The following is a 66,364-nucleotide window of genomic DNA, read 5'->3' as shown; positions in this document are numbered from 1 at the left end:
TGAAAGAGGAAGGAATACACTGGAAAGACTGCAACTACAGAAGCTCTTCATTCACAGGGGAAAGGTACATGGTAGGTTGATATGTATTCCATTACATACAGTTCTATACAGTATTACACGGGAAAGAACAAACAAATTGAAGTAAAGGTTGATTATTTTCCAGCATTTTCAGCCATTCAAGTAGTGTTTCTAAGCAATAGCAATTGTTATACTCTTTTTTCCACTTTTACATGTAGAAGTTTTGAGTAACAGAGAGCAGAACAAAAACAACAGGAATGTGTAGGGATATATGCAAGCATTCCCCCATGTGCTGGTTTAAAGGTAAACCAGTGGGGGAAATGAACTCAACTCAAAAGAGAGATTATAAGTCAGAATAACAATTTAATAAAATAATACAATAAGTATGATTGTACAGACAAACAATTGTTTTTAACCCACAAAACCCAAATGTATAACCCAGCACCCTGGGGCATGAACAGAGTGGTGTTCTTTGGGCCCCGAGTCCAAAGTGAAAGGAGAGGGGAAAACCTGTTGGTGAGAGTGCTGTTGCAGTCTGGTTGAAAAGTGGTGGTTGCAGTCCAGTCAAGAGTGGTGGTCTGCAGTCTGGTTGAGAGCGGTGAGCTGCAGTCTTCCTCTGGATCCCACAAGTGGTTAAAAAAGTCCCAAGACTCCAAGATTATATATCCTCCAGTTCAGGCAGGAATGCTCAGGACTGGGGGTTCCTTAATGGGTGTGAGGACAAGAGCAATCCTCCTATCTCGCAGGCCTCTTAACACCCAGTTTATAGCCTGAGGAGTCAGGCTCTATGTGCAGATGGTGTAAATGGTTCATTGATAACAGTTTCTGGGAAATGGCATGGAAGGCTATAGAATACACAGTTTTGGGTTACACCCATCCAGTGATGAACTGGTCCCAGCCGTTCTAACTAGGACACCCCATAAACAAGGGACCTGCTAAAACAGGAGTAGCTGTCTTATCTGAATCTGAAAAACTGCAGTTACAGAGTAACTTACCACATGCACAAAAAAGAAACAAACAGCAAATCTGTAATGGGCGAGAATAAAATGGCTTGATTCTGTATTTCTGTGTGCCATTCCACTTCAAATCACTGAAGTCAAAAAAGAGAAAAGCTTTTTGGGGCTACTGGATCTAAAACGCAATAAAGAAAATTACATGAGTGTTAAAAATTTCCCCAGGTATGTGGAATAGATTAGCAACATCATAACTACAGTAAATTTATTTTGTTTTGTTTTGTTTGAGTTGGTACCGAAACATACAATGACATTTGAAGAATCAAGTTCTAAAAGGTAAGATTAGAAGCCACGTTGATTTTCTGAGATGGTGGTCAAATGAATAGGAAAAGGAAAAACCTGTTTACCTTATAAGAACACTTTAACATAACAGCAGCATATAGATATTATTAAATTGCACTTATATTCATGTAACTTTACACTTCTAGAGCAGCAAAGCCTGTTATTTTATCTTTCTTGCAAGTATTTTTCCAACCTGTCTTTCATAACACATGTCAATTTTTTCTAGTCTTTTCTACTTATTTATTTCTGTCTGCAGAATTTTATATTCAGTTCAGTGAAACACGTAAAATATAATATTATGACAACTGCAAAAGAATATTAAAAGCCTAAAATTTATCAGACTCGGGATAAGCATTACATTTTTGTTCAACTAAATGAAACAGTAGGGGGAAATCTAGAGGAAAAGCCAATCAAGGCTGTCACACTAAGTTAAAGTAAATGAGGAGTCTGATAAATATCTCTTCACTCACCCCACTGGAGATCTATTAAGATTTCCATGTGACATGTATCTATGTGTTTTGTTGGAGGACTATGCTTTTATAAAACATAAAGGAGTCAGATTTCTCAGTAGACCTATTTAGTATTTCCTATTAACAACCACATTATCAGATTTAAGAAAGGATTGTACTATAATTCTCCCATTTGCTAGGGACATTTATTAAAGTACTGATAAGCTTTACAATGTCACTCAGATGCTACTACATTTTCAAGTACCTTTCCAAATCTGGCACTTTTAATGGTATCCTTCATATTTTAATTGTGACAAGTTCCATCAACAAGGAAACTTTTATGCAGCAGTTTCCAGTAAGTAAGACAAAATGTACACAAATGCCTTTATAAATAAAGCTGAACTTTATAAATAAATCTGAACTGTGAAAAGAGAGAGAAAACAAGCCAGTCTTATGTAGCAACTTTCTGCCAATAACCTATGTCACGCTGAAGTTTACTTTTGGAAAATAAGGTATTTTTAAACTAAGCTGTAAAACCTAATTATGTCTTCAAATTTGAAAGAAAGCACTAATTGCCCTGATACATTTTGAGCTAGAAATTATCCATAATAATGTTATTATTCTGCAAGAATGGACTGAATGAAGACGCTTTTGTTGTGTAGTAGCAATCTACCACCCTGGAAGCATGGTCTGGGACCATCGAAGTCTCCCAGTCTCCTCTGGATAATCCATTGCTGAGGGTTGGGAAAAGGTGAAATAGGGAACAAATGAGCAACTCGTGCAGGAGTAGCTCAGCTTGATAGATTCATAGGAAACTGTGTAACTCTCACTCACCCATGCCAGTATCCAACCCCCAGAGCCCCTCCCAGTCCAGCAGAGCCCTCAAGTACCCTGCAGTGCTCCTGACAGACCCCTGCGCCACCCAGGACCTCCCCAGGGAACCTTGTACTCCCTGAAGCTCCCATATACTCTCCCAGTGCCTCCAGTACCTCTGAGGGCCCTCCCAACAATTTTTGAGCCCTGCAGTATTCTGAGTACTTACCCTGTGATGATTACAGGGGTTAAAGGAGTAGTGGATACCAGCGTAGCCATGATGTGGAGGAAAGGGGGACAGAGACAAGAGGTGAGCAAGAATATTGTTAGGGCAAGTAGAAACAAAGTAGGAGGTAGAGACAAAGGGCAGATAGAATGGTGGAAATTGGGATGGGGTCACAGCTCATCTAGAAGGGAGATGTGCCCAACTAACCCAAGAAAGGGAATGATGTGGGAAAAGGGCCTGTAAGATGGAAATGTCATATTAGAGAAATACACACACCGCTTTGAATAAATGGAAAACTTCTCAGAAACAAGTAATTTCCTTCTGCATTTTTCACATGGCACTGACCATAACATTTTTACTCAGTGGAACTCCTTAAATGACAACCATAATGTGCTTTTAAGCACTGTTAGATCTCTCAGGAGGTTTCCTCCAAGTCCTTGAATACATAAGAGCTCTTGGCTTTTTGATTGTTCTAGTTTAGGGTCAGGGTGTAAAGAATCCATTCACAAGCTCATAAGAAAATCACTGTGTACATCTTCATAAGTTACAGGTTTTTATTTTTAATGCAGTTGTATTCCATGCAGCAGGGACAGAAGTCAATTTTTTAGTAACATCCTAAGAGCTGTTTTTATGAAATTGAGAGCAGGAAGTAAGTAATCTTTCATCAGGTACACACTCTGACAAGGATATATTAGTGCTCATATTTCCATGAAAGGATCTTAACATGCTGGTAGGGCAACTAGCATTATTATCTACAGATAGAAGATAATAGAAGCAAAAAAGGTAGCATGTCTTTTCCAAGGTCAGTGAATCAATCAGTGAAATGTATTACTCATAAAATCATCCTTGTCTTTTTGTGCCTGGAAAATTCTTTTCCTCCTTTCTCCTCCCAATCCATTTTTCCTCCCTATTTTTCTCTCTCGCTTTTTTCAGTTTATCCTTTCTCACTTAACCTCTGACTTTCTCTGATGCTAAAAAAAGGACAAAAGGGAAGAGCCTACAGGAACCAGCACAGCCAGACTCTTGTCTTTGTCCAGCACTGCCTTTTAATTTGTGGGAGAGAACAGCAGGAGAGATCATTTCATGCTGTGTATATTGCTGACATGCAGTGTCAGGAAAAACAGTCACACTCCTCACTTCCTTTGAGAGTGGCTCCCTCGGCCAGGATGCTGCTCCCTTAATGAAGCAGCCACGCAGTGCTAGGACAGCCCCACAGCCTTTGTTGTAATATTCAAATCCTGTATGCATGGCATATATTTTTGCCAGCTGTACTAGTAGTCCTGTTACATGTGTTGAATTTTCAGGTTTTAAATTATCAGAATAAAAAATAGCACAATCTTTCTCATTTATTTGCCAAAGTCCTATTTTTGTCACAACTGTCTTATTTTAAATATAAATGTCCTAGATTTTGGTTTTTTTAACTAAAGGAGGAGGTGTAATGTAGAAGATACAACAATTAAAACTGTGTAAAATACACTTTTACGTCTCTGAATGTTTCTTTATTCTTTCAGCTGTTCTGACTTTAAATTCCCCGAACCAAGATATGAAGCACATGAAAGGCTTAGGCTATTCTGCCTTTCACATCATTAAAATATAGTGCTGTTCTTAGGATAAGCTTTGTTGCCTTCTGATAAATATTCATAGAAGTCAATGAATGCAATTCAGCAGAGTTCTGTAATCTCTCAAAATAACTATTTCTAAAAACATCCCGTCAGCTCTGCTAAAATTGCCTTTACTTTTATAGTTTTCTCAGCTAAAAAACCCCACACTACTAAGAGTTAAGCATTATATTGTTATACATTACAGGCACAGAATTATTAGAAATTATTAGAAACTCTTCTAAGGTTGTGGGTTTTTATTCTGTGGGATAACAATAATGTTGCAGAAGCTGGTAGATGTTGAAGCAACACCAGAAAAGTAATTAGATTAGCAGTGTAGCAGTAGCAGGGTCCTGTAAGGACTGCAGGTCTGTACCCTGCCTACACTCAGGGAGAGTTAAATAATGTAAGGGGATGTTTGGTTTAGGTTGGATGGGTATAATTTGCATAAAGCAAACTTAAGCAAGATACAAAGATTTGAATTCAACTAAAATGTATTTTATTGTAGACATTGTCAAAATAATATTCCTTGAAGTCTTTATTTTAAAGCACCCAAAAAAAAGTAAACCACAAGAGTAGCTAAGGATAAATTGACCCTACAGTGACTGTGTGTTGGGGTTGAGCTGCAGTGACTTAGCCTGTGAATGTTTGATCACTTTAAAAACAGTTTTCCCACTGGGGTGGCATTCCAGCTCTCATTGTCATCAAATCAAGGATTTTTGTCAGGTTGTACCTTTGTACCTACATTGATTATGAGTTTGGCATTTGACTCACTCTTTTTTCCAGACCTCTTTAACAACAGAGATATTTTCAGGGCAAACTGCATTTACAGACAGAATGAAATTATGGAACAGGAGAAAAGGTTCTACTGCTGTTCAGTAATTGACCCCAGAAGTACATCTGACATGAGCATTTACCATTGGTGCTTCTCCTCCAGTTCAGTAAGGGCTGAAAAAAGAATAATTTGAGTTGGAATATTTTGAGGAGTGGTCATGAAGGTGTTATTTTCCAGCCCTCTCTGCTAGCACTCTCCAAATTGCATCTGTAAGGTCATCTCAGGCCTGCTGTTGTACAGCTGTTCTCAGGGCAGTCTGCCTGCTTGAGAGTCTCTTTGGGAACCTTGGGAAGACTCCTTGAGTTGAAAAAAGGGCTTTCATTTCTTCATGTTGACAACTGTAAAGTCTAAACTATGTTTTCACCTCCCATCAATCACGGCCTGGTAAGCCAGACCCAGGGAACTGCCTCACCTGCTTTGTATTTCTCCCGCAGAGGCCAGGTGAAACGCACGACCCCATTTTCCTTCCCGTTTCACGCCCTCGTTGAGAGGATAAAAACCCAGCTGGGAGTTAGCTCCTGTCTCCTCAGGTGCTGGGGGCAGAGCTGGGGGTTCCTCGGCTGCCTCAGGGCTCCCCAGCGCGGTACCAGCCGCTCCCCGAGGGGCAGGACACGCGCCCGGAGGCTGCGGGTGCCACGGTACCCGCGGGGAGAGGAGCGCGGGCTCGTGCCCGGCTGGTGCACCGGCACGGGCAGCCGGGGCTCCGGGCGCTGCAGCGGCCCCCAGGCGGCACGGAGCCCCAAGCCCTGAGGCGGGGCGGGCGGGGAGCGGCCGGGCCAGCGGGGCCGGGAGGGGGCGAGGCGAGAGGCACCCCTCGGTCGCCTCCTCGCAGGGATCTCGTGAGGGGACTCGGGACCCCCCGGGGAGAGGCCGCAGGTTTTCGAAAGAGCCGACTTCCCGGGGCAAGGTGGGGTCAGTCCTTGGGGACCGGGACGCGGCGGGGCGCTGGGACAAGGAAGGGCTGCCCCGTCCGCCCGACCCCCGCGCTCAGCGCCGCCCCCGCCCGCAGCGCCGCCGCGGGGCTGTGTCTGCCCCGCCCGTTGCAGGCCCGTCCCTGCTGGCGCTCGCCGGCCGGGCGCGAGGCGGAGCTGAGGAGCGCGACGCGTGCCGCGAAGTTGCCGGGAACGTGCCGACGAGGCGGCTGCGAGGACCGATGGATCCCGAGGGCGCGGTGAGGAGCCAGGCGGGGCTGGGGAACCGCCGGGGCGGGCGGGAAGCGGCGGCGGGAATTGGGAGCGGGAGCGAGGCCGTCCCGCCGGGGTGCCCCGGCTCGCGCCCGCCCGCGCGGCGCTGCTGCCGCCGCCATTTTGTCTGCGGCTGCCTCAGGGTGTGGAGAACCCGCCGGCGGCCCCGAGGGTGCGGGACAATCGTACCTGGGCTGCGAGGTCCGGCTCCCGACCTTACAGCGCGCGGGCTGTGGAAAATAGAGCTGTCTGGGGAGTTAGGTGGGGTGAATCGCCAGGCCTTCGTAGGGTTTGGTTGGCGGACCGCGGGGCGTATTCACTGTAAAAATGCAGATAGCACTTGTGCTGAAGAGCGGTTGTCAAGCGCACTAAATAAAACGTAAAAATATTGTTGAGTGTACACATCCACGTTATTTGGGAAAAATGATGGAAGTTTATAAACCAGTGAAAACAAACGTTTGGGCAAGTGATGTTAGTACATATTTAACTTTTTTTAATACTGTTTTCTTATTGTCACACTAGCAATAAAGAGATGGTTATCAGATACAGATTTTAGCTTTTAAAACTCATGGGAATTTACTGTATTGGGAGTTCACAAATGATGTGGTTAATTTCTCATTTCTTCCATTTGGGTTTTTTGTGTTCGTTTAGTTGGGGTTTTTTTAATAAGACAGCTCTTAAAACTTGTATGGAGAAAATGCCCTCTGAGCTCCTTGAGGTAAGGAATACATTTTGACTGTGATGTCAACTGTTAATTGTTATAGTTAAATCCAGAAGCTTCCGTGCTGAACACAGTTGCCAGATAATTATACAATTAGAGTGTTGTCTTTGGTGCGAGCGATGGAGAAAGTAACCTGTCTTGTCTTTCAAGAGTTTTTCCTCTTCAAAAAACAGTCCTCTTCCTAAAGCCTTTGAGACTGTAGCAACTACGTTTATTCCTTGCCCAGTAGTGTTGGCTGTTGTTCAGGTTGGGCCCTACTCTAGGTTAATATTCCCAGTAGGAGAAATGCATACTGGATTCTTCAGAATAGATCAGGTTAGTGACTTCGGGTTTTCCTCTGCCCCAAATGTGTGTTTTAGTAAATTCAGAAAGGACTTTCGTCTTCCCTAAATTGTGTGACTTAAGCTGGATTTATTGTCTTTAAGGTATCCAAAACAATAGCATTAACACATTACTCAGAATTCTCAGGTAGCTAAGGAAACAGCAAATAATCTTAGAAGGGCTTGCAGAGCAAACGAAAAGACAGCTTTTATTCCTGACGTTCTTTTAATTAGTGATCTTCCACTTTTTGCTATACTGCAACTGTCAGCCTTTACTTTTTGTGTGTTTTAAAGAGAAGTGATTTGGCTTTATCCAGGAATGCTTAGAGGCACAGCCAAGAAAATACTATCTTGTCAATGGGGGAAAGGCAAAATCTGGAAGTAAAACAGTGTAAATGAAAGGGGGATCCTATGAAGAGAACTGTTTAAGAGCGAAACTTCATTTTCTGCTCTGGTTTCAGAGAGGCTGAAATGCACAGATACTACAAGAAGCAAAAGAGCTCTATACTTGATGCAGTAGCTTTCTGTGTTTGAAATATACTTGCATGTGTTGTGTTGGACCTCGCTACAAGTTTTAAGGATTGAGCAATAGTAAGAAAAAAATACATTTATCTCAGAAATCCTTTCAGAAGAGAGGTTAGAGGCTGAGACCCCTAGATTCCTACTTTTAGTTTTTACTGCTCTGCTTGTTATTAGCCTTATTATCTGCAGCCTGCAGCAGCTGCCTGTATTTCATTTTGGGCTCCTTCCCTAGTGGTACTGTCAGGGCACTAGAGTCCAGTACTGGTTTTAGTAAGTTTTTTGGGGGGGAGGGGGGGACTACCACAGCAATAATGGTCTTGAAGCCTTTGTTGTAATTTCTGTTGGAGAAGTTAATGACGATACTGTGTGACTGCTTTACAGCTATGACCTCCCAGTTAGGGTTGACTTTATAAGGCAGTATGCATGTGTTTTGAAAAGAGTTCCAATTAAATTAGTTTGCACGGGTAAGTATGGTGGAAATTAAAACATCAGGAAGTTGGTAGGCCAAGAGAGTGTTGAATTAGAAGACTAGTCTTCAAGAACTGTTCTCATCAGTTGTACAGAACTTGTTGATTTCATGTGGTGAAATTCCGGGTGCTTGTCGCTTGGAAAATCAACCAGAAGCTGTTGCAAAGAGCAGTGTCTTGTAGATGTGTGTGAGAGCACAAATTGTTAACCATGTCCATTCTATATAGGTTTAAAATAAGGACTTCTAAGAGGTGTAAAATAATTTCTGAAATAGAATGCATTACTTGAGATTTATACATCAGGGTGCTGTGCAGATTGAACCAAGACTGGTGGATTAGGGTCTAAATGTCTAATTTGGAAAAGGGTTAAACTTCAGACCACGGTCACTAAGTTACTGAATTGCTTAAAACTAAGCGTATGTTTAAACACTGAACTGCATTCGGAATAAAAATGTGGTTCGTGTTCAGTTCAGCATTTACCGTGCTTTTGAAAAAACTCTGTATGGTCTGTAGAGAATTTCCATTTCCTGACAAATAACTTATAAGACTTTGAAAATGTTTTCTTTCACTCAGCAGGTGACAGATCAGATGCAAACAGAATCTTTACCTCCATGTCCCAACACGGTGTCACCGGTACGGTTAAATAATCTCATCAGTTCTCCAAGGTTCGGAACAGTTACTCCAAATCGTGTCTTTGTGGGAGGAATTGATTTTAAGGTATTTTTTTTCCCATTTTTACTGCTAAATGATTATGTATAACCCTATAAAAATCAACAGGAAAGAGAGAGACAGTCATGTGTTTGTTTAGGTGGTAAGTGCCCTTCAATATAGTATCCAAATCAATAGTAGAAAATAAAGCTTTAAGCCTTGATTTACATATCTGTCCTACAAAGGTGATTTGCTACACTATGCTGCTAGAAGCTTTTGACAAACCAGATCTTCAGAATTTTCCTTTTCAAAGAAGATGGCTTTTGTCATTAGTAGAGCTTGTGGTGGAAAAGTATGGAGAAGTTTTTTTATGTGTAATACCTGGTCTAATTTAATAAACTGTCACAATGTTACATATGGCAAACAAGGCAAACGTCAATAGCTTTAGTTCCTGTAGCACTTCTCTTCTGGTTCATACAAAGAAGCTACAGTGCAACTCTTCCTCACTTGCCGCAGTAATTTTCTGAAAGACAAGTGTTTGGTTTTAAAACAAATATAAAAGCTTCTCTGGGTAATTTGCAGTGCTAATCTTAATTCTTAGAATGCTTGTGCCTTTGGGTATTCTCTAAAACCCTCAAGTAGCAGTGAAAATTGAGCTACTTTTACACTAGTTAGTCGCTTTCAACATTTCTGACAAGGTACTTGGCAGATTTTTATACCAGCTACTCCCATTTCTTTCCTTCTTCCCACTTTAGGTAGTTAAGCCACTGACTTTTGCGAGACATGCTTGGTCTGCTCAGCTGATGTTTTGTCCTGCCAAGAGTGTCTTCTCTTCCTTTATCCTTCCTTAATAGGCTGAGGATCTTTTGAGTCCTGACTCATTTGAAGAGGAATAAGAATTCACAATTCTCTCAGACTATTTTGCTTAACAAGTGCAAGGAACTCCAGGATCTTCTAGCTTATTTGGCTGAGATAATTCAAATAGACACGTTTGTAATTTGAGATGTTGTACAAGGCCTATAGGATATTTGGGCTTTATCAAAGAGGCACAGTAGCTTTTTGCACTAATAGTAAGCAAATGACTAGAGGTGTAAAAAGATTTCACTCTGTTCTGTCTGCACTGCAATTTCAGAGGTTAAAACACTTCTGCCTAACATACCAATATTTTTGGTAATTATCCTCCTTATTGTTCATTTTGAGGGGTTTCTTGACTTCTTGGTTCAGTTGCTGATACTCCAAAATTTATTATTAATCCTATTTTTAGCAACAGAGCTGAAGCATGCTTGTAAGCAAAAAGAAGATGGAATTTTGCTGTGGGGATGAAACCTCTATAAACATTTTAGCTATTCTTCCATTTGCTATGGCTCTTTATATTAAACAGTCTTAAATTTCTTATCAAACCAAAGGATTTATGTGTTGGTCTTAACTTGTTTTCTGTTGGGAATGTCATGACAAAAAGGATTGGGTTTCATTGGGTTTTCTTACCCCAAAAGTCTTACTCAAGTCAGGTGGGGATATATAAAAGCTATTTATTTTTTTTTGTGAAAAGGGAGACACTTAACAAAAACTTATTTGCTTTCCAGCAAGCTCTTTTATGATTTTGCCGGGCACCGGCATTTGGTCTATCACTGTAGCAGTGATTCCTGTTTGTAAGAGGAAACATCTGGCTTGTTAAATTTAGAGAAACAGTTCAGTAAGAGAAGTTGGAGTTGGGAACGTTTTCATCTTGGTATGAAAAGCACTTTCTTTAGTGGTGTGGGCCACATGTCTTAGGCTAGTGCTAAGTCTTTGCCTATGTCATTCTCAAGAACGTGACAGATGCCTTTGTCTTAAAAACAGGAAAAGGCAAGTCCTGAAGGTGTTTCTGGTGAGCTTCTCAATATCATGTTTGTACACATAATTGCAGATTTCATTGTATCTTAGAACAGCGTTTTCTTCTTATTTCCCTTCAGTCACTGCTCTGCATGTAAACTTTTGTCTTTCCAAGTTTATAGTCTCGCATAGCAATCCCTCATGTCTGTGGATGACACTTGGAGCACTGATGAATTTTAGTCTTGGATGAGGCAGATAAACCTTTGATGTGCTGGAAAGGATCTACTAAATTGCATACATACAATTTAAAACAATGGAAGTAATTCACTTATACCAGAAGTACTGCTTTACTTCTACTTTAAAGAAACAGCATAAATGATAGATGCATGTATATAACTGTACTTCTTCCAGTGTTAGATATACTATTAAGTAAGGACTGTGTAAAAATGAAAATCTCAAATGTGGTGTTTAGGGCACCATATGTGATGCATATTTACAAGGTAAGATTCATAGAAGGTAGATGAGTGATGGTGTAGCTTAGGTGTGCCTGTACATTTGAAACTTGTCTTGCTCCATGTGTATTCAAAAGGGAGCAGTTTCTTCCGAGTTTTAGACCATTCACCATTGAAACAACTTTTTTTTTTATTTAACTTATAGTGGTTAGTTCCTTTGGTGTGCCTGTACATATTTTGCAGTCTCAAGTTAAAACTACTTCAGAAAGAGGGATCATGGTGTATTCAGTGGATTTGACCACTAAATCACTGGGGGTTAATGGGAATTTTTTTAATAAATGTGGCCCATGTATATCCTTTTGGAAATCTATGTACTCTGCTGTTTTGAAGTTTGAAAATATGGTAGTGATTTTTAGTACTGTAAACTGCTCTAGAATGTAAGACACAGAAATGAAAATTCAGATCTAGTAAACCTGCTTCAGTGGCCTTAGCTGTGAAAGGGCAGTTGTTACATAAATCTACTGAAGAGGAGTTTTAATTACTTTCTAGTGTTATTGATGAATAATAAATGCAGTAATTAAATGGCCTGTGAGGCTATACTTGTTCACTCTTCTCTCTTCCCGTCCAGGGTTATAATTAGTTTATAGCAAACTTTATTCAAAGTATGTCCCTTAAAAGTTTTATAGTAAATATTCATTGAATAACTATGCAAACCAACTCTTCCTTTTTTTTCCTCTCTTAAATTACTGTACTAGACTAATGAAAATGACCTGAAGACATTTTTTGCTCAGTATGGCAGTGTGAGAGAAGTGAAGATAATAAATGACAGAGCTGGAGTATCAAAGGGGTTGGTATAGTAGAATAAGCTTTTTGTGGAATTGAAAAATATAACAGAAATCTGACTGACTCTAGTAAATTTGATTGATTTTCATAGCTCAGAATATTAATTTTTCTCATTGATCTTACCAGCTAATCTATCTTTGCAAAAATCTGTTCTTGCCCTTTAATATTTCCATATAAATGTCTCTAATTTGCATAACTAAATCTATAGTCATATTTGTAGAAGATGAAGCTGCGTGCAACTAGGACAAAATCAATAGTTTTCATTTTTCTAGTTTTTTTTTTTTTAATGACAATTATTTAAGTAGGTAATCCTAAAAAGGTTATTTAGTTATTAAATGTATTTATTACTGAAAGGCAGTTTGGAAAGAAGCCTAAAAATGAAGGAAGAGGTGAGATACACCTGATTATGCTGAAGTGCATGGCAGAAACTGAGATTTTTTGTCAAGACTTTTGGAACAAGAGCATAGGGGACAAATCTGTTAGTGAATCATGATTACATAAAGGGGGACTAAGAGTGGAAGTCAAAAGTAAGAGAAATGCCAAAGAGCGAATCTGAAGAAGGATTAAGGTTGCATTAAGGAAGGATTAAGGCTATTGCTAGAACCCAGAGGATGGAGATGCAGATAAGGTGGGGAAGTGCACTGCCATAGAAGGGTGGGGAGAGGGCTGAAGCAAAAAGGAATGTGGTGAGAACTGTGAGTACCTGTGAAGTTCTCTCCTGAGCCAGAGCCTCTCAATGCTGTCAGAGCTTAACATGTATCAGCAGGGTACACACTGAGCTGCAGGTCTTAGCACAGAGCGAGCACTTCCATGACATGAGGGACTTGGTCCTTGTCACTAAGCCTCTTGGTTTTTTATGCAATTCCAAGAAATATGAGACTTGCAGTATGTGTGTCCATATAACCCATAATAATTATGCAGTTTTGATTGCCAACATATGTCTCATGGTAAATATGTTGGAAAATAATTACTTTACGTGGTACAGTGATTTCTTTTGAAATGCAAACATAGGCTTCATTGCTTCTCTTTGAAAAGTGATTTTAAAAACTTGGGTGTATGTGATTATGTCTTATTAGTTTATTGTCTAGGCAGTCCATAGAATGATAAATCTATATAGGTAAGGTCCCAAGTAGGAAAATAGTTTGTGTTCTTTGAACATGGAATTGTCCCGGTTTGTTTAGAGAAGACAATACAAGAAAAACCTGCAAATTTAAATGTATGGCTAGTCAGACTTTACTGAACCTCCATACTAAAAAGAAGCATGGAAATGCTCACAGAAAAGAACTTGTATTGCAAAATCTGATCTGATGGCAGGAAAGACAGAGACCACCTTGATATCATCTGTAATCTGACTGTGAGAAATGAACCATGACCCTAAAAAATTATGTGTACGAAAATACTAAAATTTTCAAAAATTTTGAAATTCAGATTAAGGGGTGTGGGGGGAGCATTTTTGTTTTTTACATATGTATTATATATGATCAGATACTTACTTTGCATGAGTAGTGTTACATTCAGCGGCCTAGATTACTCTGGGAATGAATTGAGGGGGTTTGGAAAAGCAAGAGTTGTGTGTAGAAAGCCTGTTTGATTTACTGCAGCAGCTAGGAGAGGTATGGTGAAAGACTACTGTGTCACAAAGAATGAGAAATGCTTCATCTGTGATCACCACAGAACTTTGTAATGCTGATCATGTTAAGAATTACAAGAATAATTCCCAGATAAACATTATCTCTGCATTGCTGCTTTTTCTAAAAACTCAGTTTGAAACAGTGAATAGTGCATGTGGAAGTGTGGAGCATTCACAGTTGTTTCTGAAGTAGGTTGGAGCTGTACTATAAATTACAGTATAATAGTAATTTAAGATTAAAAAAGACATCCCAAGTTTCTCATCTTGGTCACCCACAAGAAGTCAAAGCTTTACATCAAAATGTTTGTTTAATAGCAATGAAGGAACTTATGACGTAGGCTGAGTAACAAGGATAGCTTTCTATGTGGGCTGCTTATTCACAGTGATATATTACTATATAATTAAATATAATAAGAAAACTGTTAAGAATACAGTTCTTACTGCAATCTTCTACTATTGTTTTTTTACCTGTTAATTTGCCTTGTAATGTCACTTGTACTGTATATTGACTAGCAGTGTGCAGTGTTTGTAAATATGAACTTCAGAGGCTTAATATCTGTAATTTTTATGTAGGTATGGCTTCGTCACTTTTGAAACCCAGGAAGAGGCACAGAAGATTTTACAAGATGTAAGCAATAGTCCCCATTGTGTTTCTCTTTTAAATAATTCATTTCACATTAGACACGAGTAGCTCTGGTTGTGTGATCCTCTGTTTGCCAACTTACATTTGAAGATCTGGTAAGTTTGGTGTCATAGTTAATAAAATGGTTTAAAGAGATCCAAGATAAGATTTATACTGAGATCTTCTGGGAAGGAAGGTGCTAGTTCATAGTACTGTTCTTGACTTTGACATCCAGTCTTTGTTCTTGGTCTGTATGTGGTCTGCAGTAAGTATAGAGTTATAAAAACTTCATCCTTCAGAATTGCTTTCATTTGCTTTACTAGAAATTCCACTCTTGTCAAGATTTTTTTTGCAGGGAGTTGGGAAGATAACTGCTATCTTTTATTCTGACATGTTTGTTTGTCAGACCTAATGTAATTCTTTTTAGTGACAGTTAGGTTCACTTGAAGTCCTAAATAATGAATCTCGTGTCATGTACCTTTTGCTTCTCCACTAAGCTACACTACTGTGTTGACACTCCTTGTAGAGTCTCCCTTGAGACATGCTCAGCTCTTCAGCTGTATGTGAGCTCCTCAGTTCATTTTGGCTTTTTAAACGTGTGCTTCATGTTCTGGTTGGAGCGTATTGGAGAGATCTGTCACTCAAGATTTATTCATTCATGTGAAAATGCAGGTGGAGGAGTGACGGTCTGACAAATAAAAGCTAGACATGATCCCAGTCTGGGAAAACTGGAAGCCTTTATTGAACACAAGAACACAATTTAAAGGCATCTGGGGCTGGACATGTTAATGAAGGGGACAAGCTACGTTAATTGGGGAGTTGCACAAGTTTTTACTGCAGTTTCCAAAGAGTTAATTTTTCTTCTAGTAGGATTACATGGGAGATAGAGGGACTACAGGGGTTTAGATATGGTTTTAACAATCATCTCAACAAGTCCTTTCTTAATCCTTCTTGGAGCCAGGTTTATATCTCCAGGTTGCACATGAACAGGTCTCAGGAAAGGGTGTAAACTTCTTGAATCACGAGATGTTTGCCAGCCTTTTCTTCCAAGGTTTGTGATTCAGATTTACTGAACTTCCTATTGCTGAAAGCTGGGTTTGGGCTCCTACATCTGCCCCTTCTTTTTTTATTTTTCTAAAAAATAAAAAACTTGGAAAAAACTTTGATCAAACGTTTGCTAATGCAAGACAAGATACAAAGGAATACAAATATTACCATAAACCATATATAAACATATATAACTATATGTTTTCTGTTTTGATGATAGTATAACCTGTAAAAACATAAGCATATTTTGCTTCATGTTCAATTTAAATTTCAAATACATGTAAACATTCCTATAGTTCAAGGATAAATTATATACTTTTTCTATTTTTAAGGCAAATATGTCTTTTTGTGTTAATTTGGCTCTTGGACTTAAGGAAAATTGTTATTGCAAAAACTTAAAAATTTTCAAAAATACAGCTACACATACATTTAAAAACAATTTTGGCTATTAGCTATGGAAGGGTGTCATCATTCAGCAAAGGTTCTTTGCTTTTCCCCCCCTTTTTTTTTGTTTAGTTTGTTTGCAGGGGGGACAATCTCTCCATTGGTAGCGTTTTGTTTGCCTTACTCACACTGTGAAACTGAAACAGGTTAATAAACCAAAGGGGTTTGTAAAAAAAGACCAGTTCCTAGTTCAGGCTGCAAAGAAAAAGGAAAAAAATCAAGGAAGGGGTTTTTACTGCTTTGCTTTGACTACTGCTGAAGTTGGCAGCTTTGTGTCTGCCCCACTCTGTTTCTCTCTGGGGTCACTCTGTTCCTGGGTTTCTCTCGTGCTGTTGCCGCCGGGTCTCCGCTCGCTCCCTCCTTTGCTGCCAGTCCTGCTCGGGCTGTTTCTTTCTTCGGACCTTTCCCGGAGTCCCCCGGGACTCCGTGGGATCCTCTCTGCCGCCCACGCTCCACAGCCCCGGTTTTTGCATACCTCGTGCACTGCTTGTGTTTGTTTTTCCCTGTGCCTCTTTCGTTTGTGTGTTTCCGGGTTTTTCCTGCATTCTGAGTGGTCCCCCCTTGGGTCCTGCTGCTGCTTCTGCCGGCGCGGGTCTCTCGATCTCGTTTGCTGGGGCGCCGGAGGTGCTGGTCCTTCCCCCGGGACCTGCTCCAGGGTGTTGACCCCGCGCCTCTGGCTGCCGCTTGGCTGCTGCTGCTGAGAGCGGTAGCGGGCGGCGATACAGGAACTCACCGAGGCAGCGCGGCAGTTTGCTGGCGCTGGCCTGCACCCTGACCCTGCACGGGGTGGCTGCAGCGGCGGTGGCCATGGCTCTGTCTCACACGGCTCTCTCCGGGCAGTGTGGGTCGGGCTGCAGTGTGCTCGTGCGCTCCGCTCGGCAGCTGGGGCCCATCCAGGGCAGCGACTGCTGAGGTTTTTTTGGGCAGTTGCCGAGTCCCACAAGCGCATATCAAGAAGGTTGGTAACGTTCAGTTCTGACATGTGATGCTGGGCCCACAGCAACAGGTTCTGCAAGGGCTCTTCGTCGATTTTCGTGTTATGCTGCTTAAGCTCGTGTTTTAAGATTAAATAAATGTGGTTTTGTCCTGAAGATATTTGAGTCCCCATTGTACCCTACTTATAATGTTACAAAGTCTTTAAAAATAATTACCCAATCCGGAGTTTGTAGTCAGCTCACTACAGCAGTTCCCACCTGCCGAGGACAATTTTCCGTGCACATCTTCCATCTTCTTTCAGTTCTGACTACGCACGCGCCACCAAAACACGAGGAGTGCTGCTTCCCTTGGTCCAGCCAGCCGATGGCCGACAAATCTTCTAAATGTTAGAAGGTCCTCAACCCCACGTTGGGCGCCATTAGTGGTGATCTGAAAAATAAAAGCTAGACACGATCCCAGTCTGGGAAAACTGGAAGCCTTTATTGAACACAAGAACACAATTTAAAGGCATCTGGGGCTGGACATGTTAATGAAGGGGACAAGCTATGTTAATTGGGGAGTTGCACAAGTTTTTACTGCAGTTTCCAAAGAGTTAATTTTTCTTCTAGTAGGATTACATGGGAGATAGAGGGACTACAGGGGTTTAGACATGGTTTTAACAATCATCTCAACAAGTCCTTTCTTAATCCTTCTTGGAGCCAGGTTTATATCTCCAGGTTGCACATGAACAGGTCTCAGGAAAGGGTGTAAACTTCTTGAATCACGAGATGCTTGCCAGCCTTTTCTTCCAAGGTTTGTGCTTCAGATTTACCGAGCTTCCTTTTGCTGAAAGCTGGGTTTGGGCTCCTACATGGAGGGGGGAAAAAAGGCTCAGAGGAGATGGCACCTAAGATTTGCAAATTACCTTCTCACAATTTATAAGGCTGGTTAATGTGTTGAAATTCTGAACCTCTGGAAACTTTTGTATTAAAATTCAAAATAAGAGCTGAGACATTTTCAAAGGCATTTTCGCTGTGTTTTCAAGAAATAGTTATGTGGAGCCACAGACAGGAACTTCTTGAGTCAGCTGTTTTTCTTCCTCTCTTGTTTTTATTGCTTTATTTCTGTCAACTAAACACTAATGGCACTGAGTACCATTGTGAAAATGGTTTAATATATTTACCCCTGTAACTGAAGGGCTGCTCCATGTGAAGTCTTACTGATGCCTTACTTTGCCTACTCTGTCCTTTAGTTGAAATGTTCTGCAGTTCTATCACCTCTTTCATCTTTGCATATTTCTGCTATTTCACAGTCAACTTATAGCATCTAGGTCTCTCTACATCTTAAGCTGAGAGTTTCTAGTTTTTCATTTTGTACTCTTGAATTTTTTGTATGATATTCTGATCATTCTTTGGACTGATTTTGGGGGTTTTGTTGTATCCTACTTTTCTGTTGTGAGTAATGTCTCCAGAAATTTTTTTTTCTGTGTTGCAGTCTTCTAAAGTACTAAATTGTGTTAGTATTGAGAACAGACCTTGAGGAGTTTCACCAGCTTCCTCTTTCTGGTCATACCCTATTAATACTAGTGTTTCTTCTTTCTAGCTTTCTGAAGTGATTTTTTTTTTTAAATTCATTACAGTTTCTCCTCCTAGTCTTCACTTTCTGTAACATCATCTGTAATTTTGCATGCATTGCTGTATTCTTGCTTTGGAGAAATCTATACAGGTTATTACAAATTATTATTACAGATATTTGTCTCAACTGTGAAAGTTGTGCATAAAAAATATTTCTAACCTCTGGTAGATCACATCAGTGAAGCACTGCGTTGGGAAGAATCATCTTCATGTTGTTTGTGTTGGAATGCAGTTTGACTGAAATGTACATCTGTTTTCTAGGAGTTGCTCTGTGTTTTAATAGGTTCTCTGCTTTAATAAGCATAGGTATGTTTGCCATAATTAATATTAGTTTATGAAGTCCCAAATTGAACAAAATAGTTTAGCCTCTTCCTTGCTTTAAATCTAAAAGGTGGGAAGTTCTAAGGCAGTTGTGGGTGAATATGGGCATGTTACATTCAGTCCTTATAATCTGGTCACTTTCATAGACTTTCTTGTTCCTGTCTCTTGTAAAATATTGTCATGATCACAAAAAAAAATTTAGTCTTTATATTTCAAATTGTCCATTTATGTACACATGTGCAGTAAATGCATGAGAGCTAAAATGGAAAACAATCTGCTGAAAAGTATTGGTGCCAGTTGCAAATCAAGTGGCTCCATGAAGAGTAAGTAATGCTTGAAATGACTAATGAATAACTTTGTGTATGTGCAGTCTACAGTTAGGATGGAAAAGGAACTAGTGTAGCTTGTGTGTGGGTTTTTGCAGTGCATTGTAAATAAATAGCAAGGGAGGATGAAATCTAGTAAGTGATTTTCGTTTCTCAGATGCCTAGATCTATGCAGAAAATAATGTTTTTCTTTACTTCTAGGCTAAAAAACTCAATTATAAGGATAAGAAACTGAATATTGGTCCAGCAATACGAAAACAACAACTACGAAGTCCTAATACTCGTATGTATCTTTACTTGTATTTGTGTATTATGTGTCATTATGAATATATGTTTTTAACTGAGATGTACCTGGTCTCTGGCGTGGGATTAATGCTGTGAATGGAATATGCTCGGAGTGGTTTGCAGTGGAGGTAAATGCATGCCAGTGGAAATGTCCAGTTAAATAGATTTATGGTCTTTTGGTTCTTTTATCTCTCTTAATATGTTGTTTGTTTACTTTATTGGAAAAGGTTACTTATCTAAGAACAGTGGAAATTCAGATTGCCTGGCAGAACCTTAAATCTAAACTTCTAGACTGTCCTCACAGGTTCTGTGGGATAAATCAGGCTGTGCTGGTTAGTTGCACTGTTACTTATTGATTTATTTATGTTGCCAAAATCCATCAGGACAGTTGCATCTTGCTTTCTTTGTTAGAATCATAAGGAATGGGTGGTTACAGTCACCATCCTGTTTTTGAGTTGTTTGCTGTAAGATACTGAATGGATCCTGAAAATGTATAAATCACTAACTTTAAGACAAGATCTGTGAGTTGGTCCTCAGTAAGGGCTGTGTGTCAGATGTGAAATAGATTTCTTCTGTAAATGCAGCAGGCAATGAAGTCTACTTTGTAACTTTGCTTCAGTATTTGTTCTGTGGTACCTTTTGGAAGAGTTAGGAAAAAGCCCAACCTTTTGCTCATCTTCAGTTGGAGGACAATACAAAAGAATGTTGGTTCAATTCTGATGCTTTCTTTGGTTTCCATCATGTTACCTGTTAGAAGTAGTTCATGTGTACATTAATGCTGTTGGTGCAGATGTACCTGCTGAAGACAGGAAGTTTGCTGCTTCCTTCCTCCCCTTGTGCCTAGGTATGCCCTTTTCCCTTGTGAAGGTGTGCAAGATATTGTTTCCCCAGGAGAAAGCAAATCCTTTGTTCCAACTGTATGGCTTCTTTGCTCTATAAATTATTCAGTGTGATCTTTGCTCAGTCATCATCGAGGTTATATGCCTTTGTTTTTTTTTTCCCTGTGCTTTATTTCCCTTTCCATCTTTGACTTGTACTTTCTCAGTTGTGTTGCCCAACTTGTGGTGCTTCCTTTGTCTGACTCTTGTGCTGAATGTGTAAGTTGATAGAAAAGAGACATCTCTGTGTTTTAATTCTGAGACATGAGGGAACAGGGGTTAAAAAAAATCTTGAAGAAAGCTGCTGTGTCCTTTTGAGATGTGTTTGTGGACCTGTTCAGCTACCTCTACCCTCTCATGCCTAGGACAGTTCTGTGATACAAGATCATATTGACATCCAGGATGTATCCTAGGGTTTGATTTCAGTGTGTCTGCTCTCATGCTCAACCTGTCTAACCTTAGTTGCCAGGATACTTTGTCCTATTGCAACTTATCTTGGGGGACATGAAGCCAGAACACCTAGACTTGCAATACCACTGTAGAGCTGTGGTTCTGTTATATTGGGCAGAATTATAGGGCTGGCCAATATATTGCTGTCCTCTACAGCCCACATATAATCTAGTGCCTGTCTTCCATACTATTAAGCAAAATGAGTTTTAGCTCTTCTGTTGTCATAGGACATTTTGTGGTAGGTGCTTTGAACATACTGGGAGGGCCACTTGGTTTGCTCTTCCCCAGCATCATAATGTATTTTTCCATCACAGTGAGTTTGCTGGGATGGATGGAGATTTCCTTTTCCTTTACCAGAGACTTGCTCAACATCAGCAGAAAGTTTGTGCATTGTACTCTGTAGTTAGTGAAGTGGACAGGATTGTTGTCAATGGGATCCTGTTATCTCATTTGAGATGTCAGTAACTGCTGTTCTAGATTGCTTGCTGGAGCTGGAACAGCCTTTGTTTCCTAAGGTGTGCTTAACATTATCCTAACAAGCACCTTAGCCTGACCTGTCTGTGGATAGCATTTCAGCTGTATTGTATCCTTTACCATCTAAGGAGTCTTTCTGCTGTGTCTTTTGCAACCGGACTTGCCTTTCTCGTATTGGCCTTTTTAGCCACCAACGCGCTTGCAAGAAAAGTGGGTAGAGCCCTTCCCAAATCTTTGTTCGCGAAGCCCAGCCATGAGAATCCAAGTGTCTTCAGGCTTTTCTAGGTATTAGGCAAACTCTTACTATCAGTAAAAGCTCTTGAATCACTGTGGGCCTTCTTGGTCTTCCACTGAGCATAGTGGTGACCTCTGCAGTGTTCTGTCTGTCCATAAAATGGCACTTCATGGTGGCACACCTTTGCAAGGCGAGATGGAAAACTGAAAATTGTTTGGTGATTTTTCTTTATATTGTGTTCCTCCTGATTTTTTTTTTCTGTACCATGTTACTACTTTGTGATTTCAAGACTTCCATTTCAGTTACAGAATTAATTTTCCTCTTTTTTTCCCCTACAGAAGTCTCGTTATATTTGAAACTGAAATTTGTCTTCATGTTTGACACAGAGTTTTGGAAAAAGAAAGTCCTGTCCTAGCCCCCCCTAAAATGTAGAGAGGATTAGAGTTTAGTCGATGTCAGAGGCAGTGTTTGAAGGGGAGAGACAATCTGTGCTTAGGGTGGAGATCCCTTTATTTGAATAGCACCTGCTGTCAGCACCAGAGGGCAGTGCAGGTGGAACTCTCCTTTGAGATCAGACCATGCTGACTTGTAGGCTCTGTCACAGTGACAGCATTGCTGAGAAATGTCCCTGTTGCTGATGTCTATAAACCCAGTTTTTACTTTTGACAGTCTTTGCTGAGAAACCAGACAGCACCTTGTAATGAAACAATTGTTAGTTTTAGTGCTTGAATTCTGTTTCAGCTAGATATGAGGATGTGCAGGTTACCCATTAAAATCTCCTATAATGTCAAATTACCTTTGGACATTTGGAGATGAAAAATATATGTATTTGTAGGTACCTGGAGTTACCTGTGTTTGTTAATTTATATGCCTGTCATCTTTTGCAGCTCTTCCCATCTACCTCTGGAGACATCCTCTGACCATCTGCCTTTGTGGTTTTGTGTTTGAGAGGGAATTGAGATGGCACTGGGCACACTGCTCCATGTTCTTTCCTTGGAATCTTTCTTTCTCTGAAGATTAGAAATGATCTTGCCTTATTTTTTTCATCTAAAAAATAAGTTAAGTTATTTGTGAGTAAGCTTTAAAATGTCTATTCCAGGTTCTGCTGTAACACCACAAGCTGGTACAATGTACACAACTACTGCTGTATCACCAGAAGCTGGTACAATGTACTTAACTACATCGAGTGGATATCCATATGTTTATCATAATGGAGTGGCTTATTTTCATACATCTGAAGTTTCTCCTGTTCAGCAGCCATGGCCAGTAAGTAATTCATTTTGGTGTATATGCTTTTTCTGTGGACCAGAATGAGTGCAGTGTTTAAGTCCCTCATACTTGTTTCTTCAGCTGTGCCTCACGTTAGATGTTTAAATGGCTTCCTTATGTTAGACTGTTTATTTTGTACTTTTTATATCACTTCAGTTTATTTTGCTTCTGCAGTGGACTCTTGCTTTGGTCTGACCTGTTGGACAGAGTAGTCTGTATCAGTCTGGGCCTTACCCCAGGAGAAGTTCTGTTTTACTGTCTCTAGACAGTGATGGGCTAGTGCTTTCTGGAAAGAACTCGGTGAATATGCCAGGGATTTTTATTTCATCTAACATAGGCTCCTAGAAACAGTGATTTTGAGTAATCTTAAGTGTAAGTTAACTTGGTAAATGCATTTTCAAAAGGGAGGGGAGGTGGTTCAGCATTATAATGCTCTGGAACTGTGCTTAATAGGAGTGACAATTTATGAGATTGCTGCATTAAGACTTGTAACTTTTTATTTTTGAAGTCGCGCTCAGTTTCCAGTTCCCCTGTGATGGTGGCGCCTCCAGTTTATCAGTCTCCTACGTATCATTATCAGGTATCTGTTTAAAAATGGCTTTCAGACAAACACTGTTCCTCCAGCCATGCAGTACTGTTTGCAACACTGTCACAGCTGTTTGTTTTAATTTCATTGACTGCTTTCTTTAAACAACAGTTTATCCTCCTTATGTAATGCCATGATAATATAATATATTACAGTTTTCTTTTGTGTTGCAAGACAACTGGCTTAGTACCAACCTTTTATCATCTAAGCCAAACTCCTGCTGGAGCAGGATTGGTTAGATCAGTTTTTTTGGGTACTTTTCAGTTGGATTTTAAACAGCTCCAGTGATGGAGATTCCATGACCTTTCTGGATAGCCTCTTCCAATAATTGACCCCTCTCTCATAGCAAAAAAGATTTTTTTCCTTATAACTACAACATTTTCAGTGTTCCCACTAGGGTCCATTGATTCTTGTGGTCTGAACACGTCTGCTGAGAATCTGATTTAAGTATTTTTGAAGCTTATGAAATGGCCAAGTCAGAGGCTGAGTGAATAAAAATAAAACCATGTTCCTGAACTTTTTGGAACTTAATGAAAATTTTTCTCTTCTTTTTAGTTTATTAGAAATAATTATAGATTTGAGATGATTGTGGTTTAGTATGTTAGGAATTCTGGTATTCAGTGTGTATGCATATGTTCTTAATCACATTGGTAACATCTTTTCGTTTGATTTTAGGCACCAACACAATGTTTTTCAAGTCAGTGGCAATGGTCTGTTCTACAGGTAAATACAGTTCATAGTTGCAGCATTTTAATATTACATTTCACCTCGTTCAAAGGTATGGTGCACTTATCTAACTGTGACACTTCCCACTATTCTCAGCTTAGTTGAAATGAGTATTAATTGCTATGTTTTAGCAGTGTATTTACAAGATCTGCTGATACAGCAGAAGGCATAAAATAGCATCTATTGCAACATCAAATACAAATTTGATGTAAAGAAAGTATCTTACCCTTGCCTCTCACTTTGGCAAAAAGTTTGTAATAAATTACCTAAGAAGTTGTCAGAAGCAGGTGAAAACTGTCAAATTCTGCTGAGAAATGAGTATTAAGTAGCTAATTAACTGATACTGTGATGTTTCTAAGAAGTATTGTTAGGAGAATCATGTAGACGCTTAAGTAAGGTGAAGTTAGACCCAGACTTTGAAATATGAGGAACTTGAAATTGGTGACTTGGTCATTTTGGGGGGAGAGTGTATTGGTTTTGTGATCTCTGTAGCAGAGCAGCTTCAAATGGGAATCTTGACACTCAAGGAACTTGAAGAGTTTGAAGCTGAAAGGTTGAGTCCTTTAAGATTGAACTGATTGCAGTGTGGCCTCATGACTTTAGTAGCAGCCAGCCTTGTCCAGTTATGGACAGGTTCCACTCTAACAGATCAATCTGCTGCTTTGAAATTGAAGTGCTGAGTTATAGAAATACTGGGAGGGTATTTAAAAAAAAAAATACTTGTTTTGCTACTGTAACTTTTTTGCAAGGGAAGATTTTAACTGTAGTATGTTGTTGTGATCTTGAGACTAAGTGTCAATTTTACAAGTTTTATGATTTGTCTAGCAATGCTCTCCAAAATACAAATAAAATCTGAAAACTATATAAAAATTACTAAAGAATGTTTTGGGTTTTTTCCCTCCTCTTACCTGACCTTCCTACCCACTTCCCACTCACTTCTTCTTTTGTTATCAAAGATGAATTTGACACTTTGTTCTAAAGCTGTGTCTCCATTTATATGTAGCAACGAAGATTGTAAAATAAATTTTGGTCTTTACAGTGCCTAAATAATGTAATTTATTAAAATAATGTGCTTTATTTCAGTCTCCTACCTCTTCACCTCCACTCTTATATCTGCAACCATCTGAAGTCTTTTATCAGCCAATAGGAATTACCCAGGAAGGTGGATGTATATCTCCACCTCTGCTAATGGAAGCTGCAGTTCCTGAGGTATTTTTAAAAAGTAAAAAAAAAAAAAGTACTGACAATTGAAGTGTTTGTCTGCAATTGAAAAACATAATGTTATAATTTAAGCACTGGCTGTTCAGAGCACTGAGGTCAATTGTTCCTCTACCCATGCTGCTGTTAAGTAATTTCAGGTGTCCTCAAGTAAGAGTTTCTCTTCCATTTTTCTCAGAGGATGCTTTGATTCTGAAATATTTTTGAGGGTCAGAAGTGTATTACAGACAGCAGTATAAGGGCTAGTCAATTGGTTTCATTTGTAAGTAATGTTCAAGTAAAATGGGAATCAGATTCTTTGGAATGCTGGGTTAATATACCCAAACCATAGTAGTTTCCTGAAGTGATTCTTCTGTGCAAATAGAAGCTTGTTTCTAAATATTGCAATGATCCAAATGAATTATGAGTGGTTGAATGATTGAATTGTTTACAATTTTTTTTTTGCTTCTGTATCAGTAGCATTTATAGTATTAGTCAAGAGATTCTTGATGTACAATAAGGAAATCTCTTCATAATTGGATATTAAAAATGACAGTAAAAGGCTACAGAAAAATTTAATCTTACATTTTTTTATTCTATATTAATTGGTACTTCTCTTAAATATTCATTCCTTATGAATAGGGATTCCAAAACAGATGTTAAATTAGGACAATAATCAAATATTGTTTCAAAAGTTAACGTGTATTTTGTTGCCAAGAGAAGTTCCAAAACCGATGTTTCAGATATCTTAAGTGGAAAATTCTGGCCTACCAAAGTAATTTAATTTCCCTACAAAGACACAGAATTAATACAAGACATGGATTGTTGGGGTTTTGTTTTTGAAAGTGCATAAATCTTGGTATTTATTCTATAATTATAATATTATTTACAATACTGCTATTTTACCTTTAGTATTTCATGAATCAGATATAAACTTGTATGGAGAAATTTGAAATATGTGAGCTCTAAGAAAATAGAATTAGTTAAGGAATACTTGGATATAATGGGCTCTTGGTTTACAGGTAGGCAGTTTGTTCTTGTTAAAGGAACCAGCGTGTGGAATTTCAGAAGAATGGTGTAAAATTCCAAGAGTAATCTGTATTATTTGTATGTAAATATCTTGTAAGTCTGATAATGCTGAGAATTACACTTCGGTGTGTGAATTGACACATTGAAACACTGTTCCAGTTAGAGCTGAGTGAAATGGATGTGTAGTAGAGAAGCTGCTACTTCTGTCAAGGAAAGTGATTTGTGACACAGATCAAGATAAATGAAGTTTAGCAAGCTTTGGTGCAGTGGGGAAAACGTAGACTTAAATATTTAAATTGTGGTTTTTAAAAAGTCAGTAGTTCAGATAAACGTGGCCCAAAATTTGACATTTTTAAGGATTCTAAATGCATGTGAAAGGCTTGCAAAAAAGTAAGATTATGAAACAGGTTTTTCTGCTAATTTTTTTTTTTATAGCAGCTGTATTCTGATCATGGAGTTCAAACACTACATCACCAGCCTTATGCCCAGAGTCACATAGCCATGCCTGCAGCTGTGAGTATCAGACCAAGAGAGTTAAAGCAAGCATTTTGCAGTATTACTGTCCCCTTTCTTGAAGGGGGAACAGTAAGAGAAGAGAGGTGTGGGTGAAAAAGTCTTTTATTAATGATAAGGAAAATTGGAAGCATTGCAGACAAAGAGATTTTTTTCTTCACCTGAAGCTTTGTTACAGAGGACGTACAAGTTACTTTGGAACTGTTTGGGGAAACTAAAAAATAAGAGCATGGCTAGTTATTTTAAGATTGAGATACAAAGAAAATACAAATGAAAAACATATTTTGAGAAAAAATGTTGAGCCTCATTCAGTTCTTTGAAATATTGGTTACAAATCTTTGTCTCTTGTCTCTGCATCTGGACATTGAATTCCTTTCAGCCTTCTATTGAACCTCATGTTAAGGAGAGGTGGCAATTTGAAACCTGGAACATGAAAAACTGTCCCAGTTGGTCACCTCTAGGTGTTTTTCTGTGCAGTTCTGATTTAGAAAGGCCACTTTAAAATATGATTATTCCATGTCACCTGATGCAGGTTGTTGGATGTTTTTGGCTCCCAGTTTAAGGTCCTTTTATCTAAATTAATAAGGCTGTTCACTCTAAAATAATCTCCATACTGATTTGCCTGATAACAAAGATCTAAAGTTATCAGTAGTTGATATTACAGCGCTTACTCAGCTGCAAGTGGCAGACTAAATAGGAGTGGAATAAAAGCCATGTTATAGGCTAACTTTTTAATGTATTTTTAATTTATTTTACTTTTTCTGGAAGAATTTTTTTCAGACTCTTGTGTAACAATATATACTAAATATTTCCAGCAGAGGGGGCTGTAACATAAGTGTCGTCTTGGAATAAACTGCGCTGTATTTCCTGCTCATTTTTCCTGTTTTTCTCAGAAATCTTGTTATCTACAATTGAAACTCTGTTCAGGTCTCAAGTAGATTCACAGATACAGTTAACCCTTACAAAGACTTACTGAATTCTTTTTTTATTATTATTCATTACAAGATGATGCCAGATAATAGTTAGTAGTTCTAAAATACAACTCTTCCTTTGAAAGTTTCAAGTTACATTTTCACATACCCACTTGGAATTTGGATATATCTCACATGTAATGAATGTGATCAGCTTGTATTGTCTGTCAGTGTGGTGGAGCTCTCAGCAATGATGGAAAAAAGCAAATGCTGTCAGCAGACTGCTCTGTATGAAGCAGGTGGTTGTGTCATTACTCCCCAGCTGTATAAGAAGACTGCCTGGTAACTGTAGTTTTCTTAAAATACCCCAACAAATGTATCTGCTGCTTGAAAACTGCCAAATAGTGGCCACAGAGGAGAAAGCAGGAGCCTAAAGGAGTGACTTCACCTTGAAGGTAATCTGCTGATTGCCTCTGCTGCATTAGGAATTGCACTGGGAATAAATATGCACTTTATACTGGGTAAGTCATATGGTGAGAGTAGGATGGGTTGCAGCCAGCATCCAGGTATCATTGGCAGTTGTAGACTTCTTACAGCTTTCAAATGCAGCTCAAAATAGAGCATGCATTGCAGTCACAATTAAAAAAAATCACGAGTGAGCAAGCAAAATGGATGAAATACCAATTGAAGAAAATCACAAATTTTGAAGTCAGTGTTTCCAGTGCTGTACAAGTGTATAAAAAGAACTCGGTCCATTTGTTGTGTAAACCATGTAGCAGTTAACAAAGGAACCTTCAGTTCTGGCAATTCCTAGTTTTTCATTCTCTGTTTTACCACTTGAGTTACATCAAAAAAAATGCTATTTTTAGTAAAAAATTTTTAATAGTGCTAAAGGAAATTTAGAAGAAAATCTTATAGATTCAAATTCAGTATTTAAGATCAATTTTGAATCAAAAATACTACTCTCCTCCATGTGTTTGCCAGTGACCATTTGTGTTTTACTTAAGCTAATTTCTTTTGGCAATTTATAGCATGTTTTGTTCACAAGCATGTGGAAATGACTTCATATATTCACATCTACACAAGTGGATAAGGTTAATGTTTGTTCTCAAAGGCTGCCAGGTGACACTTTTTTTTTTTAGGAAGTGTGAGGTTTTTTCATCTCTGTTTGGATGTTTCAGATTCTATATCACCCTCCAATATGGAGATTAATGTTTGGATGCTCCTAGAGGGATATGTACGAGATGGTGTTTGGTAGTAAAACCTGTGTAGTCTACAGTAACAGGGGAAACTTGAGGGGAAAATTGAAATGTGTGGTTTTGTTGGTTTCAGACCTGGAAGAAATACCTGGGAGTTAAATTTTGTTTTTTCTGGGTGATTATCTTGTTCTGAGGCTCTGACCTGGTAAAGGTGTATGAGGCAGACCCTGAAGCCTGAGGGGCTGAGCAACACAGTTGCAGTCTGCAAATAGTGAGCAGAGTACAAAAGGTTCTGCCCTGTGGAGGTGGGCAGATGGGTGGGGTTTACTTTGTTTCATGCTTTTGGCTTTTTTCTTATTATTCATCCCTTTGAGCTGCAGTGTACCTGTTGGGGGGTGGGCATGGTTCTAGTCTGTCAGAGTTGCTGCTGTTCCCATAGTCTGTGTCCAACAGAATGTCTTGGCTGACATCAGCAGTGCCAGATCATAGTGTCGTTTGTGTTGTAGTTCGTGTATATTTGAATTCAGATCTTAATGGTGAATGATGGCCTTTGGCACCATGGCCTTCTGGTAGTGAGCATTCTGTAACTTTAACTGAACTTAGTGCACTCTGGTTTTCTCTGCAGTTAAGAGTAATAAGGTAAGACTTGTGTTCTCTGTGTGTATAATACACAGAAATACATGTGTGTTTATAAATGTTTGTGTATATACACATGCAGGTAGATAAACATGTTTTTTCTAAGAGTTTTGATGTAACCACTTGGGGGAAAAGTTCAGTAATTATATACTGGTACTGCATGCTATTGTCAGATATTCCATCTGAAACAATAAATAGTACCACATATTTGCTCTATAGGTAAGTATTTTTTCATTCACATGCAGTGAAACAGAATAAACCTCTTGCTTAAAGTTATGTTAGTCTACGAAATGTGAATATAAACTTCCAGTTGTCATCATTGGATTGCCAAGAGGCTTGTCACTGGCTGTAGCAAGGTCTGTTGCCTGTAAAACAGGCAAGCTCCACCAAAACTGTATTTGCTAATTTGATATGAACATGGAAAGGTGGAGGTGGAATGCTTTTTCTCACATTGTTTAATTCTGTGTTCTCTTTACAAACTCTTTTTTCTATTCTAACAGTTTGTTCTCACTTCAGTTTAATGGGTTTGTTCTTTTGTTTTCTCTGATTTGTATGTTCTCTCTCTTTACTTGACAACCTGTGGATCATTCACTGTTGAAGCATGTGGGCAGCTCTAGTCTATCTATATTGATTTATTATTTTTTTTCTTGTCCAGTCCTTCCTGTGTGGCTGAGATCCATCATCAACATACCAGCTAGCAGCTGCGAGTTGTGGAAAACTTGGGGTCAGTTGTTTCATTGCAATGGTTGCTATTTATGAATTGGTGCATAATTAAACATGCTCAGATCTAGCATAGTCTGCAGCACTACTGAGCTGCTTCCTGAAGTTTGTCAGTTGCCTAATAATTCTCTTCATAAAACAAATTCTGTATAATCAGTGTAATTCATTCCTGGGTAATAATGTAGATATAAATACCATCATTTTATTTTTAGTTTAAGTGCCCAAGTTTTATGTGTTTAGATTGTTTTCCTTCAACAGGGAAGGAAATTTTCAATATTTCCAACATGATTTTTGGTTTCTGAAAACTGTTTTAATTTCTGCATTGACAGCTCAATTTCTTCCCCTTTTCTCCCTATTTTATGCTATTTACAATAGCTTGTATTCATGGGGTTGTACTCTGGCAGGTGTTTAGTCATGCTTTTACTGTGAAAAAGCTGCCTCTCTTAGTTGTTTACACTTTGAAAAACATCAGGGTTTTAATAAAAGGAAGCTAGGGAGGAATGCATATTTTGCACATGGTAAAGTTATTGTAATTTATTATTTGATACTTTCAACAGCCCACTAATTTGTAGCAGGGCCTTACTATTTGTTAAGGTGTGACTTCTTGTCTGTGTAGGTGCCTGCATGATTTATCCCCAGCTATGGCTTCTAAACAAATACTAGAAGTTTGCCAGTGCAAAACTGAAGACAGTTTTCTCAGTAGAGAAAGAGAAAATGTGTTAGTGTTTTACATATACTAATATAGGAACCAAACTAAAGAAAAAGAGAAGTTCTTTGGGATTGAAGTTCTGTAAGGTTGATGTAATGAAAACTAATGACCATGGAACCTTGAAATTTTGGAAAGCAATGCACAACATGGTGCAGAGCCAGTAGATGATGGAAAGAAGCTGCCATCTGGAGATTATAGTGGGCTGAATATCTGGATGGAGGTGTATGAACTACAGCTGGTTGCATTAGGAAACTGTCAGAGCCAGAAAGGAGGGTAAAAAGTTACATTTAACAAAACAAAGAAGTTAGTGCTGAAAAGGCCTGAGCTAGTAAGAAGGTTAGAAACCAAACAGTTTGAGGCTGTCATATGGAGCAGTTAAATGGAGAGAGTAAAAGAGGTGGGAGTTGCACACTGGGGCTATAGAGCAGCTGAGATAAAAAGGGAGAGTGTAGGAAAACTTTATCTTTGTAAGAATAAACAGAAGAGTACAAGTATTCTAAGAAGTGTTTGTGCCAGAACCTAAACAGTAGCTGTGTTTTCTGCCACTTGCTTTTTGTCAGTGGCATGCACTAACAAATTACTTAGGCACAGTCCATTGCCTGTTTGTCAATTGCCTGTTTACAAATTAGGCAGCTTTCAGTTCTTTAGCTCAGATTTTATAAATGTGTTAGCTACTAAAACCTTCCTGTAAGTATTATTATAAATACCTATAGTAATGCATTGCTCTAATCTATGTTAAAGAGAATGCTAATGTAAAAAAAAAAAAGAATTGGTTAAATAGTTTTGTACTGTGACATTTTGTAAACATTTTCCCCATCTAATTAGACAGAGAATACAGTTGCTTTAATAACTTGACAAACTTTAGTGAGGCTGTATGATCAATGAACAAAACTGGGTTATTTTTTTAATAAAAGAATTCTGAACTCATTCTAAGATTCCATACTTGTAAGTAAAAGAAGATATTTCCTGCCACTATGTACTTCATCAAGGTGCATAATGGAAATTTGTTTTCCCTTTTTGAACCAAGTTTGTTTAGCTGATGCAATATCACACTGGACTGTAACTTTTCATTGAAGCATTATTAATTTAGTAAATGGGACACACTTTGAAATAGAAACAACAAAGTATTTTTCCCTCTCTTTAGGCATTGAAGTCACGTTCTGTGAGAAGAAATTTTTCACATCCTTCGTCTGTGAGTCTGAAACCTAGTATGCATGAAGTCATCATTTTCATCCTAGCAAAGATCACAGAATGGAAGAGTGCATTCTTATACCATTTTCTACAGATGCTGTGTAACACTTTTTTTAGCCATGTACTTTGCTAACATACCTATCACATGGAGGGAATGTTCTTCCGAACTCGTTACATTTGCCTGCAAGTGCCTCAGTTAATATACTACTCTTTTTTGTCAAGTCACAGAATGAAATTTTGTGGTTTGGTCAGGTAAAAACAGGTGAAATAACAACTTTACTCTGCGCTTCCATTCTTAATATAAATCCTGTTACAGGACAAAATGGTGATTTCTGATGCACAACCTACTGTATAAACTCCAGTTACTAACATAGATGGAAAGCCAACGTACTTCTACTAAAGGGAAAATTTCACCTTTAATTTATGGGTTACATAAACTTTAAAGATACACTAGTTACAAAGTAAAAAACATTTTGCCACATACTGACAGCACTTTTGCGCTGTGGATTCAAATCTGTTTATTTAAATCTATGTGTATTTCATTTCAATTCCAAGACAGTTTGTCTAGTTTAAAGTTTTTTGCAATCAGTATTCTCTACTTTTATAAGGTATTTTACTTATGTGTCATTTTAGTGCTTGGGTATAACTTTTTAAAATAAAATTTGGACCATTCATTTAATAACTATTTGTTCTCATCCTAACATTTTTCTTGCACATAGTAAGCAATATACTTGGGTTTATGGTATGTTTTTGGCTGTAGAAAAAGGGAATGCTACTTGACTACTTGCATTACAAGACCATTGAAAACTTCTCTCTTGCTTCTTTGACCTTTTCTGTTGTCTGTATGAAAATTAGGAACTCCTTGGCAATATCGCAAGTTGAGATGAAATACTATTTTCTCCTCAACTTCAGGGAGATAAATTTTTGTTTCCCCTCTCACCTTCTTAGGATTCCTTCCAAATATTATAAAAGCCAAATTCCTCAAATGTTGAAAATACAGCCTCTGTCATTGATAGGAGTGCAAGCTATGGCTTATTGCTTCTGTAGGACTGAGGTCTTTATGTATGTAAAATATCCTTGAGCTGTTTGGGTTTTTTATCTGATTTGTAGTAATTTGGGGGTTTTCTTTGTTTTGTTGGTATTTTTTTCCCTTTAATCATTCAAGGATATTACCAAGTGAGCAATGTAGTCAGTAAATAATCCATGTGTAATATGTAAATCTGTTTAAAGATGGTTCTAGTGATCAGTTGGAGTCTGTTCTGGTTTTAAACTGCTTTGAAATTGTTGTAAAAGGAGAGTCCATGTACTGTGTCTTGGTTGCGAGTTTCCTCAAGTGACCTTCCACCTTCTGCTAGGTAGAAAAATATACACAAATATAATTTTAAGAGGTTCTGTTTTAAAAAACTTGTTTACTATACCAGCAATGGGGGATTGTTTTACCAGTAAGTGTCAAAAAAGGTATACAATTTGTTGGATACATGAAGAGCTCAGCCTATTTTTGAAGGGCGTCATCTGCTGTAGATTGTCACACTTCTGCTCCAGTCTGTACCACTAAACACATCTGTCCAGTTCTGTTTAATTTTCAGATTTTAGAGCTCATTGATACAAATATGTCACAAAAATCTTGGCTCATCAAAACAGTAATTCATTTCCATGGAAGAATTTTTACATAGTAAGTATTTTTTTAATGATGCTCTCTCTAAAGGTGCCAAAGAAAGGTTATATGTTCTGTTGGAGCCTTATTTCTTGTCATGAAACACACATTTGATCCAGGATTCAGAAGATTTAGTCCTTGTTTTTGGAATCCACAGTTTGTTTACCAAACAAGACTTCCTTGTTTTTAATAAAGCTTTAGAGATCCAAGAAGTAAATTTTACAGTGACTAGTAACTTAAAAAAATAAGTGCCTAGAGGGAAGTCTCTTGAAGTAATTGCTTGGAAGTGTACAAATACTGTGCAGTCACTTAAGTCATCAGATTGTGACTCTATTCTAGTTACTCACAAAATGTAGTTTATTTTCCCTTAATTGGTGCAGATGTTACAGTGTTGATAATGAGTTGATCCCATGGCCTTTGCTTCAAAGATCACTTAAGAGTTTTTTTACTTGCATGTGAACTTGATCGTTTGTAAGGATGTTCAGTGTCAGGCACATAACTGTTCCCTGCAGTGCTCTACTGTGGGGTCTGTAGCATCAGTCTGGAGGTGCTCTTGGTTAGGATTGTATCTCCAGCTCTTAACAATGCTTCATTTTGATTTAAAGCACCTAGGGGATACCAAGATGAAGTTCAATGTTGGCTTTTCTCTAGGAACTGGAGGTCGCTGTTGAAATACTGAGGGTTCTTCACTGATTTTTGTAGCTTATCTTTGCTTTAAGTGCTTGCCAAGAGTGATGGCCTGACATCAGTCAGCAGTGACTGAACCTTTCAGGAGTTGAATCCTTCTGTAGACACAACTGAGATATAACTGCCTTAGCACTTGTGAATCCCTGTAATGGAATGATATATATGCATTGAGAAAGAGCTACATTTCCTCAGGTTGTTGTTACCTTGATGTTCTAGCATTCATGATTTTTTTTTGTTGTTTTACACTGTATTCTCCTGCCAGTTCAGTTCTCCATAATAGGGAGATTCCCATGCTGTTATACAGAAGTAATTTAGTTAACTGCAGATGTTCAAGTCAGGATTTTGGGGGTTGGAGAAAGGGCCACATTCTCTTTGGCCTTCTGCAGTTTCCCAATGATAGTTGTAAGGCTTCACACATGCGCCAGGAGGGAACGTACCAGATGAGGCCTGTGCCCTGGGGACATCCAGTAACAGCAAATCATCCTCTTCATGCACTGGCTTTCATATTCATGTATTAGCAGACTAAACTAATTTTCTGGCTTCTGCCCCTTAGAATTCAGAGACCTGGTTGCTATCTTCTGTTTTCTACTGAGCTAGCTGATAAAGTATTTCCAGTAAACACTCTGTATTTAATGCTGGATTTCTATGACAGAAGGTTAGTTCTGACCTTCTCTGTTAGATAACACTGGATAAAACCCCTGTGGACAGGCAGAAAGGTACTGAAGTTCCATCTCCTGTATTTTTGTGTGTTTAGCTGACACATTTTGCGTGAAGTAGAACTCTCTAGTTCACTGGCTTTTTTGATTCCTGCTACTTCTAATCTTACACATCAGAAGTCCATTCATCCTCCCTGAAAAACTGTTTACATTTTTCATTTTAAATTGGCAATTCTTTGCATTCTGAAACTGATGTTTCCAACTAGCTAATACTAAGTCATTGAGTAAACTGCATTCCAATAGTAACTGAGCAGAAACTAGCAGAACACATGGCTCTCTTGAAGTGTTTTTCTCTGTTAACATAGTTTTAAAATATGTAGTTACATGGCTGCCAAATAGCTTTTTTAGGTTTGTGGCTTTTCAATGTTGAAGGTACTACAGTAGTTTTCAATTCTTTTGGTATGGAAGCTTCTTATGTTTCCTATTGAAATAGAAAATTCATAGCTTAAAGCAGTATTTTAAGTGTACAAAGTATAATACAGTGTGTGCAGTCCTGTACACAAATCCATATATAGCTGTTATACAGAAAATCCAAATCTAGACCATCGAGTTTCATTCTAGAATACATGGTTTTAGTTGATGGCGAACATGTGGCTGTGTTGTTTGATACTGTATTGCACATACAGAGGGTGTACTTATTGCAGCCTTGATAAGTGAGACTGTGGATGCACGTAAATAAAAGCTTGGTAAACTTGCAGATCTCATTTTAGAGAACTGTGAGCACTTTTAGAAATCAAAAGCTCTTTCTATTGCAACTGCTTGTAATACAGCAATACGTTTCTACAGTTTTGAATTTCTAGTAAAGTTCTGAGTTGGTAGCTAAAAGTTTAGTTCCAACTGGTCTGTATCTACTGTTTGGATTGTAACTTTTGTTTGTCGCATTGGTGAGTAGTTAAATATGGGTTTAGAAAAATACGAAAAATGGAATTAAACTTTGATCATTAAACTATATTTTAATGACTGCAAAAGCAAACTATTGTCATCTGTGTTCATTACTTTTACAACATTAAGTTAAAGATGGTAGCATAAAAGCTGGCTTTTATGCTCAAGTTGACATGTTTATAGACCGTGTTCCTGTCATACTTACAAAACTATTCCTTAAAAAGAAGAAAAACTGGGGTGAAGAAAAAGCAAGTTGCCAAACCCAAGAGCCTTCAGAATGGAACTTGGGTACTTTCATAGTATCTTAAAATCAACTCGTTCTATGGGGAAAAAAAAAAATAAATAAATTGTTCTTGGGGATGGGGCTGTGAAAAATAGTGGACAACTGAGTTGCAGAATTCTTCTCATGGGATTTTGGCTTTTTCTGTCATTATCCTCTCCCAAGCAAAAACTTTACATTTGCTTTCAGTCATAAAGCAAAGAAGTAAGCCTGAAAACAAGTTCAGAGAGGAACTGAAGTTCAAAAATGTTGCAATTTGAGGTAATTGATATTTAGGGTTTTTTAAATGGTTTGAGTCCTGTAGCTGTTCAGATACCCTCAAGTTCTGGGGAAATCTGACTAATTTAGCTTGTGTTTGCAGTTTGCCCCTTTGTGTCTTACTAATGTGTCTGTCCTCTGTTTAAAAACATTCTGTGTCAGTGATGGCTGATCTACAGGCAATAATAATGCTGATTTTTTTTTCCCATAATGCTCTTACCTGCCTTTGGAGGATCAAAATATTCTACCCCAAGTAGGAAACATGTTTGGTCCGAATACTTTGTTTTGACTTTGTCAGAGGAACTTAAAAGTTATCCTTTCTGCTTCTTGTTAGTTGAGTCAGTTTTGGTCCTAGCAATCTTTATAAATAACAATGATTTATTCTTTAGGTAATTGGAGTTTTAAGATATTTACATTTCTGATGCTCATTGCACAAACCTTGAGACTGGGAATGGATCTTTAAAGTCCGTGCAGCTTGTATTAGTGAATTTATTCCAGGTAAGCTCAACAGTTGAAATGTTCTGAGTGAACAACCTTCCTGCAAATGTACTGCCCATGGTGTCCTGACAGGCTGGGAGGTGGGTGATGTTTTCTTGCAATCTTCAGCTAGTTCTAAATCATGTGACAAAGCAGGAGTTTTGTCATGGTTGTGATACCCCTTAAATTTTATAGCCCTTTTACTGAGTCATTGAGTCATCTTTTAAAATTGAAAATTATAATACTGCCTTTTTTCATTATTTTTTAAGTTAATGCAGCATTTGAGCAGTATGATTCCTATTGCTTTGAACTTATTAGCCTGTATCCTAACCGGAAAGAGACAGGTAACATTTATTATGAATACTGATATAGCAGACTGAACTGCAGATTCAATTACTTATGGTCTTGAGTTTTAGTATCCATTAAAAACTAAATGCTTATTATAAGTTCATCTCCCTGAATTTTTATTTATTAGTTTTAGCTTTTATTTAGACAGTGTGCATGCACATAAGGGAAATCTGTGTACCTGCACGGTTTTCCTGATTTTCCTTATGTCTCATGATTTTAATCAACAGGAAACTGAAATGACTTGGGGAAAAAACCATACTGTCAGGTACTATTTCCTGTTCTTGATCTTTGGAGGTACTGGGGGAGGCAAAGTTTAAACTGGATTATTTTATTAAATGGTCTGTGCAGGTGATACTGGGTTTTGGAGAAGGCATTCTTGTAAATAGGCTTTGTATTCAGATTGGGTTTATCGCAGATATTAGAAACCCCAAGAAGGGTTACCTTTACAATTCTAGCAAGAGAGATTTCCTCAGAAAGGGGTGTCAGTACCTCTTGTATTTGACACCAGTGCCACAGACAGAGAGCCTGCCTTGGGTGTCAGTAATGTTGGTAACAGCTCAGCATAGAGTCAGGAACAGGGGCACGTGTAGTTCCAAATCCATTTCAAGCATGGGATTGTGTCCTTCTGCTCAGTAAGCTCAGTAATGTAACAAAAAAGACAAAAATGCTTCCTTGCAAATGTTTTCAAACCTCCCACAGACAACAGGGAACAAAGCACATCATGACCAAGAGACAGGAACAACCCTGAGCTGGGGGTAGACAGCAGGAGTGTTTGTCTCACAGTCTGCACAGAACTGCTGTGCCGAACTGCTGCTGCTTCTCATACTGCGCTGCCAGCAGAAGGCAGTAATCCATTGCTGGGGACACACTGCTGTGGGTGTGCTGCTCTTCTGCAGGCTTCATATCACTCTTCCATTTCGTCAGAATAAAAACTCTTGAGGGATCCTGGAAACCTTCCACAGAAGCATAGTTCCTTTGGATTCACTGGCCCTTTGTTTGGCTAACTTTGCCTTTTTAAAAGTCTAAAAATTACATCAAGCTTCAATGGAGGAGTCACATGCTCTTTCAGTGGGGATACTGTGACTGCAACACATCAGTGAATCAGTGTTTTAGGGATTTGCTCCTCTCTGATACCAGTTCCCAGCGTGTTTGCAGTTTGCATCATTGTAAGTGGGTTGTTATGTAGTTTGTATCCACTTTGCAACAGGAAACTACAGCTATTCAGACAGCTCTTCAAGCAGCTCTTGAATCCGAGAATCTTGTGATTCTGCATCTCTCCTGAATCATTTTACTGCCTTGATGCAGTTTTGAACTCCTGTGAGGGATGCTGCTGGTTCTTGCTGATTTTGTTTTGTCTTTATTTTGACATGTGAAGTCCTCAGTTTCATTGGTTCAGTCTAGTGACTGAGTCAAGTCTGCAGTGACAACTGTTGACTGACTTCCAACTTGGAAGTTTATAACTCCTTATCCTAATCTAGGGTTGCACAAAATAAGGACCACTGCTTTTATCTGTAACAGTGTTTCTTTGTGGTGTCATGAGTTTGTTTATACTATGGAAAATCCTGTCTTGCTGAGAAGGTTGAAATATTGTGTAAGCCTTGTCATGAAGAGTTCAAAATACAATATTCTGGCCTCATTAAAAATGTAGCTATGTTAAGTAAAGTAAATAAATGAAAAGGCAGCCTGCTGGCAACTGGACTAGTGCTGCAAAAAGTTGTTTTACTTGCAACTATCTTAGTCATGCCATGACTTTATACAAGCAGTTACAGTGGATCTTAAAGTCTCTGTGGAATGAAGCAGTGGCGTTCTCAGGGTTGAGTGGACAGTTTACATGTATGGCTGGTATAGCAACAGGTCAGGGATAACCTTTACTGAAAACTGGGAGCAATTTATGTGTAAGACAACATGCAGGAAGATGATGAATTCTCCTTATTTGGTATATTTTCCTAGGTTTTAATCAAGATGACAATGCTCAGGGATTTCCTCTTGGTTTCAGCACCCAGGAGCTTGTTTTAAAGACTGTATGTGATAGTTACACCTTCAGTCCTAGGTTCTGTGCTCTGTGACTTGTGAACTTTTCCAGAGTTAAGTAAATTTAAGCTATAACATGTATTTCAATGGGGTGTGGTCTTTAGATTTATCACTCCTGGTAAGTTACTTAAATAAAAAGTTAGATCACTTTTCTTCCAACAGAACAGAATCCCACAAATAGTTAATGCCTAATTTACAGTGATTCGTTATACAAAATATTGGCATTTTTAATAAGATTAATATATTTCAATAAAAAAAAGCAGAAAATCTTTTTGAATTCAAATGTGCAGTTCCTTTAGTCTAAAATGGTATTATGAATCTTTGGCTTTCTCTAGGTGATTCTGAATTTCTCTAGATACAATCTAAAAAAAAAAAGGTGAATTTCCTAACAAAGCCTTAGAAAATAAATTACTGTTCCTTTTTCCTCTATGTGTTATCATGGTTTGCATCACCTGTAATACAGTTACAAGTGACTTGCAATAGTTAATATAAGAGTATTGAGAGCCCTTAAAATTATACTAAATTTTCAGGACCTAAAGAAAAGTTCTATGTAGGAAACAGTGTTGAAAGCCTGTGGCTGTACCAACTGAGGTTATCCTAACAGAGGAGGAAAGGATTTTATTTGTTCACTACCCATGGAAAAATGGTAAACAAAGTCTTGTAACTTTTTTCATATATAATGTTGAAAAAGTCTTTCTTCCCATTTGAAGTGAGGAACATTTCAGTGTCATTTTTTGGTGGTTTTCAAAACCAGTTACCTGAGTTAATTTTAGTGATGTAGATTCTTACCAATTTTTCTGGACAAGAAATTACTACATAAATTTGTTATTACGATGTATTACACTATGTTGATGTGTTTTGTTTTTGTTTTTCCCTCTGGAAGAACATTCCTGTTGAAAGGAAATAGGAGCCAAAGTCTGAAATCTAAAATAAGGACTAAACAGCTTTTCATTTGCTTTTTTACCCTTTGAGATGCCAGAAGCAATTTCCTCTTGAAGCTGACTTCCTCTCTGGAAGTGATTTTCGTCTCCAACCATGTTGAGGCTCTTTTCTCATTCTTTCATTCTGACTAACTTGCTTTTTTCCCCTCTGACTTTCTACTGCAGTTGGGAACTTCTGGAGGTAAGTAATGACAGACAAGTTTCTCTCTAACTTTCTTTTTCAGTTCTTCTTCCCCCCCTCCCGCCCCCCCTCACCCAGTCAGTCTAGAAGGACAAACAAAGCACTATTGGTGTCCTCTGCAAGAGAGCACTGATAGGGGCTGGCTGTAAATTGACGTGGCATGGAAAATCTCTGCTAGTTTGGAGCAGCTCTAATGTTGCTGCGAAATCAAGCCTACTCTTAACCAAGTTTGTAGCTTGAAATCATCGCGGGCTTACGGGTTCTATATTAAAAATGAATGGAAAGTACCTTCACTTTTCTGTTTGGGAACTGGATTTTTTCTCTGTTTGGATTTACAGCTAATAGAAAACAAAATCAAAGGGAATTATTTGATTACTTTTTTTTTTCCTGTAGTAAGAGCGACAGATCTTGCTGCTCCCCCCACCTTTTCCTGCAACTTAATCATTTGCAGATCTTGCCATGGGGTGCGGACTGAGAAAGCTGGAAGACCCAGATGATAGCAGCCCTGGAAAAATCTTTTCTACACTGAAGAGACCACAAGTTGAAACAAAGACGGATTCTGCTTATGAATATGTATTGCTGGATTTTACTTTAGAAGGTATTTTTTTTTTATGCTGTATGTTTACTATTCTGAGATAAGGAACAGCATTTAACTTAGCTCTGTCTTGTTTGACTTACAGTAAATCTTAGATACTTTTAGCAAAGCCAGCCAGAATGTAAGACTCTTATTTTGAAACACAAATCATGACGGAGGTCCTCACTTATATAAAATTACAGTGGAAACTACCGAAGTATTTTTAACAACCAAACCCTCCAAATTACACAACTGTCCTTGTTAAGGAAGCTGGCTAAAACTGTTAGAGATTTTCCTGGTTTCCTGTGAGTCAGATACTGCCATCCGTACTCGCTTTGAATAATGGTTGTCTGAATTCAGTGTGACGGTTCAGAAAATACACTGTGCCTGAACCTTAATTGAATAACAATTTTTTTTAAATGCACTCAACTTCTGAAAACAGGCTGTCATTGTCCTTGTTACTTTATGCAGAAGTAAGTCTGTTCCTTAGTTGTATACTAGGAGTAACTTCCCCTCTTATGCCCACTCCAGACTCTTGGTAGATATTTCTGTAAGGCTCTTAGAGTTTCATCTTACTATTTTTTTTCCAAGTGCTTTACTTGTAGTTGTTGAATAGTCTTTTGAAATCGTGACTGAAATGAAACAAAATCTGTATGCATAGCTAGAGGCAGACAGTGCTCTGTGGGATACTTCCTTCCCGAGGGTGTCCCATCTCTAACAGAGCAACTCCCTGTTCCACAAAGTTGAAAACATAAACAAGCCCAGATGGCTGCCCTCGGAGAACAGACAGCTCAGTTTTGCAGTCACTTTATAGTAACTTGCATTTTAGAACAACTCAGTCTACTGGAACTGCTTAATAAGAAGGATTTGAAGTAAATGCAGTTGCTAGAAGGGTTTGATAAAGGGAGGAAGTGTAAGTGCAGGTCTGCAATTTCAGGAACTGTTTCATAAACAAAACTTGGCTTCTGCTTAGTTTTACCTCTAAATTAAAGGACTGTGGTAATATTCTATTTAAAATATAAGTATTTTCATTGAAAATCTGCAAGGTACTAGGTTATAGTACGTGAAATCCAACAGTTTTTGTTGTTCTGTTTATTTACACAAAGTTTCTTCCTGACTTCTTCCTTATGAAGAAACAAAACTTGTAGTAGTGGTAACATGCTGGAAATAAAGCTGGGCTGCCTAATGCGTACATGGATTACCTCCTAATCTACTGGTAATAGAAAGGATAACTTTGAGACTGAAGAGCATTTAGTGTTCTTAAATAGCCTGTGTTCTGGATAACTTTCTTGTTTCCAAGTCACAGTTTCAGAAAGTGTTGTGTAAAGGATCTGTTATAAAGGTGGTTGTGACTTTTTTTTTTTAAGTAAAAGCACATCAAACAACTGCAAATAAAGGTGCATCTCTGTGTTTAAATAACCTAGCAGTGAAGATTAATTTTCTCCTATTTAGTCTGATATTCAGAAATGCTTGGCTTCAGTGGCCTACTGTGGTATTATGAATGTCAAATAAGCAAAATCAGTTTCTGATAGTTGCCTAAATCTTTTTAGGTTTCTGACTGTAAGCAAGTGGATTTGTAAACACGTTCTTTTGCATGGTTCTAGCTTTGTGTGTATATGACCTTAAAATATTTTTTGCTTGGAATTTCTTTCCTTTATAGAGGTATGATAACGAATTAAAAAAACAGTGTATATACTGTCTGAGAGGTATTTGTGAATTCTGTTTGCTTCTGAAATGTGGGGATTAGCTAAAATATTGTGGAGAATATGTTGGGCTTTCTTTTTTTTTTTCTTCTACCTCAGTCAACTCACTCTTGTACTTGTTGCTACTTGAATATCCTTTAGCTAAGTGAAACATTAGTGAGATCCCTTTATCACTTCACACCAAAGTTTTCACTCTGCTGTCAGGTTGTGTTATGTCTTCATGACACTCCTTCTGTGTCTTGCCAATTTCCAAGTGAGGTCTTCCCCTACAAAGATTTCTGTTTGCCCTAGTGATTTGTTGCCACATGTAAAACAGAAAATCAGCACTTAATCATCCTTAGGATCCTACAGAAAGCTATGTCCTGCATCAAGATAAAAATATAGCAACCTTGTGTTACTTCATTTCAGTCTGCCTTATTCTGTACTTCATCAGGTATGTGCTGTGTGAAGTGGAAATGAGCCTGCTGGACAGACTGTCAGCAGTCCCTGATCTTCTCCCAAGCCATGATGCAGATTAGGTCAACCATGCTGCAGTGTAAATTTGCTGGCCAGAGTCCTTGTGCATCTTAACTAGTTATTAGCAGTGCACTGAACCTTGGCTTCTCCCCTCCTGGTCCCCATAAGTTTCCATCCGTACTGTAAAAAATTGACTTTCAGCTTCATGGAGGGTGATCTGCACCAGGAGAATCCCAAGTGAGAAAATTACAACCTATCTTTTATTTTGATGGAATTGAATAGTACCAAGAAAAGGGAGCAGTGAACTCTGAAGCATAATTTTAAATACCTGTCAGTGATTGTAAATTCCAAGGTCTCAATCGTGAGGCATATCTCAGTTACAAAAACAACTACTGTTTTTTCAGGTCATTTCAACTATAAAGTAGGACTACTTTAAATATTCCTACTGAAGCAGAATGTTTTATGCTTTGTCCACAACCCTCCTATTAGAGAAAAGGAGGAACCTTGATGCAGCCTGCTAAGATGACAAGCTGTGAAGTTCTTGTCACTCTAAATAACAGTATGAATGTGTATGAAGTAGCTGGTTTGTTGTCATCTTCAGTGTCCTGCATTGGAAGCTTACTGTGGAGCTGGCAAGTTAGCTGCAGTTCTGGTATTGGTAAAAGCGTTTTGGCTACCTGTTGATAGCACATCAGGAGGGAAACTTTGTTAATGAAAAGGGGTTAAGACATTTGCAAAATAAGTGATGATCATGTTTCATCATTGCTGCTTTCTTGGCTTGTGGGTTGTGGAGCAGTTATTTCTCAGCATATATGTCTCCTAGATTTACTATGAGTGGAATCATGGGATGGAGGTATTGCTGAGGGCAAAATATTGTCCCTTTATGGAAGGGGATGAAAACTTTGGCAAATCTGTGGTGTCATAATTACTCTTTTGTTACTGTCTGTATATGGTATTGATTTCCTGCTGTCTGAGAGCATCTGCAATTCCAGTTGTACTTGAGAGGAACAAGAATTACTGCCCCATCAGACTGACTGCAGCAGAATATACTGTTACCAGCATGGAATGTCCTCTGTGCAAGTGCTGTGGATCAGACAATTCAAAAAAGATTCTCCAAGAAGTTTTCCCTTTATCTGTGTAGTTTTCCCTAAGAGCTGTGTATTACTGAGATGTTGCCTATTGATGCAAAATGCCTGCATGCACTCAGGGATCCTCCATAGAAATTAAACACCACAAGCTTACTTAGGTGATGTGTACTTAGGTTTACTGGAAAAAGGAATTGGAACTATGTAAAAATAGCAACCTACGCTCCACAGATGACTTCTGAAGGGAAAAAACTGAGAAAAACAAATCAATTGTTGCAGGCTTAAATCTGTTATACAGGAACTTAGCTCAAAACTAAGGTTGAAGGATACTGCATCAGTATGTTTAAGGCTTTGGATGGACAAAATAGTTGCTTTGTTAAGTTCAGCCCTATTGTGTGTTCAGATGTTAACTCAGCTCTTAAATCAGCTTGGCAAACGTAGATCAAACAGAAAATGTTCCCAAGTACGTTAAAAATAGATCATATGAAGTTGTAAAAATAGTTACTTCAAGTGGTTGAATACTATTGAATCATCTTTGAATCTGCTTTTTCTTGTATAAATAGAACTGTAGCTTTTTAGCAAATGCCTTGGGATGGGTTTTGTGTGATTTACATAAAAGAAACTCTCCTAGAATGTATATCGATGTACACGGGATCATGTGCTTCTCTTCTGCTTTCAATGCTTTTAGCTTCGTCAAATCCAGAAGTTATCAAGATCAGTTCTGTGTTGGATATAGCATCTCAGGTGGAAGAATATTACAGCAAAGGATATGTTGTAGGAGCTGTTCATCCTATTATGCTGCCAATTGGACGTAGGAGGAGTTTCCCTGCAAGTCACATGTATCGAGTGGTACTTTCCCGATTAAAATTAAGGTAACAGTGAAATCATTTGAATACTCTGATCCATTACTTAAGCCATTTGTAGGTGGATTGCTCAACTTGCATAACTTATTATCAGTTTGAAATAAGTGCCTCAGAGAATCAAATTAATTGTACCTTGTCTAGAAAGGTGAGTAAGTTAATAATGTTTTTTAATCAATGCTAAGCATACAACAGGCTAATGTTTACTTTGGCATCGTAAATGTCCAAACAAAAATCCAAAGTGTAATATCATCTGTCTTAATCTTTTATTTGCTGCAGGTTTTAACCAAAACAGTAGGAGAGTAATAAGCTGCTTTAAATTACTTTATGTCTGCTTTATCTTCTTGGTTTTCAAAACTTTTGTTTTCACTTTTCCCAGGGAAAATGACATGTAATTTGTGAAACAGCTTGTCAGGGAGAGTTTGGGTTTTTTCTTATTAAGAATCATTCTGTGATCAGAGGTCTTACAGAAGCTTGGTTTTGACACTGAGGGAAATGCAAGAGTTTGTTCCAGATCCATGGTCTTGTTTGTTACTCATGTTTTCACTGCCTTGTAATCACCATGTGATCATAAAGAACACAAGGAAATGTTACCGTTAGTTTATTTGAATGTACCAAAATATAACCTTTTGTTCTTATTTTGAAAAACTAGAAAAGTGAGGTTCTTACTGCATTAAAAGTTATGCTTCCCTTCACTCCTGAGTCCTTATGTGAAGGATTCTTTCATTTATTTGGAGGACTGGAAGGGTGTAAATTGGAAGCTGCCCCCTGCCAATCCAGTAAGGCTTCTGTAAAACATGTTCATTTGAGGTAACTTCTCAAACCCCTTGCTTAAACAAGCATTGTCCAGGGTATTTGCTGCTCATACAACTTAACCTTTGTAAGTTCATCTGCAAACAAGGTGAATGGTTTTTCTTGTGGGCAAAAGCTTGGGGTAAGAAAGCAGAATGCTTGCTCTCTGGAGCTGAGGCTTCTAAGAGCTGACTCTGCCAGCAGCAGCTCCCACAACTTGCCCTATCCTTCTAGATGTGGCATCCTTATAAAGTTGTTGTTTGAACCTTTAGGCCTTTGAATAGATGAGTGGTGAGACCCTGTAGCCTACATGTGAAACTTGGTGTAGCTTCCCAGTTTGCTACACAGGTGCTATATGTACTTCTGTTGGTTTTGCTGTAGGCAAATACACCTTCTCTGACTACTGTCTGGAAAGTAACCTTTTATATTTCAGTGGGTCTCATTGATGTTTCTTTTGAATTCAAGTTGTTATGTGAAGGAAGCATCAAATAAAATCTCGTTATATTATTTATGTACACTAAATCAGACACTAAATTGTCTGAGTAGTAATCCAACTGGTTTTAGATAAAACATGATGAGTATTATTCTATAACTTGAAATGGAAGTTAGAGCTTGTCAGCTTCTTAAATCTGAGAGATTTAAACACTATCTAGCTCTCAGTAATTGTTTGTGCATTGTGTTTCTAGTATTTGTCTGTACTGTTTCATACAACAGCTGCAACTCTGCTTTAGTTACAAAAACTAAGCAGCAGCATGTTGAGTGTAAAAGGACCGTTTCTATTCCTACTGTTTTCTACAAAACCAAACCTGTTTTGTGCTTACTGAATTTATAGTTTAAATTTGTATTTTTTGCATTATCAGAGACTTTTGCATTTATTACAATAGCAGAGCTGTTTATCAGTAAAGCTCAATTTCCAAAAGATGCCTATGAGTGGCCTTCAGATGAAATTCCTGTTAAATATTAATATTCTTACCATGGCATTGTAACACAATACCTGTCACTTTGCATAAGAAACAGAACAAGACACTAAAACCCACTGAGTTCTAAAAAGTATGAAGAAGCATTGTCAGGATTTCATAACTGTTTCAAAAGAAAAGAATTCTATATGCAAGCATTTGCCCAAGTTAGCAGCAAACTCCTGACAAAGACTGCTTTCTTTCTGTGTTCTAGCCAGAAGCATGCAGCACCCAGAGGACAAAGGCACCCCAGGCTGCTGATTGAGGAATGTCCTTTAATGTATGAAACACTGACAAATGAGGTAGTGAAAGAACTGTTAGAAAAGGTAATGGAGGCTTTTTCCAACTTTTCTTCAGATTTTTGTTGCTATCATACATGTAAGTTTTTAGTTTTGCATTTATTTCATAAAAGCTACAAAGCTTTTCTGAAAGTGAAAAGAGTTCTTTTTCTTCGCTAGTCAATATTTCTAATGTAGGACTTGGTGTTGATTGCTGTAAAGCTTTGGGAGACTGACTGGTTACACCACTTAAAGCAGAATCAAGCCCAACTCAATCACTTTTTATAAAATGCTTGTGTGATGTCTGAAGTTTCATGTTATTCTGAGTAAAGTATCTAAGAAAGGTTTTTTCGTTCTTTAACAGAACTACAACATGTGCAGTAACTGTATTAAGTATTTACTTGGCACGGCTTTTGAAAACATTGCATACTTAAAGTAAACTAAAGTTCCACTGGAATGCAAGTTCTAGTTCTGGTTCTTTTTGTGTTTAACTTCCTCTGCAAAACTGAAGACTTACTGAAACAGGAAACTATTGTTATTACAAGAGTTAATGATATCTCTTACATTAGTTGCCAAGGAAAGTAGTAGAGGAAAAAGCATATTGAAGATCTTTAATCATCTTTGAAATTATCAGAGTTGCTTAAATTTTTTAAATGGCTTGTTTTGACTTTGGCAGGCATTTTAGTTTTAGTGTGATTCCATTACATGCTCACACTATGTGCCTATTGCCAGGCTGGTGGTGTAGTGTACCAGCCAGAGACTGAAAGGAAAAACACACTTGATATGAGCAGTGATGCAATCGTGGAAGCATATTTGGTACAGAAGTAGTATGGGAGAATAATTTCATTTTAAAGTGTTCTCGGTGTTTGGATTTACCTGGGAAAACTTTCCATCACAGGGGGCTCGTAGCACAAAATGGCAGTGGGGTCACCTTCCTAAATGGCAGCACTCCTTATCCCAGAACAAAAACCAACACCTCCAAGAACAGACACATCTCACAGGTGGCACAGATGTTAGTTGTAGATTGAGAGTTCAGTGCAGAGAAAAAGACACAGCACTGGCTGAAGGAGTTGAAGAGGATTATTTGCTTCTAGCTCCCTCCTTTCTCTGCTCCTTCAGTATTCTCAATAATGATGTTGAGTAGCCTCCAGGGGAACTGGAGGGTAATGAATCATGGCACATGACAAAGAGATATTTCTGTAGTATTGGAGGGCAGTATTTTTAGCGTGACTGGTATCATATGTTTAAAGAAACAATACTATTTATCAGTCCACTATACTGCTTATCTCTGTGACACAGTAAATATAATACTTTGGGTTTGTTCTGAATGAAGGACTTTGTATGCCCTCAAGCCAGTACTAGTGTTGGCCACCTTTCTTGGCCTGATTCCAGATACGTGCTGGAAAACTTCCATTTACTTTGAAGCATGAGGAGTGTCAAAGACAAGCCACCCTTCTGTAGTACCCTTTTATGTCTTCATGTCCTCAGCAGTTCAGTTAAACAGAACATGCATATAGAAGTTCTAAAGAAGTTCCATGCAATTCTAAAATGACTCTGCAGCTAAATTTCTGTTGTATTATAGGTTAACGAAGCTGCTAAAAGAGGAAAGAAGTTTGTGGGATTTGTAACGCAACATTTTCCTCAGCCTAAAGCCTGTAATGGAACAAGCGCAGATGGAAGTGCAGAGCTGGAAGCAACACTGGGCAGAAGAAACAGGGAACACAGGAGAGAAAATTTTGATGAAAACTATAAAAACTGGAATGAGGGGACATTGAGTGGTCATTCATCTGAGAGTGGGCTAGAGGAGGAAATGCAAGGAGAAAGCAGACTGTTAGAGGAGTCAGACTTCCAGTTCGGAAAAGAATTCAACCCTTCTAAACCACGGAAAGGAGATGGTAATAAATGTTGCTTGTTTATTGCAGAAATAAGGTATTCTATTGAGCTGTTAAGGTGTTGGAAAAAATAGAACATGCTGTTCTATCAAATACTGGCTTTGGATGATGCCTCTATATATACATATATAAATGCGTACGCATTTCTAAAGAAGTTGCCAGTTAAAAAAGCAAAAGAAATATTCTGTTTTGTGTATGTGAGCTGTGGTAATACATTAAAATGATACTTTAGTTTTCATATAGAATATTATAAATGTACTGTCAAAATTCTAGTTTGTAATTTAAATAAAAAGGGAAACCCACAACACCCCCCGCAGAATTGCCCACAGTGTAATTCTGACTTGAAATGTGGTGCCAGCAGGTAGTTTGTTTGCTTGGTATATGTGTAACAAATATGTGGCAGTAAAAATCTTTTCTCTTAGAAGGATGCAATTGTTATAAAACCTTTTCCTAAATGCATATTGTTTTCACTTAATATTAAATCATAAACATTTCCAAGAATATGTTGTGATTCCAGTTGTGCCTGTTTCAAAGCTGACAACAGAGAGAGCCCCTTCCAGCCAGAGCTGTAATTTTACATGCTTCTGGCCAACTCACATAATGTACAGCAAACAAATCCGTTCATAATGGATTCTTTCTGGTTAACGTGCCTTCAGGAAGCACCCTGAAAGAGATCACTTAAAATAATGCATTGAGCATGAAATCAAAGTCGATAATTGCTACAAAATGAATTTACTAGAGAAAAGTAAGCATTAGAAGAGAAATTATAATTGAAAAATGTTGGTGCAGAGGTAGACAACTTTAGTTGTAGAAGAGTCTGAGATGCTTAGTGTAGTCTGTGTGAAAGATTGCCTGGCTTTTGGTACTCAAGCTCAGAGCCTTCCAGGCTGCTAAGAGGAGAAGAGGGAAAGGAAGAAGTAATCTGAGAACTAACACAAAACAGTATTGTGTGGAAAGCAGGCAGCATGAAACTTCCATGTCAGGCTGCATTTTGACATAATAGGTTCTTCCCTGATGGGCCAGACATGTTTTAATTGCTCTCAAAAGCAACCTTTTCACTTTCCTGTTAAAAGTAAAGCAGCCTCTCCAGTTTGTAGGCTGTCAGAAGAATGACTGTGCACTGAGATGATCAATGTCCTTATTTTTAACACTTCAGTAAAAGCAGTTCTACAAGTGAGCCTTTATAGCATAATCTCTTAAAGCTCAATTCTTTTCTTACATCTTGAAACAGTGGGTTTGGTATATGTGGCAGAACAGAAGTCCCACAAGGAAAAAGCGGAAAACTGGTTCTGTTCAGGAGTATTGTTTGTGCAGACTGGTGTGAGTAGGTAGATTAGAACCAGTGCATCCCCTACGTGCAGTGCTCTCAGGAAACTTTTCAAAAAGCTTTAGAGAGGATATGCCAGGCTCCTCTATATTAGTCAAATAGTAAAGTCACTGGAGCTCGTAAGGCAGAACTTTTGGAAACTTAACCTTTCTTGGAATATGTTGTATGTAACCATCATTTAAAAAAAAAACTGATGTGAATTTTGATTATGAGTGTGTATCTATGTACTGCTGTGTCAATATACCAGTTCCATTTACCTCTGCTGAGAAGAGGCAAATTGTCCAAGTTCTAGATTTGGGGATCATAACATATGAATTTTTACTATTACATTGCTTTTTGATTTATTCTGTCAAATTTTTACTAATAAAGTGCTTGTGGAGGCAAACTTCTGGTAGATATGAACAACTGAATAGATGTATTGGAAAACAGTTTTCTTGGAAGCATAAATGATCTCACTTTGGTATATGGGAAAGGAAATTAAGGGTTGTCAGGATAAATACATTTATACTAATATAACCACCTGTGGAGGGTATAAAATAAAATTCTATACTCGAATGACTAGAAAGAGTCATTCTTACTGAAAGTTCAGAATTTTGTTCTGAATTTACCTTATTCTTGGGAAAGAATGTCATTTGCAGTGGGTGTAATAACACTTCTCAGAACAGAGGGGTTCTTCCAGATGCTGATTCAGATTGCTTGCACTACAAAGCCTACTTTGGAAATCTCTCTCTGTTTCTGGAGCCTGGAGAGACTAGCTTCTTATTTGGGGTCATCTAAGCCAAGTTCTTTTGTTTTGGCAGTGTGAATACTTCCATGTTTAGAGGTTGGTTTTTATTGATTTAGGCTGCTCAGCCGTATTAGACCATCTGAGAACATTTTTGGGCAACTGCTCTGTGTTATTTCTCCACAGCAGTGAAACACATGAGCGTATTTGTGGAACACCTCTGTATAGCTAGGACTTGATAACTTGCACCAGTGATTTCCTGAAATGCTGTGGATCTGTGAATTTAATCTTTCAATATTTGTTTGAATGTTTTTGTCACAGCAGTGTATTAATACCTACATATAAAATGATTTGAGGAGATGTAGGTTTTGTATACTTAACTTGCATGATCACCAGTAACTACTGAGAAACCCCAGTAGGCAACTAATACCATACTTAGATAACCTTCAGAAAATAATGGGTAAAAATTGATACAGTACAAGACATTCCTTATGTTTACAAATGTAAAAAATTGTCATTGGTTATTATAATTTCAAATATTTGTAGCCAGAAGTTTTATGAGTGACAGAAATGAAACCTGTTTCCACTGGGTTCTTCTTAGCTCTTGTATGTTTTCTTTATGTAAAACCCACCTACCTAGAGGGTCCAGTGGCAGCCCAAGTGTAGTAAGTTCACATTTTCCTTGTATCCCAAAGCATACTTCCCCTCACACCTTGTTCTGAGTGTGTTTAGGTCTTAAGCAGAGCACAGACACATCAGGAAACAGTTATTAAAGCTGCTGCTTAGAATTAAAAAATTACATGGAAATAAGAGATTAGTAATATTATTAATTTTGGAGCACTGTCTTTGAGAGGTTCACTTTTCTTCCTTTCTCTTTTGTCAGACAAGCTGTATACAGTCTTCAATGTTTTTGATGATGATTCCACCTGCTGGACCTATCATGAAGGTGTTTTGTCTATGAAAGTAACAAGGAAGGGGCCAGTTGTTAGTACTCTGGAAGCAGACTGGCTAGAATTAACTACATTTTATTATAAACAAGGATTGTCCTTAATCGATTCTTTTGTACACTGGGAATCTTCTAAAGGTGAGTGAAGTCCCAGAATATAATAAAGCTTTTACTTGTTTATGTAGAACTACATGACTTGGAAAAAAATAAGATCACATTTTGTTTCTTGGTATGGAGGTCAGTATGTAAACATGTTCAGATGGTATATTGTAACTTTGTAGAATCTGATACCTAAAAAGGGAATAATTTGTCTTCTGGCCAATTAGAGATTTAAGTAATTGAAATTTCTGTTTTGGTGTATCAAATTGAGAATTTCCAAAGCAGGAAACTAGTGTAGTGATAAAACAAAATAAACTTTAGTTTGGTTTTGGTTTCTTGAAGGAAAAGGTAATGGCAGGGGGGAGATCATTAGATGGATGTTTCTGTGATGTTCCTGTTCTGCTGCTCTGTGGATACTGTGCTGCACTCCAAATATTTCTAATGAGACAAAAGAGCACCTTGAGTTCTCATTAACCTTATTGTACCATTAAACTCAAGTTAGACTTTCTGTGCTTCCTACTTTCTTCAGCTCTCTGCTGGGCTTAAAAATTCTTTCCAAACCACCAAACTGCATTAAAATTTGCTGTTCTGGTCAGATGTGGACACGTGTAGGGAGTAGAGAAACCTGTTTCTGTCCTTGCACTCAACTGTAGGCAGATCCTCCAGGACTTGTTCACACAGCTGGGAGAGAGGTCTTCCCTGATCCCTCCTGCTTCCTGTGCTCTTCTGCAGGAATCTGCCAGCTCAGTTGACAGTCATATTGATATAATAGAGCAATGAAAATGATAGACCTCTGTACCACAGGATCTTCAAATTTACTTCATTCTGCCAGTTTCAGTGTGATACCCATTTTTTTTCTGGAGAGATCCTACCAGCTCTTTGAGAGTTCCTAGCCTTCATCCTCCTGATTAACAGATGCAAGCCTGATGTCAGTAGTGCCACTGACACACCATGCTGAGCCCAAAATCCTGCCTTTTGGCAGAGCTGTGGGTCAGTGCTGTACCACTGGTGACAACAGAAGCAGCTCTTTGTTGGCCAGAGTATCTAGAACTGTAAAACTGTTGCTGGTAAGATACATAATTGAGAGATTCCATTTCTATTTAAACTGAATTTGTCTGAAAGCCAGAAATTAACTGTTGCAAAAAATAGTAGGAAGCTACTGACTGTTGTACAATTGCTGGAAAAAAAACTGGAAGAAAATGGTGGTACCCTAGTGTTAGGGGTACAGATCAAGGCAAACTGACCTGATTAATAAATTCTGAAACAATTAACTGCTATCAAACAACATTTGTTAAAATAAACCTAGACTTTATACTTCTCCAGGGTGATACTTTGGTTGAATTTGTACATGTCTTGCTTGTACTAAGTTGCAAGTTGTTGTTGTTCCTGTATAATTAATTACGGCAGTTCAGTGTAAGCAGGCAAAATAAAGGGCTGCAGTGGAGGAAAGTCTTGTAAAATGTTGGTTATAAAAGTTTCAGGGCCCTTCAACAGTTTTTGCAATGCTTGGGCTGATTATCAAGAGCATTAGATAATTAATTGTCAAAGTCGCTTTCATAAGTCACTGTCTGCCTTTTATATGAATTATACAAGGAGGGCAGAATTACTAGGACTTTGAGTAGTTGTTATATTTACTGTGTCTTATGCTTTTTTCTGTTAATCCTGATTTAAAATAATATGCACTCACCATCTCCTTTGCAGGACAGAGCTTAAATAAAAAAAAGTAAAACATAATCTTTAAAAGCTAAATTATGTAGGTTCTTCAAAAACAAAATCCTGACAACAATGACAAGTCTTCAATTCTCAGTGTTTTCTGTGGTTTTGAGTGTGAATCACTGCATTTCTGTAGCTCTGCAATAAAGTAAATTTAGTGACTGTCAGAGGCACAAGCTCATCCACAGATTTACCTCAGATGGAATTTGGCAGCTAGTCCCTCTCAGACTGCATATTTTATGCACATAAACAGTCTAATGATGCAATTTGTAGTAGTCATCTTTTTTGCTCTGAAATTATTATTCCTATTTATTCAAGTCAGTGGAAGAAGAAAATTTCCTTGGGGGGAAGAGAGGTGAGAATTCAGACTCCTGGTTTTCAATACAGAGATTTTTTTAGTGCTGGAAAAGAACCCTCTGGAGATCTGTTACAGTTCACTGAGGGCTGGTTTTGGCAGCTGTTGAAATTAATCTTTGCAGCTGTTGTCCAACAAGTTTTACAGTCTTCCCATTCCTCACATAGAGAAGATCTGTCTGCTCCTCTCTGTATGAAGCACTGCCCCATCTTTAATGCCCAGGCAATAACATACCTCATCCAGTATTGGAGAGGATTCTGGTATTCTGAGGATTACATAATTTTAATGTCTAAGTTTAGTTTAAATTTGAGTTAGTCAGCTGTCAAGGTACATCTCCACAAAAGGCTTCCTGGAGGCTCTTGGGAGAAGCAAAACCAGAAGATGAACCAATATTTGATGCACAGCTTTAGTTTGGGCCAGCCGGATACTGTCGGGCTTTGACGTGTGAGTCAGGGAGTTGGGCTCTGAAACTTCCTTCCCATCAGGAATCTTCTTACAATTACTTGTGTTTCAGGCTCTTCCTGTGGCCATTTATGTTTGCAAGTAGCGATAGTTTGGCTTTGCACTTCATGGTTCACTTATCTCTGTTCCCTGCCACCACACCAGAAGCCACAGTTGACAGGCAGGTGATATTGAGGTTGAGTAAAGAGGGTTTGTGCCCATCCTCTGCAGGAGATATGTTGAATACAGGAAACTGGAATTCAGATTGGAGCATGGAAGGGGTTAATGCTTTTGAGAAAATTAAATTGTTCAGAGATCAATTCGTGTAGAAAAAAAGGGATTTGAGTATTAAGTTGACTTGCATACTCCAAGTTGTAATTAGATGCAGAAATAACCACAAATTTGAGTTTGCTAACTCATTTAATTTTATTTTAGAGGACTGTTCAGTGAGGAGGGGGGGAAACATCCCATACATCTCTTAGTAGTGTATCAACCTAAAACTTTGTTTCTGTTTATGTTCACAGGGGACTATTTGCCCAAATCTTTAGAGGGATTATTTATCTATGAAGAAGAAGGTGCTGGGGTTCCAGGTTCTAGCAGGAAAGGAAATGATGCAATAGTTGTTGAACAATGGACAGTCATTGAGGTAAATTGGTGATTATTTAGCAATGCTATTTCCTACTTCTATTTTTCTTGTTTTTTCCTTAGGGTGCTTGTACCAGTATTAGATAAACGTTCAGGATGGTTTCCTGAAGCCACCTGCATAGGCTAAACTCAAGCCTTGAATCATAAAAATAAAGTCAGGTTTGCGGCCATTGGTAAATGTACATAAAAGAAATATGCTGAAAGGATTCTGGCCTGCCATTTACAAATGATCATACCAACAAATACAACCACCAAAGAAAATGTTCTGGGGTTTTTTGTATGTGTTTCAGACCAATTTTAGATAGAATTCCAGCAAGTGCAGGTCACACTGACAATGTGAAGTATTTTTAAATAAGAAGAGGAAGAAGATAGCTAGAACTAGAAACAGGAGAAAAATTATAATGAATTAATTATGGCTTTCAGATGTATATTTTTATTAAAATGTTACTGCTAAATATGAAATACTTGGATTTTCCTAATAACTGTAGCAGGCTACAGCAATAAAAATACTTTTTAAAATATTTTAAAGTTATAGGATTATTGCATCAATGACATCTGAAATTAGTCATTGTTGGAGGATATTAAGGGCTTACTTTTGAAATATCTAATGATAATATGTTTACCAATGTGAAAAGAATTAACATAGAGCTTGTATGTTAAAAAAACTCAAACAAAAAAACCTCACCAAAATCTTGATGATAGTGCTAGGTGAGATGCTTATTCTTCATATCTAAAGTAAAAACAAATACATAATTGACACCTAATATGGTGTTTAAAGTTTTGGCACTAATTTAGCAAAGTGACAAACTGGACAAATGAGATGTGCTTTGTTGCTGAATCAGGGCTCATACCTAATGTTAATAAATTGCTTTCCTTGGGTTTTGTAGTCATGACCTTTCAGATTGTTTTCAGTTTGAAATAGTGAATGTCCACCAAACAACAGTTTGTCATCTCAAAGGATCGTCCCACTAAAAGTGAGAGAGGAGTTGTAGTTGTGTAGAAATGTGAATAAAATCTGTACAGAGTCTCTTTACTACTTTTTATAATTATTAATGTAGGGGTGTGAAATTAAAACAGATTATGGACCTTTATTGCACACGCTGGCTGAGTTTGGATGGCTCCTGACCTGTGTCCTGCCTACACCCATCGTCAGACACGACAGGTACCCACACTATAGATTACAGCATTTTTGGTGTACATGTCTGAGAATTATCGAGTAATTACTCGCATCCTTAAACGTAAAAAGAAGGAAAATGCTACTGTTAAATGCATATAAAACTTGAAATGTAAGTACCATTATGGTTGAGTCTTCTACTGTGGTGTTTTAGGTCTGCTGGTTTCAGTGAGTCTAATTCTAAACTTAAAATACATTGTGTAAATCTAAACATTAAAAGATTTTTATTTAGAAAACTTTTTACCACATACTCAGTCCTCAGCAAGGAGGTTACTCAGGCACTTCAAGTTTAAACAAGTATTGAAATGTTTCACTAATTTAGGACCTTGGTGAATGAGTAGTTTAGGTGATGGAAGAAGTCATGTCACAAGACAGTCATGCACTGTTTATTGCACATTAGAGTGGAGTGTGCTAATTCAGCAAGTTATGGGGCTGTTTCTCTTCTTTAATATAGACATTATGGTTCACTTCAAATATTGTACCAAACTACTGGATTTCAGTTTTCTGGTTGTTATACTTATTTAGATGATTGAGGGGACTCTGTCTACTCTTCTTAAAGAGATAAATAGCCCACTCGAATCCCCCACAAGGTTCTAGACTTCCGTTTTTAACCCCCCCCAAAAAGTACTGTGGTTTTCAGCACAGTATCAAGTTAAAAAAAGGGCAAATGAAGCAGTGGATTAAGCACTCTTAATGCCCCTCTTCTCTCATCTTTTTTTTTTTTAAGTTTTTCTTCCATTAGATTAAGATTGCCAAGCTTCAAAAACAAATGTGCTGAAGCCCAGCTTAGGGCTCACTAACAACTGTGGAAAGAGTGGATGACTTGAGAAATCTTTGGATCCCAGACCTCACTGTGTTAAATCAAGACAGCATGAAAAAGATGTGAATGAAAGGTTCTAAGAAAACTCCTGCAAGAAAGTGGGAGTTTTGTTCAAGTGATTTGACATAATTAAGTCAACTCATGCATGTGAGAAGGAGGCTTTTCTGGTCAGGAAATAGGTGTTAGGTTTTTTTGGCTGTGTTTTTTTTTTTTTTTAATAGTTGATTTTAACCAAGTGGTTAAATGCAAAGACAGAAGAAGTGGTAAAACAATATGGCATGTTCTGTGGAATTTTTTGTGTTTTTTTTTTTTTAATAAGGGCCTCTGTATGTTTTCTTTTCTTCTAGAAGAAGCAGTTTCCAGAATACAAACCAAAATGGTTCTCCTTTAATTTCTTCAGTAATTTTGTAGTCTAAATGTATTAGCTTTGAACATGGTGACTTGTAAGAGTATGTGAACTACTGAGCCTGGCTTTTGTAAACAGCTGAAATTTTTAGCCAAATCTTAGAGCTTGACAGTAAGTCTTCACAATCTGAATCTAATCTTTGAAGGATGTCAGTGGACAATGGGAGAGAGATTTTAGCAGTCATGGTGTGCTGTGAGTCATAGAATGAGGGACTTTTTAACCTACAAACTCTTGTGTCCCACAAGCAGTGTAACTGAACCCATCCCTGCAGGGTTTGGATGAGCAGGGTCAGGAATGTCCTGAGCAGCTGCTGATCAACCACTCTGAGTGTCAGTCTGTGCCTGCAGCAGGACAAATGGTGCTGCTTTGTACCTCATAGACTGCAGAGCAAAGGCAGGGCCCACAGAAAAAATCCAAGTGCTAAAAGGAAAAAAAAAATAGGAAAAAGGGCTAACAGCTTGATTAGGCTAGAGCTGTTAGTATTTGAATTAGTAAGAAAATGTATCAACCAGCAAAATATTAAAGTAGTGTTAGATTTCTCAAGTAGTGTTGCATCCTAGATGTGAAACAACCAGCCCGTTAATAGCAGTGTTCATGCTAAAGGGGATTATATCCTGGCCAAATCTGAAGCTGGATTCATTTTGTATCCACACTCAAATAATTCAGACTAATAAAAAGCATTTGTTTTCTGGCCTAAATGGTTGGGTAGGAGTCTGCATGAGTTGTCTAATACTTGTTATCCCACTGTGGCTTGTGAGTTACTCTTGGAAGAAATGGGATGAATCATGTTTTGTGTGTCTGTAGGATATCTCATATACAGCTATTCAATTTTCTTTTTCAAAAATATGTGAAAAAGCCCACGAAGAAGAATTCCTAATTAGGAATTGAGAATTCATGAGTTGGAAAATTTACATCTTCCTGTCCTCTTGGGCTAAGTAGCAATTGATAACTACTATTTTTAGGCATAGATGTTGACATTTAAAGAGAAGAAATTCCTGGATGGTTACTGTGTGTCTGATATGAAAGATGCCATTACAGTGGTGGTGGTGATGGGTTATCCTAGGAATGCAAGTTAAATGTCTCAATAAAGAAGGATACTTTATGCTGCTCAACAGCTGGGGTTTTTTGCCAGACTTGGAACTCTGTCCTCAAAACCCAGCCTGAATATTAACAGTCTTCAGGAACACTGAAAAAATAAACAACATTTTGGGATCATCTGACAAATTCATGTTTTCATATTTATTTTTATAAAAGAATTTGTTGAGTCTTAGTACTTAGTACTTAGATAAAATCTTCATTATCCTCATTTTTACTCACTGCAGTACTTTGCTCTATTCTGTTTTCCTCTTCTTTATTGCAAAACTTTCCATCACTTCAAATTTTCTGTGATGTCTTGCTAGACATTGTGCTCACTGCTTGTCTGCAGATGAAGAGTGTGACCAGCTGGGGTGTGACAGGATTGCCATGCACTGATGTGTTCCTTTTCAGGCTTTTGCAGGGTTAGGATTTGAAACAGTTTAAAAAAACACCAGGCTGTCATGTCTGTTCCTGTGTGGTTTTGTTGTTGTTTAAAGTTTTTCATTTTTCACAGACATATAAAATAAAGTAAATAAATAAATATATAAATAAAAATAAATATAAAATAAAATGCCCAGAGCATTAAGCCGATGTGATAGCTGAATGTCACACATCACTGTCCTGTTTCAGGCAGGGGCAGCACTCTGTACACCAGTTTAGTCTTTCAATTCCTTCCTCAATGGCTAAATCATGTTGGATGCAGGAAACATTTCCCTGAAAAGCTCTTTTTACTGTTTCAAAGAGAGTGTACATGTCACTCTTGAAACACTCACAGTGGCCATTTTGTGCAGTGTTGTTTGAAAAATAAGCACTGTGGGTCTTGGGTTTGTTTTTTGGTCAGCACACTAGAGATTGCATAGAAGTTTCCCTCTCCTGACAGTGATTTTTTTTTTACTCTGGGGATATGGGAAAGCAGAGCATGAAAAAAAATGCATGTGATGCAACATTTGTTGTATCCATCCGTGTCTTGGGTATTTAAACTGTGCCAGCAGTCAATAAAGAAATTTTTAGACCAAAAAAAACAGACCATAAAAGAACACCTGATAGATCCACAATAATATTAGTGATCTAAAGAGCCCCCTGTATTATATGCAAGTGTTACTTAATTGGTAAATGTCTTCAAGACAAGAATTTGATAGTAATTATGCCAAGTTCAGATAAATAGCAAGAATAAAATGAATAGTCCTTTTAGGAGTTAAGTCTAGTGAGTATCTAGGAGATACTTCACTGGTAAATGTAGTGTTCCTGCAGGTTTTATTATGATATTATAGGAGTTTGTAGGATTTCATACGTTAGGGGTTGAAAACTAGAATTATTTCTAAGGTTTTTCAAATGTTTCATTGAATGGATCCTTTAAGATTAGTATCTCAAGCTGGTGTCAGTCTCATGACTGAAAGTTTAGGTGCTGTGTGGCTCCAAAGGAGTGCAAAGCTTTATTTTGAGAAATGCAAAAAACCCCACAACTGAATAGATAAAAAGAATTCATTATCTTATTCCTTTTGTTCATTTTTAGAAAAATTTGTTTAACCTCTGTTTGCAGTGCTTTGTAAATAACATGTTCATGCATAAAAAAATGGATCCGTAAAAATCAGAGCCATTGGAGTATTACTGAGCTTCTGGCTTGATGTTTGCTTTTGGGGACAGAAATATAGACATGTAAGAGGACAAATTTCTTTGCTCATCCAGCATAAGCAGACAAGCAAATTGCTGAAGTTTCAACAAAAGAGTCTCTGTTGCTCTTCATCACTCTTAAGAGAGGAAAAAGCTTCAGCAGCCTGACTCTGCAGTGACCTTTATTTCCCTCCACTGATTACTGCAGTCCCTGAAAATGGACAAGGCAGACTCTGGGCAGTGCAGTGCAAAAAACTGACTTTGGTTATTAATTTATCACGGCTCACTACTTAATCAGTGTTTTCAAAATGCCCTGACTTACGAGGCAAAGAGGGAATGTGGAAATGTGAGGGAAGCCACTGAGCTTCCCTTGCTGTAAGCACTTTTTCTCATTTAAATTCTGCGGAAATCCCACTGTCATTGAGTTCTTTGTGAATTAAGCTCATAGCAGCTTTGTCGTGTGCGGCATTTTAATAGGGTCAGACTTAGAAGATTGTTAATTTACTTATTGTCTACTCACCATCATGTCCTTTCTCTGTTCCAGCAGAATTTGTACAAGCTGTAGCTTAATGTTTGGGGTTTTTTCTTGTCTCTGAAGGAATGCAGACACTGTTACAAAATAAGCCGTAGGCTCTTCCCCATGCCCTGGACTGTGCTCAGCCTTCATGCTTAGAAGAGAGATTTCCCAGTTGATATTATCAAAACAGACATAACTGAGGCAGGGAGAATACCTAGCCAAGTGGAATAAGGTTGCAGGATTGTGGACTTACTTGTAATGACATAAAGTCTTAACACGTTTTCTTTTAATGAGTGCAAATAGTGAGGTAGAGACTCTTGGAGCAGGAAACCTTGTTTAAGGAAATGAATGAATTTGCTCTCCTACATTCTTGTGTCCCCCACTAGCTGGAGATTAGGATAGTTCTCTGTTCTCATCCAAGGAAGACGTGCAAAGATATGCCATGACCTGAGTTCAGCTGGACTGAAAGGAAGATTGGGAGGGGCCAAACACAATCACAAACCCATCATCACCAGCCATTGATCTGAGTATATGTGTACTGAGTAGCTATTTATGCTGGGAACTCCTCCTGAGCTCATAGGGACAGTTTTAGTCCCTGATTTTTCTTGGAGCAAGTCCCTAATGTTGAACAAATTCTCAGTCCCAGCCCTGTCATGAAACACGCATCAGTTACCTAAACTGGGTATGTGATTGTTAACCTTGTAACATACTCATAGTGAAGTAAAAGCTTGTGTTGTTTTAGTAGTTCTTTCTGTAATGTTATGCATAATAATACTATTTTATGATTGATAGAATAGGTAGAATCATAAATATTTCAGATGAACTCACTGTGTCTCTTTGGTGTTTCTATTTTGCTACTTGTTTTTAGTGCACTCTTAAATCTGAAGTCACCCTTTTACTGAAGTATTTCAGTGGTTTTCCTTTATATGCATAAAACTCTTGCTGAATACTGCCCAGGAGCAGGAGTTGGGGAGAGAAGAGCTTATAAAAATGTAGTATCTGATATTTAGAAGAGCACTGGAATTTTTTAAACTCTTAATCTGGAGTTCTGGTCTTGAAATTCTTGCACTTTTTCATTGACACAGAGTTGGGCTTTGTAGTACATGTGCTATCAATGTGCTGACCTGTATTTCTGGTGGAAAAATAACGAAAATACATCTTCTGCAAGTTTTAATATATTTATCACTACGAAGAGCATAATACTTCTGAAACATCATATCAATAGTATCTGATTAGGTCTTGAGGAAAAACTTCACCTCATCCTGTTTATTATTCTACAAGTATTTCTTTCTGGGGAAAAAAAAAAGCACCTGTACTGCTTTATATGTGTACCATAACAGCATTAAAATCTGGAAAAGTTCCAGGACTGAAGTTGCTCTTTTTTTTCCCTTTATTTATCTTAATAAAATATTCTCTAGTCCTTCCTAGGCTCCCTCATACAAAACAACCAGTGTCATTTATCTTATTGTTGATGTAGAGCTTATTAAAACTGAGCCAAGTCCTTTTATCCATAGGTGGGGAGACAGCAAGCTTAACCCTCTGTGCTAGTTAGATATGTTACAACCAGAAAACAACTTTTATTTAGCAGTAAAGAATGGTAATTCCCAAGTTTTGTGCCACGAAGTATTGAGATATTTGTTGAAGCTGTGGATCTGTTGAGATTGTGCCTGGTTGTTGTGGCATTAATAGGTAGTAGATGTTAAATAACTCCAGTCATAGTAATACAAGTTATTGGCCTGTCCATATTTTTATGTGTATCACCTTAACCCAACTCTATACTTCTTTTTTTTTTTTTAATATGTTTACAGAACTGTTCAGGAATTAATAAACTGATTAATGCTTTGTGGTCTGCCCTCTTCTTACTCTTGGACTTAAATACACACAACTTAAAGTTGACTTTAAAAGGTATGAATGCATTAGGGACAATTATTGCCATTAAAACATTGAAACTATTTTCTTTACATTTTAGTGAAGGAAATCTCGCTACAAAGCAAGTAATTTTTCTTCAGAGACCTGTTATGTGGAGTTCTGCTGTCCAGACACCAGAGGTGAGTAAATTAGTATTTCATATAATGGTAAGATATGGAAAGAAACTAGACTTGTCAATTAATAGGGGAAAGAAATAGTAGAATAGGATTTCACTCATTACCAGTTCAAGTTTGTGGAGGGCTTTTGCAGAACTCACCTGTTATGTGTTTTCTCAGACATTATCTCTTGAGTGAAGCCATGGAGAAAAGCATAAGCATGCTGAAAATGTGTTATTTGTTCTAAGAAATTACTGTGTCTCAGGTGGAAGAAGTTGTCTGTGTTGGAAGTATTTTCTTTGGAGTCTTTAGGAAGTCTTGAATGTTCTGATTGAAATCCTGTATCTGTTGCACATAAAAAAGTATTTTGACCTCCAAAATATCTACTTTCACACTTTTAAAAGAAACAAGTGTCAAGCTGTACAAGATGAGGGATACTGCAATCTGCAGGTTAACAGGGTGAAGGCTGTTATTGAAAATGTGTGACAGGATTTAAAACTCTGCAGCTGAACCTCCTCACCTTCTTGTCCCTTTTGAGGGAAGCTCCCATAATAGAGGTTGTATCAAGTGCTTTTTGAGGGTTCAGTAACTCAGTCACCACAATTCTGCTCAGTGTCACAGCACTTACTGCACCTGCACAGTGCTGCAGTAAATCCTGCTGTGCCAGCGAGGGATGAACTGCTGATGGGCTTTTCTTTGCTGCAGCTTTTGACATCCCATGGTGGTTATTTCTGGATTTCAATAGCTGTTCCACCTTTTTCTATTCAACATGGCTTTCCTGTGGTAGTCTTAAGCAGTCTTAAACTATGAATGTTTTTGCTTATGTCCAGCACCAAACTTTACAAAGCTTATATACTGTTATAAGGCAGTGATACCTAGCTGCTTCTTTGTCCTATATAAATAGTTCTATGAGTCTCTAAACTTCATTCATATTTGATCTTTCTGTCTTTTACTTTCTATTCAGTCTGTTACCGTCATCTGTGTTTTCCTCTGTTTAGTGTTTCTAAAATACGCTCTTCCTTTTTTTGTTCTTCTCCAAGCTTTTGCTTATCTCCAGTCTAACTTCCCTCTCACTGTGTCCCCTGATAATTAGTACTTCCATGCCTGAAAGAACCGCTTTCAACATGCACGATTCAAGTCTTGTTTTATTTTTTTGTCTCAATTCCCATCTAGTTCTTGAACATTGTAATTTATTTTCTCATTTGCTTAACTGGAGGTTCTCCTTCTCTTCAGTGTTCTGTGTAGTCTTCCTTGCCAGTGTTTTAATCTTCTCTTCCATTCATACCCTCTTCTAAATTCTGCCAGTGGAATTTTTTGTCCTTTAACCACCTTCTAGGTACAAAGCATCTTCAGCTTTTAGCTTTCAGATCTTCTGCTCTCATGCCTGACTTTGTAGTCTTTCCTTCCTAATGCTTTTCTGAAAGTATGTTTTGGAACACAATTTTGATACCAATATTGTAAAAATGTGGAACATAATGTCAGTGCTTATAAAACAAAATAATGCTTTCCTACGTTTTTAACACTCTATATAGTAAAGGCCTGAATTCCTGATATGAGAACTCTTCCCTTGGTGAGACATAATGTTATTTCTAACTATAAGTGTCTCTTAAAAGGCAGCATCACTATCTGTCACAAGTTAGAATGATTAAGACTTGGTTCTGTCAAGAGATGTAGTACAAACCAGTTCTGTAAAAACAGTCTGAGGAACTGATGAATCTTTGAGATGTGGTTTAAATTAAAAACAGGAAGCATTGTACTACTCACAGTTTAAATCTTAAATCCTGTCACCCAGTTACGAGGTGATGAGCAGCTTTGGTTTATACAAATAAAATGGTGTCTTTTGTAGTTCTTCTTTTATTTGTTGTAATAGGAAACCTTTGACTTTGGAAGTAAACAAGAAGTAGCTGATGTGTAACCATTTACATCAGGATTTCTGTGTTTAAAATCTGAACAAACTTAATATCTAAATGTGCTCTTTAAGTACCAGTGAACGTTTTACTTCTCCACCAGGAAATTTCAATATGATGAGGTAATTTTAGCATGGGATAAATAGGTAACTGGAGCTGAAGCTGAAACATTTAGCAGAGTAACATTTTTCCTTCTGTTTTGCCAATTATGTTCATTTTCCCTTAAATTTTCATCTTTTTACTTCATTGCTTTTTTACAAAAATTTTTGAATCGGCAAACAGCTTATTACTTTCATTTCAATCTAAATCCATGGATTTGTTAGTAATACCAAACTGGTATAGAATGAAATGATAGCTTTGCATTAAGTACCTAGATTTCAGGTAGAAAATAAACTACTGAAATTTGGAAGCGTTCCCTTCTGCTCTAGAGACTTTTTTTTGTTGTTGTTGTTTAAATAACTTTTACTTAAAAATCTCCTGGACATTGACAACACAGCTGGACTATTTTATTGAACCCTTGCAAACATTTTTATAAAAACATTTAATTCCTGTGATTGTATATTGTTTGGCATGACGCTTCTCTTTTTTTTTTGTAGTGCGTATCTTTTCCTTGATGTTCATATTACATAAAAGCTGTTACTAAAAAAATTTTGGTATCCATGACTTAGGGTGTTTTTGAAACACAGAAATACTTCAGATATCTGAAATTTTTAAGTTAAAAAACATTGCATCACAACTTTTGTTTATTTAAGCACACCTTTAGCATATTTGCAGCTCAGATACCTTGAGAACAATGCTGCTACCAAGGCTCTTTCATTACTGAAATAAGAAAGCAGCCTCATACAGACCTTTTCAAACACAGCTGTCAAGCCCCAGTGCCTTGGTCACATCACTTTCTGGTTCTCCACAGTGCAGGAGGGTCTGGCCGTGGCAGGAGCTTTGCCCCATAAGCAGGTACAGCTGTTGGACTTGCATTCTGGAGAGTGGCAACACAGAGCAGGGGGTGCTTTGTGTACTCAGGGTTATATTTGTTGATTGTTGGGTTGAAATTAGCGTTGCTATTTCTAAAGGAAATTTTGCTTCAGTAAGAATTGAGGGGAACTCTGCTATTATCTGGTTTCTTAATCTCACCGGATCTCTTTTCTGAGGATGGTATATTTTGTTTCCTTGCAGCTCATCTCTGCCTTCTTGTATATTCCTGGAGTAGGGTGTTATGAACTGGCTTATGATTTATGTAATGGTTCAAAAGCCTCTTGGGTTACAAGGGCTGTACTGTCTCAGTAGACTCTGTTTATCACATATCACTTGCTTTTCAAAGAAAAGAGTTCAGAAGAGGAGATGCCAGATTGAACCATGCAGTGCTTGAGGGGTTTCTGA

The 66,364-nt window shown here is 38.0% G+C and overlaps 2 protein-coding genes and 1 long non-coding RNA gene across 13 annotated transcripts in view; 2 read left to right on the top strand and 1 right to left on the bottom strand.

Moving 5' to 3' along the window:
- Positions 1 to 1,050: 1,050 nt before the first annotated feature.
- Positions 1,051 to 2,506, bottom strand: LOC113965185. The gene is made up of 2 exons (XR_003533470.1): positions 2,436 to 2,506; positions 1,051 to 1,149 (listed from the first exon to the last, which is right to left on the bottom strand). It is a non-coding gene; the product is annotated as an uncharacterized LOC113965185 (long non-coding RNA).
- A 3,403-nt stretch (positions 2,507 to 5,909) lies between these two features.
- BOLL (boule homolog, RNA binding protein) lies at positions 5,910 to 32,243 on the top strand. 6 transcript variants are annotated; one of them, XM_027678189.1, is made up of 12 exons: positions 5,910 to 6,405; positions 9,022 to 9,165; positions 12,116 to 12,207; positions 14,407 to 14,461; positions 19,344 to 19,425; positions 22,564 to 22,730; positions 23,242 to 23,313; positions 23,995 to 24,042; positions 25,129 to 25,254; positions 26,710 to 26,784; positions 30,186 to 30,254; positions 32,104 to 32,243. In XM_027678189.1, exons 1-11 carry the CDS (start codon positions 6,388 to 6,390, stop codon positions 30,201 to 30,203), a joined length of 897 nt encoding a protein of 298 aa, XP_027533990.1. In that variant the 5' UTR covers positions 5,910 to 6,387; the 3' UTR covers positions 30,204 to 30,254; positions 32,104 to 32,243. The 6 variants fall into 6 exon arrangements, with proteins under 6 accessions (XP_027533990.1, XP_027533993.1, XP_027533988.1 ...); XM_027678192.1 differs by having other exon boundaries at positions 5,914 to 6,405; positions 9,025 to 9,165; XM_027678187.1 differs by having other exon boundaries at positions 5,926 to 6,405; positions 26,707 to 26,784.
- A 4,896-nt stretch (positions 32,244 to 37,139) lies between these two features.
- Positions 37,140 to 66,364, top strand: part of RFTN2 (raftlin family member 2) — a 36,644-nt gene continuing 7,419 nt past the window's right edge. For 4 of the 6 annotated variants that reach the window (XM_027678183.1, XM_027678185.1, XM_027678184.1 and 1 more), the window contains exons 1-8: positions 37,140 to 41,203; positions 45,112 to 45,295; positions 47,246 to 47,357; positions 48,892 to 49,204; positions 52,136 to 52,336; positions 55,331 to 55,452; positions 56,510 to 56,613; positions 63,026 to 63,104. In XM_027678183.1, coding sequence (XP_027533984.1) covers positions 41,065 to 41,203; positions 45,112 to 45,295; positions 47,246 to 47,357; positions 48,892 to 49,204; positions 52,136 to 52,336; positions 55,331 to 55,452; positions 56,510 to 56,613; positions 63,026 to 63,104 — 1,254 coding nt within the window. In that variant the 5' untranslated portion in view covers positions 37,140 to 41,064. Of the gene's footprint in view, positions 41,204 to 41,954; positions 42,093 to 45,111; positions 45,296 to 47,245; positions 47,358 to 48,891; positions 49,205 to 52,135; positions 52,337 to 55,330; positions 55,453 to 56,509; positions 56,614 to 63,025; positions 63,105 to 66,364 lie in introns of those variants that run through there. The other 2 variants (XM_027678182.1, XM_027678186.1) reach the window with 2 other exon arrangements.

This window comes from Neopelma chrysocephalum, unplaced genomic scaffold (genome assembly GCF_003984885.1).
Source record: "Neopelma chrysocephalum unplaced genomic scaffold, ASM398488v2 Primary Assembly neopelma1_44, whole genome shotgun sequence".
Classification (NCBI taxonomy): Eukaryota; Metazoa; Chordata; class Aves; order Passeriformes; family Pipridae; genus Neopelma; species Neopelma chrysocephalum.
The sequence above is the reverse complement of the archived record's forward strand: the minus strand, read 5'-3'. Positions and strand labels throughout refer to the sequence as shown.

Bases quoted from the DNA above. Each gene is read 5' to 3' on its own strand.
- BOLL (XM_027678187.1), top strand. The intron at 14,462-19,343 runs GTAAGCAATAGT...CTTTACTTCTAG, and splicing joins CACAGAAGATTTTACAAGAT to GCTAAAAAACTCAATTATAA. The intron at 25,255-26,706 runs GTATTTTTAAAA...TTTTTTTTATAG, and splicing joins TGGAAGCTGCAGTTCCTGAG to CAGCTGTATTCTGATCATGG.